The 65,530-nt window shown below is 46.5% G+C and overlaps 2 long non-coding RNA genes and 1 other non-coding gene across 6 annotated transcripts; all 3 read right to left on the bottom strand.

Annotated features, from left to right (window-relative positions):
- Positions 1-4,825: 4,825 nt before the first annotated feature.
- LOC135378992 (uncharacterized) lies at positions 4,826-21,811 on the bottom strand. 4 transcript variants are annotated; one of them, XR_010418659.1, is made up of 5 exons: positions 21,644-21,811; positions 21,487-21,592; positions 12,425-12,488; positions 12,294-12,362; positions 4,826-5,000 (listed from the first exon to the last, which is right to left on the bottom strand). It is a non-coding gene; the product is annotated as an uncharacterized LOC135378992 (long non-coding RNA). The 4 variants fall into 4 exon arrangements; XR_010418661.1 differs by having other exon boundaries at positions 12,425-12,485; XR_010418660.1 differs by lacking the exon at positions 21,487-21,592.
- A 6,476-nt stretch (positions 21,812-28,287) lies between these two features.
- Positions 28,288-28,360, bottom strand: Trnat-ggu (transfer RNA threonine (anticodon GGU)). Its single transcript has one exon. It is a non-coding gene; the product is annotated as a tRNA-Thr (tRNA).
- A 19,769-nt stretch (positions 28,361-48,129) lies between these two features.
- LOC135375687 (uncharacterized) lies at positions 48,130-51,605 on the bottom strand. The gene is made up of 3 exons (XR_010417340.1): positions 51,110-51,605; positions 48,366-48,461; positions 48,130-48,242 (listed from the first exon to the last, which is right to left on the bottom strand). It is a non-coding gene; the product is annotated as an uncharacterized LOC135375687 (long non-coding RNA).
- Between the last annotated feature and the right edge of the window lie 13,925 nt (positions 51,606-65,530).

Raw genomic sequence — 65,530 nt, 5'->3', positions numbered from 1 at the left:
ACTATTCTATGTTGCGTACCACACGAGATACCATGTGGAATTTCCCAGATGGATGTCGGCACAGTTCCCACTGAACTTGGCACAGGCTTCACACTAACCCCCTATATTCTACGGAAGGCTGTACTATTCTATGTTGCGTACCACATGAGATACCATGTGGAATTTCCCAGATGGATGTCGGCACAGTTCCCACTGAACTTGGCACAGGCTTCACACTAACCCCCTATATTCTACGGAAGGCAGTACTATTCTATGTTGCGTACCACATGAGATACCCTGTGGAATTTCCCAGATGGATATCGGCACAGTTCCCACTGAACTTGGCACAGGCTTCACACTAACCCCCTATATTCTACTGAAGGCTGTATTATTCTATGTTGCGTATCACATGAGATACCCTGTGGAATTTCCCAGATGGATGTCGGCACAGTTCCCACTGAACTTGGCACAGGCTTCACACTAACCCCCTATATTCTACTGAAGGCAGTACTATTCTATGTTGCGTACCACATCAGATACCCTGTGGAATTTCCCAGATGGATGTCGGCACAGTTCCCACTGAACTTGGCACAGGCTTCACACTAACACCCTATATTCTACGGAAGGCTGTACTATTCTATGTTGCGTACCACATGAGATACCCTGTGAATTTCCCAGATGGATGTCGGCACAGTTCCAACTGAACTTGGCACAGGCTTCACACTAACACCCTATATTCTACGGAAGGCTGTACTATTCTATGTTGCGTACCACATGAGATACCATGTGGAATTTCCCAGATGGATGTCGGCACAGTTCCCACTGAACTTGGCACAGGCTTCACACTAACCCCCTATATTCTACGGAAGGCTGTACTATTCTATGTTGCGTACCACATGAGATACCATGTGGAATTTCCCAGATGGATGTCGGCACAGTTCCCACTGAACTTGGCACAGGCTTCACACTAACCCCCTATATTCTACGGAAGGCTGTACTATTCTATGTTGCGTACCACATGAGATACCATGTGGAATTTCCCAGATGGATGTCGGCACAGTTCCCACTGAACTTGGCACAGGCTTCACACTAACCCCCTATATTCTACGGAAGGCTGTACTATTCTATGTTGCGTACCACATGAGATACCATGTGGAATTTCCCAGATGGATGTCGGCACAGTTCCCACTGAACTTGGCACAGGCTTCACACTAACCCCCTATATTCTACGGAAGGCTGTACTATTCTATGTTGCGTACCACACGAGATACCCTGTCGAATTTCCCAGATGGATGTCGGCACAGTTCCCATTGAACTTGGCACAGGCTTCACACTAACCCCCTATATTCTACGGAAGGCTGTACTATTCTATGTTGCGTACCACACGAGATACCCTGTCGAATTTCCCAGATGGATGTCGGCACAGTTCCCACTGAACTTGGCACAGGCTTCACACTAACCCCCTATATTCTACGGAAGGCTGTACTATTCTATGTTGCGTACCACATGAGATACCCTGTGAAATTTCCCAGATGGATGTCGGCACAGTTCCCACTGAACTTGGCACAGGCTTCACACTAACACCCTATATTCTACGGAAGACTGTACTATTCTATGTTGCGTACCACATGAGATACCATGTGGAATTTCCCAGATGGATGTCGGCACAGTTCCCACTGAACTTGGCACAGGCTTCACGCTAACCCCCTATATTCTACGGAAGGCTGTACTATTCTATGTTGCGTACCACATGAGATACCATGTGGAATTTCCCAGATGGATGTCGTCACAGTTCCCAATGAAGTTGGCCCAGGATTCACGCTAACCCCCTAAATTCTACGGAAGGCTGTACTATTCTATGTTGCGTACCACATGAGATACCCTGTGGAATTTCCCAGATGGATGTCGGCACAGTTCCCACTGAACTTGTCACAGGCTTCACACTAACCCCCTATATTCTACGGAAGGCTGTACTATTCTATGTTGCGTACCACATGAGGTACCCTGTGAATTTCCCAGATGGATGTCGGCACAGTTCCCACTGAACTTGGCACAGGCTTCACACTAACCCCCTATATTCTACGGAAGGCTGTACTATTCTATGTTGCGTACCACATGAGATACCATGTGGAATTTCCCAGATGGATGTCGGCACAGTTCCCACTGAACTTGGCACAGGCTTCACACAAACCCCCTATATTCTACGGAAGGCTGTATTATTCTATGTTGCGTACCACATGAGACACCATGTGGAATTTCCCAGATGGATGTCGGCACAGTTCCCACTGAACTTGGCACAGGCTTCACACTAACCCCCTATATTCTACGGAAGGCTGTACTATTCTATGTCGCGTACCACATCAGATACCCTGTGGAATTTCCCACATGGATGTCGGCACAGTTCCCACTGAACTTGGCACAGGCTTCACACTAACCCCCTATATTCTACGGAAGGCTGTACTATTCTATATTGCGTACCACCTGAGATACCATGTGGAATTTCCCAGATGGATGTCGTCACAGTTCCCAATGAAGTTGGCCCAGGATTCACGCTACCTCGCTTTCTGCTGTCCTTCTCGATCTGTCAATGTCTGTATATTGCTTATAATAAGTCACAGTTATTTCGGTGCCCTGAATTTTTTTCCCTTTTTTTTTGAGGAGGGTCTAAGCCATCAATACCACAAAGTGTTTCAATTTCACTTTATGGGAAACTCCAGGTGCTGCGTGGGTCAAGACATATAGGACCTATAGGTTCTACGGGGTAGTATGGCTACCCATGGAATCCTGCATGAACACATTGGAGACCTATAGGTCGGACTGTAGGAGTATGTGGGAAAGCCTATGGTTACCCGTGGGGCCCATAGGGATCCACACCTAACTACAGCACCCCATCGAAACCTATAGGAAATCTCTATGGCTATTTTGACCAGGGACGCGCGAGCCCGAAACGAACCCGTCTTTTTTTTACGGTTAGACACCGTGCATTCTGGTCATGAAGACTTTCAGGTCCCCCACTCACTGTGAACTCCGATATATGAATCCCTCGTTTTATGAACGATTATCCGAGGAACGCACGCGATTCATAAATAGAGAGTTGATTGTATGTACTTGTATGTATGTTAAAAGCTCACCTGTTTCAACCCGAAGAGGTGCAGTGGGTGGGCGGGGATGGTTACTTAGCCAAGCAAGACTTGTACGGCAAGAGCAATGACAAAAAAAAGATCATGCGTTTAATGTGTACTGCGTAACGTGCGACTTAAACAGAGACTTCGCAGGGATTCGAAAAAAACATAGGTGAGCATCCTACCGAAGACGAACCACCCCGTCAATACCGAATACAACATTGGCATTCATTTTGAGTAACTAATTACAGTCGACCCCCGTTTATCCGGACGGTGCCGTTCCCGGCGAAATCGTCCGGATACCGGGGCCTCCGGATAAATGAAACGACCGAATAGAAACATCCTAGAGAGCAAGGTTTAATTAAAACACAGAAATCTCGACAATGACAGCTGTTACATAGTAGTGTAGGCACTCGATTCCTGCAAACTTTTGCTAATTGCATAGAGTTGAGACACGCTGTTGCGCTGCTCGAAGAATGTCAGTGCGGACGCAACGTGTCAATGTCGGAGCCTTGTTTATCACTGGCGTCATCGGCACCGTCTTGCTGCAGATCATCGGAGGCAACAGCAGCAATCACACCGTCATCAGTCATAGCTGCACACGCGTCATCATCCTTATCAACGTCAACGTAGTCAGAAACCGCAGCATCATCTACGGCAGTCGCAGTGAGCCTCTCCATCAGGGATCACAGCAGGCCCTCGGGTTAGAGTTTTCCCCTCTAGAACCGGACAGTTGCTCGAGATATTTCCAAATGACTCGACTGGTCAACGTGACCCAACGCACAGAAATAGAAAAGGGGGTCATCGTGCACGGTTGTCTCCCCTACGGAGGAATGTAGGTCCCTGACGTGTGACGGGAATAACCTCAACACAGCGAAAAGGGTGACGAAGCGGGGTCAGCGTCTCCTCTTACTCACTGTCGTCCGGATAACTGCAGCTGGATTACAAGAATTTTCGACTTTCGTTCCCTGGAATTCTTGTCCGAGTCCGGGAGCTGAAGTCCGGATAAACGAGAACAAAATACATGGAGGAAAATCCATTCCCGTGGCTTTTGCCCGAATACCGCGGGATCCGGATAAATGAAATCCGGATAAACGGGGCTCGACTGTAATTCGTAAATGACGACAATGACAAACCTAAACGCGAATATCAGAAAACAGAGCTCCATACTACGGCGGTTCGTCCGGTGGAGGATAGCGTGACGTCACCCAGCGTTGTCGTCTGCTTCGAAACCTTCATTCTCCTTTGCGCTTTGAGGGAAAGAAAAAAAGAGGTCCCATGTAGTTGCCGTTTCCGTCGTGTGGCGAATCTCTTACCGCAACCACTTATGCAACATATTGCGCCGACCATTATGACGTCGATTGCAACTGGATAGAAGCGAGTATCCTTTGGAAAAGGTTGTATCCTTCCAAAACACGAGCAGGTCAAATGAAGCAGCGTCGGGAAAACATGCCGGATGACGGCATGAGTGTGTTGCTTTCAGCGCCCTCTCGCTTCACAGAGGCTTCGTAACAAATTTGTTTGAATAAAATCTGCGCAGTTTTGGAGCGACATATTTCGTAGATACGTAACTGACATTCCAACGGTTACGGATGTACCACGACCTTTGTGGTGATTTTGCTGAGGAGTCCCACCTTAATGGTGGTGCGCGGTAATTGCGAAACCATAGGATATAGCAACACCAGAGAATGCATTCTGCATGCGAGAAGTTTTGTCCCAACAGATCTCGTGCAATGTTTTTATTTCACCGTCAAGTGTCCATCAAGCCAGTCGTATCGGTGACCGCTTGACGAGCGACATCCAGGTGTGGTCAGCATTCGAAGAGGACGACCCCCGTACTGCAGATCCCCCTACGGGACCGACCAGTGATAGGAGCCCCCAGCGACGAAGGATTGTAGCCTGTGAGAGAAACAAAGTGGACGCAAAATATAATGTTGCGCATGCGTGTACTCATCTACTTTTGTAATTTTTATAGTCTCGTAGGAAAAGAAACCTACAGTTCGTCAGCTATCAAAACACGTGGGCCGCGGTGACTAGACACAGAGAGGTCTTGCGCTAGATAACGTAATCCATCGTACTCACTCTGCTTGAATATTGGCTGTTCACACTCGCCGCATGATACTACACTGCGGCATAAGTGCGTTGTGGCTGTTGATGGCGCGCGGTGGCGCTGCAGTATTCCTCTGGCTCGCTATTGCGTTTCCTTATCTCCAACGGCGTACGTAGTTGACGGACTAGATTTATTTTCCTAAGTAAATTGTACACGATAATAGTGTTTGTTATACTGAATCATAATGCGACCACTGGAGCAGTGAAGTCTCAGAGGGTGTGTGAACGGTTGACGTCACAACGAGAGCCAGGTGGGTGGATCTTCCACCGTGACCTCTTCACGTAAGAGCGGAGAACCCTGTTTCACAAAACCCTAAGCATTCTAAAAAAATATCCTCAAAGCACAGCAGCGACATTCAGTCAAACCCATGGGGGCCGGCCGAAAAAGCATTTCGTTGCCTTGCGTTGGTTGCTTCATTCCGCTAAACTTTACAAAGTTTTTCCCAAGTTCGTCGCATGTTATCTTAAATTGAGCATACTATGTGCGCGTCTCGCATACATTTATTAAATAAATAAGCAATGATTACTTTCCGCTACTTCACTGCTTGTGTGCTGCCGTTTGTACGTCACTTTGTTAAAGCAGAAACTCAACAGACCGAAACAAAATGGCGGACGCTTTCGGTTTTGCATACATCCAGTTCCCGTTGGATCGCAGAGCAGAATGGAGACGACGGTGAACAGTTCTTCGTTATCTTCTGATTGATATTGCCCTCAGAAATGCATGCTATATTCCTTACGATTAATTTATTTCGCCAGCAGATCAAATAAACGCTGCTTCACGTGGCTTCTTCAACACGTCATAGGCGGTAAACAGCTTCATCCGTGCCGCTGGCAAGCAAAGGGTTGGCAGTGCCGAGGACGATCCCACAGATAAGATATACTTGACAGTATGTACTGTCTGATACCGATAGCACTACTAACTCTACACGCGCTCAGAAGGACCGCACGTACGGAACAAGATTTACAGGGCTTGCCTCGCTTCCTTCGGTCACCATCATTCCCGTCATCCCTGCTTCCATCGGCCCGTTCCGCTATTTTGTTGTGGCACGTGACCTCGCAGTGTTGCTAGCAAACGGAGGAGCTTCGCCGTAGCTTAGCCAAATGAAACTCGTCGACTAACGAGAGAGGCGAACCGAACACGAACCGAAACCGTTATTAACTGAACCGGAACGGAACCGAACCGAAACAGACGATGCCATCTTGGAGCTGAACCGGAACTGAACCATTCAAAAATACCGGTAACCGGTTCAAATAACGGTTTACACGGAACTAAGCGTGTATCTTGCATGTCCTGCATGAGCACAAAAATAACCTTTTTTCGTCTTTTCCCCCTCGATTTTTTAGCTTGGTAATCTTCCTGTTGCTTGCCGAAAAACTCGTGCCCTTCAGGAATGTTCTGGATTTTCTGGAGTCGCGAAATAACAACAACGAAGATGGTAACTTAAAGCTGTTATGACTACTAATGTCTATGAGATACATATGAATGTATACGGGGTGTTTTAGTTAAACCCCGGGCGAAATAATTCGCGACCGGGAGCACCAATCGAATAACTTTATTTTTTACAATTATCTGTGAGATACGAGGCTACAAGGTGCGCACCGTGTGAATGAGTGGGAGGTTCTCGTTATTTAAATAAAAACTCAAATGAGTTTCGTAAGAAAACATAACTTCTAAAGCAGGGCTCCACCGGCATTAAAATGGGTACTACCCCTTTTTGAGACCTTCCGTGGACATCTTTTAGAGAAAAATCTGCCACCGAAGCGGGTCATTTGTTGCAGTAATTAAATGGCTTCAGTTCACATATTTTTGTCGCGCTCGGTCGCGGTGAAGCGCAAAAGGACACGCTTCTACTCCCTTGTCCACCAATGAATTGCGTGCTTACACCAATGAATTACGTCGTTTCGCGCTTCGCCGCGACCACAAAAATGTGTACACCGAAACCACTTAATTACTGCAACTAATGACTCGCTCCGGGGGCAGATTTTTCTCGAAAAGGTGTCCATTGAAGGTCCCCAAATGGGTAGTACCCAATTGAATGCCGGCGGCGCCCCGCTTGAGAAGTTGCTTTTCCGCGAAATCTATTTGAATTTTTATTTAAATAATGAGCGCCTCCCACTCATTCACACGGTGCGCCAGTCGTATGTGGTATCGAGCAGATACTTGTAAAACAGAAAGTTCTTCGATTGCTGCACCCGTTCGCTAATTATTTAGCCTGGGGATTTAACTGAAACACACTGTATAAGGATTACGGATGAACAACAGTTTTGGGTAGCATTCATGAAGTGACATTTATTATATTAATATACAAATTAGCCTCAGCTATACAGTGTGTACACCCTAACTTCAGATCTGATTGCTGACACCTAGAGCGCGTGAGCTTGCACAAGCCCCTTAAAAAGTAAAGGGCCAGCCACCTTCATGTTGACCAGAATGAAAACAACATATCGAGGTGGTTTGCTTTGTGCATTTGAAATAAAAGAGGTAAAAACAGCCATACCGATATAGTATTTAAGAATCGCGAACGAGTCGAAAATGGGTCGAACTTGGTGTTTCCACTTGCTCTTGCCGTGCTCTGTCTTTGTTCCACAGACACTTCACTCTAGGGCGACATGGTAGCACGGCGGCTGTGAGTTATAGCACGATAACACACCTTTTACATTAAGACCCCGTACTCAGAGTCGCACCGTGCCAATCCAACTTAATTAAAAACGCTAAACCCATCAGTGGTTGGGAGCTAAAATGAGCCAATCCAAGTATCATGAAGCGTCGTTTGCTGCGTCTACTGACTTGTGATCAATAATTTCAGTTAATTAAATGACTTAGGCTAAGGTGGCAGGCTTGTTTGACTCTTATATTCCTGCTGAGATTCTGCGAACAACCAGGTGGGTTAGTTAACCACCGCGACATGAGCGACGTACTGGGGAAGTCAACCAAAACCTGTAATTCATGGTTATGCTCTTGTCGTAACCACTTCTAATCTTGTCTTTTATATCGCGCAAAATTTTTGAACATCTTGAATGACGTTCACGCAATCCCTGTCCACTTCAAGCACTGTGCCTCAGAAACTGAAGTTTGCTTTAACCTGTCTGTTGTGCTTCATTCCCACCCGTGGCCACTAAACCGGTTCGTGAACCGGACCGTTTGGGAGAAACCGGTTCGAACCATTATAGTTGCCTTCCAGAGCACGCAACTGAACCCTTATCGTCGAAATTGAACGTGAACCGAACCGATAAGTGTTTCGGTTCGACTCTCTGCGACTAACACTGTCCATGACCAACGGATAACTGCGTCCGGAGGGTCACACGCGGGAATAGGAGGGTCGCATTGGCGGCGCGCCAAGTACGTTCTCTAGAGTCTTCCTTATTGCAAGGGTCGTTCAAGGTTTACTGAGACTTTTCTTTCTTTAAATCTCGGAAGGACCAAACTACGTCTCTTCTTCAACCAAGCTATTTACCGTGCGCATCAAGGCACCGCTGCCATCGCGGTGCCAACTCTTTAATGCTTTTGGCGAAGAAAGACGTGGCCGCGCTATCGCAGTAGGATATCGTTCTGGGGGGTCTCAGCTGCGGTGGAACGCCTTCCCCCTAAGGTGCAATTGAAAGTGCTCAAACAAACGATAATCGCTTGGGGCTAAATCTGGAATGGAAGGAGCACGGGTCAAAATGTCTCAGCGCATTTCGACCGGGGTTGCTACTGTCGAATTCGCCACCGTGTGAAGGCGGGCATCGTCATGAAGAAGAACGGCCCTTCTGAACAACATCACAGGCTTTTTCTTGCGAGCTGCGTTTCGCACGGCACCCTTGGAGACGTACTGGGCGTTAATCGTAACCCTTGCCCCAAAGGGTCTACATCGATGGCACCCCACATGCCCCAGAAGCGGTTTACATAGGCTTCCCTGGAGGCGGTTGCATCTTGCCTATTCCTTGGCGGCGCGGAAGCCTGATGAATTGCCACTCCAGGTTGCTTCTTATTCTTATCTGGGGTGAAATGATATTATTTCCCTTGACATCGCTTGTTCCCCATACTGTGACTGCAATCTTTCCAAAATCTCAGCTTTTTTCTCGCTCTGCTTCACAAGGAACTTGATTACGCATCGCTGTCCCACAGCTATATAGACACACTGGTCGCCGCCATGATAGCTGCCGCTGGTGCACGTGCACTGCTGCACGCGCCAGAGACCCGAGAAAGATTGCCGTTCGCCCTCATAAAGCTTGATTCAATCACAGGTACTCACTGATTTTCCTCGAACAAAAGTATCGGTGAACCCTGAATGACCCTTGGTAACGCTATAGTCAAACCACCCCATTGATACAGATATACAGCATGCCGTCTGGGTTCCATTATAAAAACGCGGAAGACCGGTGCCCTCTTTTCAACGGGGATCCTTATTTTCGAGAAAAGCATATTCACACAGGATTAATGGTGCACTATGGGTACTTTAGTGGTGTTCTTGGTAATTATACAGTTTATTAGAAATTGGTCTCCCAGCTCATCCAACCAGCGGGGTAGAGGATTTCTCTTCCATGGGGACTTTTAAACATATTATTTAGGCCGAGGAACGCCTTGCAATCTACGTCGTACACGTTCAAACCAAATGTCCAGTTGGACACGTATTACAATATAACTCACGTATTTTATTGCACTAGTTACATCACTAGTGAACATACTTCAAATATTGTACGCGTTTTCAACTAACAGACTCGCAGCGACAATTCTCAGTGAAAAGTGTAAATATATAATTGTCTGTAATATAGTTCAGTGTACTTTGTATAATCCACTGTTCTTTCTCGTTGTGGACCTGGAAAATGTGGCTAAATGTCTTTAAATTGACATTCGCAAGGTCCGCAGCGAGGAAGAATACGCACAGCATTGATGAAGTTTTAAATCTCTTTCTCCTGGGTGCCGTCACCTGAGTGATTTGGAAGATCTCAAACTCATGCTTCTCCATTACACGCTCTACCAACCCTTCCAGATTCACACTTTCAGTGTCTCTAAATAAGCTGGACTCTCGCCCTCTCACCATATCAAAATTTCTTGGTCCATGGCCAAATACAGCCCACCACTGCCCTGCCTTTAAACCACTTGGAAAGTTTTGGGATACCACAAGACTTGGGTCATCACTGTGAGACGACCCATTATTCTGTTTCACCACATTACCGCCAGCAATGGGGTAGAGTCTGGCGATGTAAAACTCCCACTCATAATCATTCAAATAAAGTTGTTGCTGTAAATACCTCGTTAACCAACGGAAGAAACTGTGGACAGAGAAGAAACGTCTGGATTGCGGACAGAAACAGGCACCAAGGTGATTGGTACGAGCTCTAAGCTAATTTAGGGTGCTCCTCCTCATCCTCATACATCCCTCCTCTTCGCCTTCGTTCAACATCCTTCTTCATTTAAGTCATTGCAGTCTACGTGTCTCACACTGTATTCCCCCGAAATATTTTTCCCTCCGAGAGGTGGAAGTATCGGAAGATTACTTTCTACCCCAGTCACACCGGGCAGTCTCCGCTCATCATTTGAGCTATGACCATTGGAACATACCCACAGCGCCATCTAGCGTGTAACGTGTAGAAGAACATTGTATAGAATGCTTCCCTGACAGGTTGACAAGTTGCACGCTAGGTTGCGCTACGCGCATGTTCGATGGTCATTGCTTTCAATGATCATTGGAGACTGTCCATGTGACTGCTAGGGTACAGTCAAACCTCGCTTTACGAACACCCTTCGTTTCTCAAAAAATCGTTCGTAAATCGAGGTATTCGTAAATCGAGGTCCGGTGAGTGCAGTGCACAAATACCTCACAAAAACACGGGAAATTAATTTGAATAAGTTTTATTTTTGAAAATACTGTGTAATTGTGCTTTGCACCATACTTTCTGCGGGGTCTATCCTGTTTAGAAGAGACGACAGAAGTCTGATACTTGACTCACCACCCGGTCCTCAAAGTACCGTATCGCGCGCGGATGAGACTGTTTCCAACGGCAAATATTACGCTTGTCACCGGCTGTCAGGACTGAACGCCTTCTCTTGGAACGGCAAGATGTTTCCATCTCGGAGACCTGGTCCAAACTCACAACCGTTCGGCTGTAAACTCCCGAATTATTCTTTCAGGAAATGGTGAATCATGTTTGTGGAACGTAGCGACGTTGGGACATTGTATGTTTGACCTTGGCAGCATGTACTGAGGAACTTTCATTATCCTCCGGTCCATTGGCCTGGTCCTCTGTACGTTCATAACGCCCGTTCGTATATCGAGGTCAGAATGGCTTGGCTACTTTGGGTCCGTTCCCTAATAATCCGTTCATAGTTCGGATATCGAGGGTTCGTAAAACGAGGTCAAAATACACGGAAAAAGTTTGGTTCCCTGTGGAGCCGTTCGTAAGTTGAGGGAATTCGTATATCGAGGGTTCATAAAACGAGGTCCGACTGTATATCATACGGTTGAGAAGCTTTATGTCGCAGTGTGCACAATCTGCGATGCGTCTGGCAACATTACTTCTCCAACGTCGGCTGCAGTGCACTGCTGGCGGTCTTCTGACGTGGTGCCGAGAGGACAGAGCCCGGTGTCGCTAAGAGACAGACGCCCAGAGTTCGCATTGATGACACGTACTCTTTGGAGGTCCCAAAAATATGAACTTTTGTGGGTTATTTTAAAATTTTGCGTAAGCGTCTTTGCTGGCGACTTCCATATTTTCAGTCCCGACTCTCTGACCTCTGGTGATTGATAAGAGCAAGTAAATAAATTGACTTTTTCTGTTCTCATTTTCCTAAAATGTATCACCAACTGTGCCGATATCTACCTGGGAAGCCTGTGTCCTTAAGACCAGGGAAAATCCTCCGGATTCGATATCAGCTCATCCCGTTTTTAAACACAGTGATTCCCCTCTCCCGCTTGGACAAAGAAATGGCTATCCCTCCCCTCCCGCTAAAGTGAAGACCTGTCCCCTCCGGCGCTCGTGGAGGTTCTAATTCAATCACACTTTTAATATCTAGCCTTTTGTGACGGACCATCTCAGCAGCCATATCACTTTTGTGAGCCCAATCACTTTCATACCCTTTATGTATCTCTTGGCCCTTACCTTGGGCAGCAGCCCTGACTGGACCCGGTGAGGCACGATGATGCAACGCTTCCACCTCGGAAAGAGCGCCTGCGTAGAGGGTCGTTAGACAGTTCAGCTCATCGGGCACGACGGGTCACACGAATACTCACACCAAGCGACCAGAACGAACAGAATAATGATGGCCGTCTTCATGATGATTGTCTTCAGAGCCTGCTGTGAGAGGTGGAAAGTGATAATATTACAGCCTTTGCCATTCTCTCTATTTCCGATTATGTAAGTTTCTGGGGCAGCGAACAATGCTTTCTTGTGGGCGGCATCGTTTCTTTGAGTTTTTTTTTCTTGGTTGCGTGTTAGCGCCGCGAAGCAACTGTGGATATGAGCGGTGTAGAGATGTGGACAGAGGGAGAGACGAGAGCAGGAAGAAGTGGGGGGCAGCGTAGTTTGTATGTGTCCTGGGCCGACTTCCGACTCCGAGGTACAGAAAACAAGGTTAGTTCAGCAGAGTACGAGGTAAGTCGTTCAAAGTAACTCGTTACTGTAACGAGGTTCCTTTTTCTGGTAACTGTAACTTAACTCATTACTTTCGCGCCGTGGTAGCTTTCAGAGGAACTCGTTTCTTTTTCAGGTAACCTAAAGGGTAACTTAAAGGGTAACTTTCAGGCCAAAGTAAGTTAAGATAAGTTCTGAGTTACTTTTAATACGCTTTTCACTCACGTCCACATATATTCTTGATTTTCTTGCTGGCTGCCTTTTGCTACAAAACGTGATATTCAATCAATGACAGTATTCCATTCAGGAAGTAAGAACCGCTGCCATTGAAATGAAGCTGAACCACTGTGCGCGCACAGGGAGTAAGATGTAAAGCATTCGAACTGTTAGACATAAACCAAAACGATCTAAGCGTGTTGCACTCCTCCGCAGGCAACTCAAGGTCGAACTGTACTGCTGACGCGAAGCTGCACATGTGTAGTGCTATTTTGTGTCCGAAGTAACTTGGAAGTAACTCGTTCTTTTCTTTCAAGTAACTCCGTAAGTGCGAGTTACATTTCAGGTTGAAGAACTTCGTTATTAACTTAGTTACATTTTGCACACGGTAACTTAACTCGTAGCGAGTTCTTTATGACGGGTAACCTCTCGATCTATGCAGTTCAGTGACCATAGGAACATCAATTCCTGCTGCCATGCGAATATATCTAGCCTGGCTTGTTCACTCTGACGATGTCCAGCGTGAAATCAAATTTCAGCACCAATTTCGCGTATTAATGTTCATGCATTCAAGTTGAAAAGCATCGGGGAGCAAGACACGATATCTTATATGTTTGATGGGTCGTGGGATGGCAGAGTTTAGGATGCCCTGCCTGTAGACAGTCAGCTCCTGCAAACACCCATCTGTGACGTTGACTTGAAAAACATTGGTCTCCTGTTCAAATAATGCCGATGGGGTTCGCAATGCACGTTGTACACATCTTCGAGAGTCAACACGCGGGGTTCATCACTTCTGAATATCCGGATACTTCGTGGATGATATCTCTTTCTTTTTGTGTATTCTCCAGCTCCGTTGACGATAATCATCATAATCATAAAACATGTTTCATAACGGTCTCAAACGACTCAACTGGTCAATGTGGTGTACATGGGTAAGATAGGAAAGTGAAAAAATTCTGAAATGGGGGCTGAACTTTCGTTACAAAAAGCCCTTCCCTTTGACAAGTACTCTAGTTTAGTCATCGGGGTAAGTGACGACCGACAGTTGACGATGTCTGTCATTAATTCCTACTTTTTTTATGGATTGAGCAATGCCTCCGAACTCATGCACCAGTCCCCCTTTTACTTGATAAGTGTCGCCTGCACGACTTCCCTGCATACCTTGTCCATTGTTCTAAATTTTATCATGGGTCTCATCTGGACAGAAGGGTTGAGCAGCCGCATTTTCTCAGGTGATCCTGCGTTACTGTAGGCAGGTCACCCCGATGACCTTCTGAAGTTCCTTAAGGCCGACGTCAAGCACCGGGCCTTGTCGTCTGCGGAACACCCATATCTACGTATATACTCCCCCCGCCGCACGCACCGCCTATCTGCCCTTGGGCACAGAGACCTCTCTTTGGCCACCCTACTGGGCCCCGTAGGGCAGAAGCAATGGGCTGTTACCAGAGCTCTAATATGCTTCCTGGGTGACTCTGGGCTCCTGGATTGCCTCTGAGCAATCGTGTACTCATGCCCCCCTGCTGCCCATGGGCCGCTTGCGTCTTTCTCCTTTTCTGTTTCTGTTTTTCTTTTTCTTTTTTTTTTACAAGGAATAGCAAGCCGACTTCTGCCTGGATGACCTTTCCTTTTCACCTGCCTCTTTTTGTTTTGCAATAAACATATCCCCCCCCCCCCCCGAGTATGGACAAAACATGGCCTTGTGCATGACACAGCACTCTTCTGCCAGTGGGTCCCCCTTGTTTACCCTGTCGATCTCTGCTTCAGTTCAGTATGCTCTTTGCGGAGAAATCAACGGGTACCCGTACCCAAACCCTATCTTCTTTAAACTATGGGATAGCTGGTGCTCGTAGGAAATAACCCAGTGATGGCCATTTACTACTTCTACAGTAGTTTAACTATAACCACGAATTACTTCGCAATAGAGTAGTTTAACTAGTAGTTCAACTACATTTCAGGGGAGGTAGATAAAACTACTTTAACTACTGCAATGTATTTTAAAGGGACTATGAAACGATTTTTTTCTTCGTTTCGTTCGAAAGAAGACATTTTTCTTAGTCTAGAACCGAAATTTTACTTTCGTCGCGCGAGCGGATTTCTCGGGAGCGAATTTAAACGGAGCGGCGAAGGGAGGACAGCTGGCGCCGCGCCGTGACGAGCTGCCGAGCGGGGAGACAACGGGTAACTTGACGCGACCACGGCCGGCTCAGCAACACGTCATCGTGACGTGTTGCCGAGCCGAGGAATCCCGCCAGGAGCATGCGCCGTAGGATCCGACGTATGCGTTCATCGGGAGTGGAAATCTCCATGACAGCAGCTTTCGCGCGATCGGCAGATTTCGGCAGTGGCGGCAGCCACAGCGCGAGCTCGCGGCATTACTTGCCATTGCGCAACACCGGTGACGTAACGGGGAACCGAAGAGCGGTCCGTACAGTTACACCATCGGCAGGGAAATATGCGCGGGAGAGGAGGAACGCGGAAGAGACATTTCCAGCGCGCGCTCCTCGCAGAGTGGAGCGATTTCGTCCGGAAAAATTTGTGGCATATTAGTTTCTCTGCGGGAAGAACAGTTTCTACCGAAAAAAAGTATGGGGGTTCGGGAAATTTCATAGTCCCTTTAACTACATCTATAACTACTTAACGTTGTCCATCAACACCAATCCCATTCTATTGTGTTCTTGGACACCGAAATATGAATCACAAGCAGTGATAAAAGTAAATATTTAGTACACATGCACAGCACAATTGCTCTGCACCTCCGTTCTCATCAAATAAGTAGCTCAAGGTAAAAGTCGAAAGCACAATCGTGCCGTAAAACTTGCGGCAAAATCGGAAGTAGTTGGCGCCTGCAGTAACCTAACTATTGTAGTTCACTACTCAAAATAGTAGTTTATCTAGTGGTTGCCACCACATTTCTGCAAGTAGTTGATAACTACTTTTTAACTACAATCAGGTAGTTTAACTAGTAGTTTAGCTACATGTAGTTAACTACTGGTCATCGCTGGAATAATCGCACCCATGTGACTGTTTCATTCAAGTTCTCTTGTCCGACGGGCGGCTCTCAAGCTCTCACTTAGCAAACTACTCGCAATGGCGACTATGAGGTCCGCCGGGTAGCCGGCCTTGCTGAGTCTGCCAATCTATTGTCTTAAGCTGGTCCCGATCTGGTGCTGGTAGGGTCTTTTTACATCTGCGGTCATGCAGGTTTTAGCAATTACACTTTTTATCATCTTGGGATGGTTGGAGTCTTTGCTTGTATACCTCGACCAAAGGTGATCTTCTTTGTTCATTAGGATGCACGTTATGTACTGTAGTGTACGTATAGTTTTTTTAATTCCGTGTTAGCGCCGCGAAGCAACTGTGGCTATGAGCAGCATAGAGACATGGACAGATGGAGAGAGGACAGCAGGAAGCAGTGGGAGGCAGGAGGGTTAGTATGCGTCATGGGCCGACTTCTGGGGGAACTGTGCCCACATTCGTCTGGAAAGTCTCCCGAAAACCCAGGGAAAACCTCAGACAGCACAGCCGGTGACAGGATGTACGTATAGTACTGTATGACACTGTATTGCACTGTATTGCGTTACTATACAACTCTACTGTACTGTACCCGTGCAGTACTGTACAACTGCACACACAGTACAGTAGAGTACTGCGCAATACAGCACTGTACTGAGTTGAGTACTATTGAGTATTGTTGAGTACGTAGAGTAATGTACAGCACAGTACAGTTCTGTATAACAGTACAGTACTCTTACAGTACTCTACTGTATTACGGTACTATACAGCACGTACAGTAGTGTACAGGGTGTCTTTTTTTTCGATACAGAATTTTCATAAAAAGCTATAAGGGCTATTGACATCATGTTTTCACTTCTATCATCTCTGGGCCGGCGGACGTTATTGGCCATCTGTTGCTCAACCGTCGAATGACTAATTACCTAAAAAGCATTCATTAACGTTTTCATTATAAAAGCTACAAGGTCGTCCCAATGGCAACACCTTGTCGCTTTGGTCACCTGATGCCGTTACCGTTTTCAGAACAAAAATCCGTTCGATAGATCGCCCGCAAAAAATTGTGAAAGAACATCATTCTTTATTTATTTTGCTTATTGCGCATCTTCGGAGGCGCGTCCTTCCTTCACCCCAATGTAAGAGGGTGAAGGAGCATAGTGCCGCCTTATGCGTCGAGGTTGAGTTCGAACTTGCGGAAACAAAACAAAAAGAAATGTATTGGGTGACGCTATCCGAACTGTCCTTATCTTGGGTTGCATTTTCTGTTTTCTTTTAATCTTTTTCCAGGACGCAAGAGGCGATAGTGTGCTCTTTCATCCTCTCACGACAGGGTGAAGGAAACACGCGTATCCGAAGATGCGTAATGAACAAAATAAAGAAAAAATGGTGTTCCTACACAATTTTTTTTGTGACGATCTATCGAACGGGTTTTTGTTCTGCAAACGCCAACCGTATCAGGTGACCGAAGGGACTTTATGTTCTCATTGGGATGGCCTTGCTACTTTTATAAGTAAAAGTTAATTAACAAGTTTTAGGTAATTAGTCATTCGCCGGTTGAGCAACAGATGGCCAAGGACGTCCGCCACGCCAGAGATGACAGAATTGAATATAGGATGTCTATAGCCCTTGCAGTTTTAGTGAAAAGTCTGTATCGAAAAAAAGACACCCTGTAAAGTACGGTAGTGTACGTACAGTACTGTACGTACTTACTGCTCTGTACTGTAGAACGTACGTAGAACGCACTGCTCACTGAAAAAAAATTCTGCAAAATAACAGAGAAAAAACAGAGAAATTCCCCCTAAATGGGTACAGACTCTTCTGTATAACCATTTCACAGATCATACTGTGTTTAAGAACTGCAGCGAGCACGATCGACGTTTGTCAGCCATATTGCAATCAGTCCAGCGAAAATGCGATCGAATCAAATGATCTTTTTTCTCCCGCTTCGATACGAGCGAGAGATTCGAGGGATCGTCGTCTGTTGACCGTGCTCTCACAAACGTGGGCTCAAGAACCGCAGTTTCGAAAGTTAGCGGTTGGCGCTCTGCTGCGTAGCTGCACCTTTGTATCTTTGTCTCGGCTTCAAGTGAGCAGCTTCCTTGTTGAAATTAGGTTGGACCCCATTGTGGTGGTTAGTAGCAAGTGCATAGTGCTACCTTTTTGATACCGGAACAGACGTTCCACTAAGAGTGTGCGGAGACAAGTACTGTGTTTGTCGTGTCGTACAAACCGAAACTGTTTAGGCCTAACTTCACCAATGCCTGTCATTTATACTCGCCGCTTGGTGAAGTCATGTGGTTGAGCAGAAAACGACACTGTGATATGCTCAAAGTGACTGCATCGGGGTGCAAATCAATTCCTGGCGCGAGTATGCTTGAATGCGTATGTTATTGAGCATGAAAGCAAGTTGCTGTAACGGCAGTGGGATGATTGTGCGTGCACCTGACCGCGCAGTCGGAGTTGTTGAGCCAAGAATATGTGTTGCGGTGCAATCGGTGTCTCGTTCCCTATTAGATAACAGTACCCACAAGAGCGAACCGCTCCTCTTCAACGTGATATTCGTTGTCGGCGTCAGCTTACACATCTGATGGCTCAAAAGAGCCTGGCGTGAATGAGAACCCGAAAGTTATGATGTTCACATTTCTGTGCAGCGTTAGCAAACTGTTGGATGCGTGAGTGTTGCATTACAAGGGTCTTGAGTAGAATATCTGTGTTCTCCCCAGGCAGAATGAAGAAAAACGTACAAATGCAAGGAATGGGCCGCTCCACGCCTGTAGCGTATGTGGAACACCTACTTATTTCCTTGCTGCAATCCTAAGTGAAGGCTGACATTCGAGACGTTTCATGCACCTTTAGACCACTGCCAGAGAAAACACCGTCAAAAAAGAAAGTGTCCGTCAGTGAATGTGAGTAGTGCATCGTTGTGCTTTGAAGAAACGAAGTGCAAATGCTGTGTGTAATAATTGTAATTCATTAATTGATACTCGAGAGGCTGGCAAGTTTTCTTTGAATTATCAGGCAGCCTTATTATCAGGCACACTTTTATGTGCACATTCAAGGCAGTAACATTATGAGTGTGACTTGACCAAAGGTGATGTTTTTGTTAAGCAGCTTTCAGCTTTTTCAAGTATGGACAACGTAGCCGATAAAAAAAATAGTTTCAATTCATTGGAGCTGTGGCACGTCAAACTTCACACTAATTGTTGTAGATGCTGCTTGAACCTGATCATATAGCACTGCAAATGAGGAACCTTATGCAGGGAGCTAATAAGCAGCCGTGGCGTTCTTCCTGGCAGCTGACCAGCGGGTTGTGGTCACCTACCTTCTTGATGCGTTTTGTATGTTTTCATACGACCTCATGTAGTGGGCTTCATTTCTTATGAGCTTTATCGTGACGATCTTTGAGCACGTAGCTCAGAAAGTTACCCAGTCAAGGCCACTTAAGGCCCTGTGCCATGGCTCGAAAGAGAAATCCTGATGAAATTACTCGACGTTGACTCAGGCATGTCGATCATCACAAGCTAGGCAGACAAAAAAAAAAAAGACTGAAAAACTACATGTTCCCCGTCTGACGTATTGAGCATGCTTTTGCTCCCCAAGCGACAAGAGGAGGTTCGCAAGCTGAGCCAAAGCAACTGCAGGAGCAGAGAACAACAAACAATGTAAAGGTGAGGGATGGTAAGATTGGAGGTGTAATTGGCGACAGATACAGGGGTGTCCCAGCTAACTGTGAACATATTTTTTTAAATATATATAACACTTTTTCCGAGATGAAATCAATTGCAATATAGCATATGCTGAAGGGCACTCCCTAGGAGGGCATTAGCAAAGTCCAAAGGCGATGACTCAATTAACTTTCATTAATTAACTTTTGAATTATAAAAGCTACAAAGTTGTCCCAATGAGAACATCTGTTTCTTTAGGTCACCTGATATTGTAGCCGTTTTCAGAACAAAAATCCGTTCGATAGATCCGCACTTAATAGCATGTCTCAAAGAAAATAGTCTTGGACCATGTGTAATCTCACAGCTCGGTTTTATGCACAACATAACACATGTTTTGCATCAAAGCATGCTGCAAAGTCACATATGTTTGGATCGGTGGTTTGGATGTTTTGGTGTACGGCATCCCAGGCATGCAGCAATGGCGAAGGGCAAAAACGGTCTCTGTGATCCTTACAACCTCCACTCCTCAGGTTCTCCATTGGCTATACGAACCTTCACAGAGAACTTCCGTGTGGCCAGAATACTTACAGAGCTTTCCGGTTCTGGCTGTTGAAACATCTGTATTAAATACCCATGGTGATTACTTTTTTTCACATACATGTATACAGTTATATTGCGATATGTGTGCATGTATATGAAGAAAGAAAACAATCAATACCCCATGGGCATTTAACACGGGGGTTTCACCAGAACTAGGCAACCCTCTAAGTCTGTCCACGCGGAAACGCTGTTATCAAAAGGACACAGATATTCTGTACTTTTACTAAGTTTTCTGTAATTTTCACAAGGTTTCTGTAAATACTCTGAACAGACATTCTGTAAAATAAACAGATCGCTCTGGGCGTTTTTTTTTCAGAGCTTTTTCTGTAAAAAGAGCCCGATATTTTTTTTAAAGTGTATATACAACGTCATGTGTCTCATGGAACGTAGTTCTGTTCCGTACTGTGGATCGTACCTAGAACCAGGGTTGGGAAGTTAGTTGGGAAGGTAGTTAACGTATTGTATAGTAGCTGAAAAATACGAAGGCAGAAAAAATAGGCGATGTCAAGTTGCCGGCGGTGAGTAAATTAAAAAGAGTGATATTAAACGGTAGGAACAACCGTTTAATATCACTCTTTGATTTAGCTGAAAAGTAGCTAGAAAGTAACTCTGGGAATGTAATTATAACTGATAGTTTAACCACATTTTTCTGTAGTTAACTGCAGTAGTTAGGTCACTGCGGGCTACAACTACTTCGTGTTTTCCCCTTTCCTTTCAGTAGTGTCACGCGGCATTGTGTCCAGGCAACAGGCATGTTGCAGACCTCGGCAGCTTTGACTTTCGCTCACTCAAGTTATCTTCCCCCTTTTACAGAAGTTCTCCTGCAATGTCAACAGCCCCAACATTTTTGGGATCATCCACGCAGGCCACGATCATCCACGTCTAGGAAGCGCGAAAGATACCTCGTAACAAGGACGGCTATCAAATAACATTGTACTACTGAAATTATGCTGTTTGAAAGTGAAATTGAAATGAACTGTACTGAAATGACCCTGGTTGAACAACCACGCAAAAGGGGAAACACTAATACATCTTCGGATTGTCATCGCGCAGGAATACAATAGAAAAATGTTATCAGCCGTGACAAAATGTACGGAAAGATCCCCGTGCTTCCAAGCAGGCGTGCTTCAATAAAACCACATTTATAGCCACAGGGGAGGGTGATGAAATGATGATGATCTTTCGACGGTACACTAGTACAATCGACCAACGTTAAGATCCGTGAATCTTACGAAAAGTGGCCGTCTTTCGGGTATGAAGGGTGTTGAACACAGTGGATTTCCAACAACGTCACGTTGAGGGAATCCTTACTGTGGTGTCATACAGTTTGCTTCTGTTCTGTAAAAGCAGCTTGAGTCAGGACTAGCGAAAACATGAACATAAACTTACCGGACGCCAATGCAGAAGAATTAATATAGAACAGATTTTGTGGCTTTCATAAGGGCGTCTGTCGCGACTTCCGTCCGTCACGCGCACGGCACCCGCGTCCTCCTAATTGGCTGCTCAACTGCAAATCCGAAATGACGCCATCGCGAGACTGTAGATAGGGCCACGATGAAGGGAGAGAATGGGATGTGAAGGAGATTATTTCTCAGGTTTCGGAATCCACTCTGAGGCGACATGGAGAGGAGGAGCCCCTGCGATGACTGAACAGATTGTTGAATAGAGAGAGAGGTATGGCAACAGGGCGACACATTCTTTTGTACATCTGAGTGTAAGGGTATCCACTAAAGGTAGAAGACGGTCGCTCAAAGGAAAACGGGAGAACGCATAACAAGTCGTCGTGGCCAGTGCGAAGAATATGTTTACCATAACGCTAACCGTCGTATTAAAAAAAAAAAAAAACAGAAAACGCTCGAAAAGAAGTATCACCACGGTGGGTTTGCTGAACGAATGTGCGAGGATTAGCAAATTCCGGAAGCAAACAACACGAATGGAATTCTGTTTCAGTGAAACACGCTACATCCGCACTACGTCACGAAATGAAGAGACGTACCTTCCAACCCATAACATGCACGCCAACATAAACATTTATAGAAAGGTGTCATTCGAATGGTCTCGTATGACCTCTCTCTCTCTTTTTGAAGTTGTTCAAATAATTTGCACAGTGGTTACACTAAAACACCAGCATAAAGCCAAACAACGGCCATTAAGATTCTGAAAGCGACTATGTCATCCGGAAACGCGTGTATGAGAACGAGACACTAATTAGAGTAATAGAGTAATTAAGTAGAGTGTTATAGTTGTGGTCACAACTGGGCCAAGAAGAAGCTCGGAGGAAAAGCCTGCAGAGTGTGTGATGTAAGGGGCACGGACAGAAGTGCACGGGATTGGGTTCTGCGAGGAAAAAGACTTCGGCCTGACAGTCTGCACCGGCTTCGATTTCTACCGCCCGGCTCTTGGTTCGGATTCATATCTGGTTCCGGGTTCTTGGTTCCGGCTGCTGTTCTGGCCACCAGATTCCTGCCTCTAGCTCGGAGTATTGATTGGATGCTGGCGTTGCGTTGTCTGCGCCAAGAGTTACTTCTGCTGGGTCTGCGTGCGACGTGCTCCAAGTACAAGCTACAGGCCCAGGGTCTCGACCTATGCTCACAGTAAAGTTTCTGCTTACAACGTTGTTTGATTCTGTCTCATGCTAGCTTGTATCCAAACTACCCTGAGGGCTCTGGCGTCCGCGTCCACTGTAGGCATAGTGAACCGACCCATTGTCACGTTGGTTGACTCACAGACTGCCGCATCACAGAGAGGTAGCAAGCGAGCTGGTGGTATAGATCCATAACATGTGTTGTCGTTGTGTGTGTGTGTGTGTTTTGTCCCCCGGTCTAGGGTTTGTTATAGAGACAGCAATGTTCGGCACCGCTTCACAGTCTCGGCGAAGTTTCTCTTCAGAAAAGAGCCTACATATTAAATAGACGAGCTCCAAAGTGTCGCACTCCCTCCGCAGCCAAGGAAGCCCCAGCGACAGTAACATCAGGATGACGTACTTCAAGCACACCAGTGGGAACGCAGCGCAAGCGATTGGCTTCGGGATCGTCTTCTTCACGTTCACATCCCAAAAAAGTTCCCCGTAAATTCGCCGACTTTCGAATACCAAGGTGAGTCCACACGGTGGAACACAGTGCTATATTCCACTGGCCCTATGATATGTCCGAGGCTAACTCAGAAGTGACATTCTACACGCCGATCGCAGACTCTCCGCGATCTGCAAACGCCGTCTGATCCGCCCGATAGTTACCAAAGGCCCTCCAGCCGCTTCCTGATTCGACTTGTCCTCACCAAAGGGGCTACCTGATTGAGCGTGTCTGGGTGACGTTTTCCCCACTTTCAGGAGAGGTAAATTCGGCATACTTTCAAAGCACCGATTGTGACGTCACCCAAGAAACCTATTTAAGCAATATGCAACCCTTGTACCTCTTTTGTGCTGACGAAGACAGTGCCACTGTCGAAACGTCGACCATTCTTTTTTTAATATATGTGTTAAATTGCCCATTAAATAAATTAGTTTTTGTTAACGTTCCTGTAATCTGTAGTCCAAGTCTTATTATTTCACTTTTATTCAACTTCGTAGCCGTCTGATATATTAACCTATTTGTTCTGTTTTCTACGATGGCTGCTGGAAGACCTGGACCGATTGTCAGGAAGTATCCATTTTATGCTCCTACAGTTGCTGTTCTTGGAGATTCTCAAGCAAAATACCTTTATCACCATTTTGATTTCAGGTCCCGATCGATGCCAACGATGTTCGTGTCCCGAAGCGGAGCAAGAATCCTGGACTTCACTGAGGAGGTCGACCAGCTGCCGCCGAGCGTTCGCGTCGTCGTCCTGCATTGTGGGACGAACGACATGCCGTGCGCTGGACCGCAGCAGGCTATCTCTCACTACCAACGACTACTAGAGAAGATACGAGCTCGAGGAGGAATCGACATGGTGGTTTGTACCCTCGTCCTTCCTCGATCATATAACCGACGACGACCCTTCATTGACAGGCGCAGGGAGTTCCAGTGTAACCCGCGGGCCTTCGAGTTCAACCGTCGATTGATCCAGCTGTGCCGGAACACCGCGGACCTCTGCTACCTGGACCGCGGATTCTACCGACTACGTCCCACCCAGGTCCTGGCTGCAGACGGACTTCATCCAAACTTCGAAGGAGTTCGGATGATCAGCCGTCACCTGCAGAACCTGCTACCACGACTCGCACGACGACTGCCACCTCGTCGACCTGACTCCTCCGCCGTCCCGGACCCGGTGTGGCCAACTCCACAGGAAGCCACCATCTTGGAACAGCGACAGCGAGGACGGACACCACGACCATCAAGACAGGATTGACTAACCGCCGGTGAGCGTACTCTTTCCAACTTTGACCCTCAACCATCCCCTAGCGCCCATGCTTTCTTTAAACTTAGAAAACTAACTGATAAGTCCATACGGTATAGCTCTCATCGTGAAAGTTTGCAACTCTATAAGCAACACAACAAAATTCCAAAGGGGCTTGCAATCGAGCTTAAACCTACTTTCCCCCTTAAAAATGAACACCAAAATAAGTGGAACGAGATTATCAACAATGCCTCCACCGCGTTAATCGATGTGTTGTTATCCCATTGTGATGACGCTATCAGCCAATTTTCTCAGGAAGCTAAAATTATTCGCGATAAAACCGCTCTTGGTGACAACCATAACTCAGATTTAGCACGCTTCGCTGAGAACAGGGAAGAAGCCGTGCACTGCAGTAAACGCAAAAAGCTCGCCAGGGACGGAGTTAGCCAGGTTGCCCCTACTGGGCTTAAAACAACGTTTCAGGATAGTCGCCCGATAAGTATTGTCCAAATTACTAGTACGTCATCACAGGATCAGCCCACCATTATTAATCAAAATCAAGACGCCGCCTCCACTGATCCCGGTAATGCCGAAAGCCCCAAGTCTCATAATGTCGTTAACTTGTCATCCCATATTCTCACAGATTCCGAAATATCTTTACTCAGCCATGGCCTCTCATATTGTCCCAGCAACAATAAATTAAATGAATATCAACTTCACATAGACTTAGATAACTTCGCTCGCCGCTTACGCCTCAAAGAATACTTTCATGACAAGCCTAAGTCAGACTCCAACCCTTTCAAACAGCCGTCCAGTTTTACACCGGACGGTAACCGTGATAAAGCCCTGGATATGTATATTCGTGCAGTCCAAAAGGATATTATTAACGCGTACGGCCATTCATCCAATCGTAAATCACAGTCCAATTTATCGCCAGCTGAACACCGTAGCCTTTCCGACCTTCAAAGACGTGATGATCTGGTCATAAAAGAAGCTGATAAAGGTGGTGCAATTGTGGTAATGAACAAAACTGATTATATTAACGAGGGCATTCGGCAGTTATCTTGCACATCATTTTACAAAGTCCTCGAAGCTGACCCTACGGAACAGATCACTGCTAATGTTATCCGTAGCTTGAAAGACCTGAAAACCAGCAAAAAGATAGACACCACCCTGTACGAGTACTTATTCCCTAGAGATCCCGTGCCATGCAGATTTTACATGCTCCCCAAAATCCATAAACCTGGGAACCCAGGGCGCCCGATAGTTTCGTGTAACGGTACAGCTACCGAAAATATTTCCAGCTTTGTAGATTATCTTCTTAAAGATATACCCCCAAAACTTCCATCCTACATTAAAGTTACAAATCACTTCCTGGAAATATTAAGTCAGTGCCAACCTCCTCCCTCAAGTTTGCTGGTCACGCTAGACGTTTCTTCCCTCTATACCAACATCCCCCACGAAGATGGCATTGCTGCAGCTCAAAGGGCGTTTTTAAAATATTCGGACAACTCATACGATCCTTGTGTTCTATTCACATTCCTTAACCTTATTCTGAAAAATAACAACTTTGAATTTGATGGTAAACATTACTTGCAAGTCAGTGGCACGGCTATGGGCACTAAGATGGCACCAAATTATGCAAACATCTTTATGGGTAATCTGGAGGAGGCATTTCTGTTCCAATGCGAGAAAAAGCCGACGTTGTACAAGCGTTTTCTGGACGACATCTTTATGGTTTGGCCATATTCGGAGGACAATCTCAATATATTCATTAACAATTTTAACCAAGCACATCAGTCTATCAAATTCACCCATTCTTACTCAGCTCTAACTGTTAACTTCTTAGATGTCCAGGTAAAGTTAACGGACGGGGTCCTAACTACGGACCTGTTCCGTAAACCTACGGACTCCCAGCAGTACCTAGCTTTCAAGAGTTGCCACCCGCGGCACACTAAACTTGCTATCCCCTACAGCCAGGCACTTCGTTATAGACGCATCTGTTCCAGCGACAGTGATCTGGATAGAAATTTGAACCAACTCAAGCAAACATTCATCAGTCGCCAATTCCCACCCAGTTTAGTTGAGGACGCAATAAGGAAGGCCCGCAGGGCAGATCGCAAAGCTCTGTTCCAAAACCGCAACCGCAAATCAGACAATGGTTCCGTCAACCTCGTTGTAACATTCAACAATAATGTTTCCAACATCAACAGTATACTTAATCGCCACCACAGTATTCTTTGTCAGTCAGAGCGCATGCAACAAATCTTCCCGGAACCGCCACGTGTGACCTACTGGCGCTCGCAAAACCTCCACGATAATCTAGTCAGCTCCAAAGTCAACCGACCAACAAGTCCGACGGCAGGCTGCCACCCGTGCAATGGCCGCAGATGTCAAATATGCAAACTAATGCGAAGTGCCCACGTGCTTAACAGCACAAATTCTAATTTCTTCGTCAAAATTCATGGTGACTTTGACTGCAATTCATCCAACGTCATTTATGCCATTCAGTGCAACGCGTGTCAAGCACAATACGTAGGTCAAACCAAAACATCTTTTCGGATCAGGTTCAACAACCACCGGTCGGACGTTAATAAAAAGCCAAATCTTCCTGTTTCTCGTCATTTCAACCAGCCTGGTCATTCAATAAATGACGTTGCCCTTTTTATTCTTCAATCAAACTTTAGCTCCGATAGAGGCAGGGAACAACGCGAGTCTTACCTCATTTACAAATTCCAATCAATCATTAACGAAGATCCCGGTGTACTTTCAACAGTAAGGAATCTGGTCGTCTAGATGGGATATACTTTCCCATTTTTTTCCTTTTATTTTCCTTTGTTTTCTTTTCAGCTATGGCCTCAGTACAGCTCACCCTGAGCTGGCTCCCCAAGAAAGATGACATCACCACCCGGACTTGACCTTGCGGAATGTTCCAGAATATGACTCAAACAACTGCCACGTGGCATACTTGCACCGATTGTGACGTCACCCAAGAAACCTATTTAAGCAATATGCAACCCTTGTACCTCTTTTGTCCTGACGAAGACAGTGCCACTGTCGAAACGTCGACCATTCTTTTTTTAATATATGTGTTAAATTGCCCATTAAATAAATTAGTTTTTGTTAACGTTCCTGTAATCTGTAGTCCAAGTCTTATTATTTCACTTTTATTCAACTTCGTAGCCGTCTGATATATTAACCTATTTGTTCTATATATATATATATATATATATATACATCAAAACTGAATATGTTACTTGAGAGCAGCAGCTGTGTCTCGTTGTACCTGTGTGTTGTGCGTTGTACCGTTGTACCTCCGTGTTTGTTGCCTTAGGATGCATTTGATACCACGTGAGATACGGCAGGCTGGTCTGGACGTGGTCTCAGATTTTCCTTGAAAAAAATTAATATCTTCTTGGCTGATATCTCTAGCTGACGAAAGCCGTTTGTTTCATGTCTCTATACCGATCCGTTGTCGAGAACAAAAAAAAAAGTCAGGTAGAATTCGCTTTTAACGCACTTTTCATTTTCTCGAAGTTTCCTCGCCCCTGGCGTAAAGGCGACGCCCGAAAAAAAAAGCATTCGCATTTTTATTCTTGTTGTCTACATAGAGTGAAGTGAACTGAAGTGTATAGAAACGATCTACGAAATCCAAACTATATGTAAAAAAAATGGCAAACTTGGCCAGTCGATGAAAGATGAAAGTCACTGAGAAGGTTAGCCAGCTGTAGGACTCGAACCCACATCTTCTGGATTACCGGTCCAGAGCTCTACCAATTGAGCTAAGCTAACACGCCTTCTCAGCGACTTCCAAGGGTGCGTCATCTGAAGGGACAAACCAGCCACACTCTCTCACTTATCCTCCTTTCACTGTGACATTTTTGCTCAATTATACACAAATTCATACGACGGGATCGACGCAAGCGGCAACTGTTGAACAAGAGAGAACTGATGTTCTGAGGCTGGAACAACATAGAAAGGACAAACATATACAAAGCCTCAAATTGCCTAAGAAATTTCTTAGGCAATTTGAGGCTTTGTATGTGTTTGTCCTTTCTATGCTGTTCCAGCCCCGGAACATCAGTTCTCTCTTGTTTGCCAGTCGTTGGCTTTACTGTCCGTTCTGCGTAGCATCCGTGGAAAAAATTCTGATGAGTAGTACGCCATTTTGTTCCTCGTGAAATGTGCTCTCCCGTGATATAAGCTTGGTACTTTTATAGGTACAACGAGTCACACACTGCAACCGCCCAAATGTGGCGAAAATAGGAAAGTAGCCAATACATTCGAGAAAATTTCTGAAACGTCACATCATTTATCGCCTCGGCGTTGTTTTCATGGTTGTCTAAACGCCTGCGGTTGCAGAATGTGTGTTAATAACGAAAACTGCTTTATTTTACCGGGTCATCCCCGATAAAATGCTCAGGTTTGGGCTTTGTATTCAATGGCTTTCATAACAAAAACAAAGGAAAACATTCCCCATAACGTTGCGGTGAATGAGGCAGTCAAGCATAGACGGACAAAGACAACAGATGCCTTACAACGTCCAATTGCCATCCACAATCAGAGGGTGCGAGTTCGAATCCCACTATACAGGCGTCTTTTCTTAAACACTCACCATTCAATATTGCATATATGCGTATGTATACTCAGGTTCCCACTGCATATTTCGAACATGCTTAGTGCGTACTTGCATGTATATTTCAGGAGTTTTTACTGCATATTTATCTGCATCTACCCTATGGTCAGGGTTGTCTCGATAACGCAAAGCCACGAATCTATCAAGTATGCCGACGAACGCTATGTGAAACTAAGGCAGCTCGCCGTGGAAAACAGGATGTACAGAACGCGCTCAGACATCCGCAGTTTTGATATCGAATGCGCTTGAACGCCGCTCATTATTTCAAGGAAGTGGCCGCATATTTTAGGACCGCTCATTCTCATGGATTGTATTGAGTGTTTATCGAAACAGCCGGAAAGTTGTGGTAATCTGCGTTGTGGGCTGCTACTGTACATCCTGCTTCTGAGATCGTAGCATGGAAATGGTGCCCGATTAGTGGTTGCTATCGAGGCCCCTGTAACAAGCGCGGTATGTTAGGATCAGTACGAGTGCAATGCCCGAAGCCGCTTGGAGTACAGGAGGGGGGGATATGTTGATTAAAAAAGAAAGAGAGGTTAGCCAGGCAAAGAGCCGTCTTGCTATTCCAAAGAAAGAAAAAATAAGAAATACAAAAAGGAAGAAGATGCACTATACCAACATGCAGTTCATGAGTCCTGAGGCTCAGAGAAAACGGAGGAGAACGACAGTAGCAGAGAGTTGGGAGAAGGCGGATTAAAAACATAAAAGCAGAATATTTACCATACACTGCTTAGGCACTTTCGTTGACTTTCAGCTATGGCTGTCGCTCAAAGTTTCATTCTGTCGTTCCAGTGCGCTTACCTGCAACCGTGTCTGCGCGGACATTGAAACGACGTTCCACCGAAGCCCAAAAGGCCCATCAAATCCGACGTTGAGTATGGTTGTGGAACGTGGAATGCAAAGCTGTGACTTCAAATTTACGTAGGTTACACATGAAATTTCAACGCGTGGCCTCGCACTACGTAAATATAAGGCACTTTTCTCGCTGACCGGCCAACGGCAAAGAGGGGAACGTTATAGCGATACACCGATTCTCGGTACAAAAATTACGGGATAAGGAATGTGCACTGCACAACGTTTTCGCAGGATGTTTTACATCCAGATTCCGCGTGGGAAATGCACTCATCAAAAAACGTTGAGCGGGTGTGTGAAAGTGGGAGTGAAAGTGGGTGAGTGAGTATGGGTGAGTCAAGAACATTTTTCTGTGCGTTTCTATAGCGCACATTCATTGGTGACCGAACAACAACAAAAGGGGGCAACGTTAGCGCGACGCTCATTCTCTGTACAAAACCCTGCTGGAAATAGTAGGCACGATCTCAATCATTTCTTCCCGAAATTTTAATGAGATTCAATGAGAAATCAGACTGTCAATTCGTTCAACCTGTGAAAGTAAACTCTTTCTCATCGACTGAATTGGAAGTTAAAGCAGGGAAGCTGCCTTCGGGCGAAACCGGGATCCGCCGTGTTCTGTGGCGAAGACCACATCCACGAAGTAAGGAACCAATTCAAGGAATTGGTTCAGTAGGTGTCAATGAGAAATGTTGATTTCCAATTGATTTAATGAGATCCGACATGTTGTGTATTACAGACTGCACCAATAGAAGGAATGAGGAACTGGTCTAATGTGTATCAATGAGGAACTGCTTTCCAATTGGATTAATGGGATCCAACATGTTGCATTGCCGCCACTACAATAATGAAGAAGTCAGTTGCTGAAGGAACGCGTGTAATGGTGACCAACGGTGCATTATCACTGTCAAATTAAGGAATAATATATGATTACTAAGAACGCAGTTCGTTGGTGTTGAGTATGAACCAGTTCGAATCAATTCAAACAAATGAAATTCCAGAACAGGAATCGTATTGCAAGTGAAATTTGAATGAAAATTTGAAATTAAAATGTATTCCGAACAAATGAACTGAGGAGGCGAGCAGACCGCCGGCCGCGATTGCACTAAGAGGACGCGTTGTGATACACCTCTGTACCGCACCACATAGTCGTTCGTGCGAGTTGAAAATGGTTCGCGTTATTTCAAACGTTTGTGAACATATTATGCTCAAAAGTATACATATACCGTGGTACCTTGGTATTACACCTCTTACTGTAAGCTATTGTTAATGCATTCCGCACAAGATTCAGTGGATATAGTATGTGGACGGTCAACGGATTAACCAGTCTCTCGCGAAATGTTGGAGCGTTAGGATGTGCACGGTCGCTCAGAAGCAGTCTGCGTCATTCGTGCTTGATTTCGAGGATTTTATCCGTGTCCAAGCTAACTAGTCGATTTGTCAAGCATTCGCGTTTTTCAACGCCGCTATGCATGTTTTTACCCCTGCTCGCAGACACTACGGCCGCTGATGGGAGGACCGTGCAGTCAGTGTGTTGCCATCCGCGCCGTGTGCAAGCTTATGTAATATATTTCGACGCTCACTTACGTTGACATGCTGCTGTTCCAGCACCTTTTGGATTATCTTTCGAAATGGTATTACTTGAAGGTTACCCTCGTGCCACGTGGCTGGCATAGGGGCATTCGGCATTTGCCAGCGGGAGGTCAAAACGGAATCTCAACGAAGCTGGATGGCCTTAATTGCCACGCAAGAAAGGCAAGTTGGACGGGGCGTTAAAAGTCTCCTATGAAACACAGAAGAACATTATGCCATCGAGCTTTTTTTTTTCGTCGGCACTGTTCGGACATGGAGATACATCCCCATGAACTAACTCATTTGGGTTTATGTTACGTGTGTTTATGATGGACAGAATGGTTTCGCAACATGTAAGTGCTCATTTAGGTTTCTGTTCTTGGTGTTTACTATGCCTTGCTAACGATTTTCAACCGCTTGGTGGATATAGAAAGCTCTTATAGAAAACATCACAAATAATTTTCACCTTTGTATCTGCCACATGCAGTATTTTCACATCTGCTGTATTGTTAGAATAAACGTTGACGCAAGAACAGTATTGTGTGTAATTCATTTTTACAGCGAAAACATGCTTTCTGATGCAACAGAATAGTCACTGCACATTCAAAAAGTGCATCGACAATGACATTGTCGTTGATAATTACAATGTGACTTTAATTGGGGGCTGTCGAGGTAGCTTGCCGTTGTTGGCCGCACTCAAGTGGGCATCGTCACGCCTATAACAAAAAAAAAAAAAAAGGAAAGTGGGAGAGGGGTGTTGAGGACTTCAAAGTGATGCATAGGCAGGACTTTCATGGGAAAATCCTTGCTGCTGTACATTTGTCCAATGGGACACTAGGCTGGCCTCGTATGGGTGCGACCGGGCTGGGGTTCCACTTCCTTCCTATTGACATTTACAATGATTTCTTATTGAAGACCACTAAATTCTTGTTGTTTTCTATATGGTATTCGTCCAAAATTCTCGATTCGAAATGAGAAATTTTGGTCACCTTCAATGAGAATTGTGAATGACATTTCTGGTCCATTTTGAATTGGAATATTTCCAGCAGGGGTGCTCCAAGGTTTTTTTTTTTTTTTCATCGGCGCTGTTCGGACACTGGGGATACATCCCTACGAATTTACTCATTATGGATTTACGTTCTGTGTATTGATGACGGACATTATGCTTTCAAAACATGGAATTGCTGAATCAAGTTTCTACTCCTGTTGTTTACTAATTCTTGCAGCGATTTTCAACGGCTCGGTGAATATTCACACTTATGCAAAGCACCTCAAGTAGCCTTCACTTTTGTATCTGGCACTTGTAATATTTTCGTATCTAGTGCATTGTTATATGGGTAAGAATATGGGTCATTAAGAATAGGGGTTAATTAGATGGGTAAGAATAAATGTTCACGCAGTAACAGCGTATAGTAACTCCTGTCACAGCAAAACCATGCTTTCCGCTTATTTGATGCAGCAGAATCGAATATTACTGCACATTCAAAAGGTGCATCGAGAATGACAATTTCAAGGTGACTTTAATGGGAAAATCTTTGCCGCGGCACATTGGGTCAATCGTAAACTAGACTGACCGTCAATAGATGTGATTGAATGTGGTTCTACTTCATCCCCATTGACATTTACAGTGATTCCGCATTGATACCCTGTCAATTTCCATTGTTTTCAATATGGTATTTGTCCAAAATTGTCGATTCGGAAAGGGAAACTATGGTCACTTTAAATGAGAATTTTAAATGCTATACCCACTTAAACCGAATGAGATTTCTGCGCTATTTTGAGTTGGACTATTTCCAGGAGGGTGCGATTCACCGTTCGAATTCAAGAACCCGCAAATGATTGCAGCTCACCTGGAACCAGCGGACCTAAATGTTTAGACAAAAAGCGCAAGACGTTCTCTTTTCTTTAGGGATGTGCCAACCGAATCCGCGAATACTCGAATCCTAGTTAAGGATTCGAGATTCGCGAATACGAATCCCACAGCCAATCGAATTTTTCGAATCCACCTACAACATTTCCTTTTAAGATCGGCGGATGCAAGCCTGCATGGCTGGCGGCCCGCAGGGCGAGCCAACAACAATAACAAATGAAGGAGAAGGGATGATGACATGGGATGTTTCCCCGTGGTAGCCACAGGAGGGCCCTACCCCACTTCAAAGAGGTTAATATGAGAGGATGAATTATGGTGAGAGTGAAGCGAAGACATGCCAGAGTTCAGTTTAGAACTCTTTGAGGGGTCCAGTGGGTTGCATGAAAGCAACTAACCACAACATAAAGCTTCGATAGTAGAGGTTTAAACGTAACACGATCTTGCTTTGATGGGCTCTTAGTTTTATGGAGGGAATTCAGACTCCTGACTTTATGTATTTCCTGTAGTTCGTGACCAACGCGTTCAATACATTAAACTTAGGAAGAAGTAATTACCCAGACAGCACAAGATGTTGCAAATGTGTTGCGTCTTTGTTACCTCAACGTTGAAGTGTTGCAGCGATGTTTTATGCCCTCATTCGTCGTTGTAGCACTTGTTTCAAACCTTCATGCTATTTCTCAAAGATTGCGTAAAGCTAATATGTTACACTCAGGTAATGTGACGTTGATGCAATGTTTTGCAAGCAATGTCAATGCTACGTTGTAATTGCATTTCTTCCAAAACGCTTAATCAGCAACATAAATTCAACGTTTGTGCAATATCTTTGTTTGAATGTTTTCGCCGTATTTCAAAGGATGCGTAGATTTAATAGTGTGATTGTGTTTCCGAAGCAATGTGGGTGCGCTGCACTGATGAAATGTCGCAGTTACATTGTTGATGTGATGTTTAGCAATCAAGTTTAATGCAATGCTGAAATAGCATTGGCCACAAATCAATCCATCGGCGACATAGTCTTAGCGTTGCAACACTATGATTATATGAATGTGTCTGCTGTATTTCAAAGGATGCGCAGAGCTAACAGTGTGATTCTCTTGCGAAAGCAATGTCGCGCATTGTACATTGAGAAAACGTCGCAGTTACAATGTGCTACCTCTGGGCAATAGAAATGTTACCTCTAGGCATCATCTAAAATATTGCGGCAACACTGAAACAAACATATTGCTGCAATGTTGCACGTTTTGCATGCCGCACTGCCGAGGCACTCGCTCCGAGCGCAACAGTAACACAACGTTGGCACGATCTTGTTCTATCTGTAATTCCCACCAATAAAACTGAATGAAATCTTCGGAACTTCCCAAAGCGAGAATCATAACCCTAGTCTAATGAGCCACAAATATCATTCATATCATCACCCGTCACTAGCACGTATAAAAAATAAGTCACAGCAGCACCGGAATGTACCTCACATCCCAAGTCATATATACATCCCAAGTCATGTTGTTTGTTTGTTTGTTTGTGTGTGTGTGTGTGTGTGTGTGCGTGCGTGTGTGTGTGTGTGTGTGTGTGTGTGCGTGTGTGTGTGTGTGCTGTCGCATGTGTTTTCTGTTGTGTACGTCTATTATTTTATTCATGCGTAATTGAAACACTTTCAAGAAATGGAGCAGCAGACCCCTGACGGGTGTCACCCAGCTGCAAAGTTTGCAAATAAAAAGAGTCTCTCTCTCTCTCTCGGAAATTCCCGAGCCATTCACCCCGCCGTTTATAACTTTATTTTGACGTGAAATGTTATTTTGTGTTGAAATGTTGCGGCAACGTCTCATGCACAAATGAAATGTTACCAGAAGGCCTCTGGGTCAACGTTGGTGCACCATTTTGAGACAATGCATTTTAGAAACATTACGATTATGTTGCTCAGAAAATGTTTCACGTGCTGCAGTGAGGGAACATTACAGCTAGTGTGATCATTATGGGGAGAATTAATTCAGACTGTGAGAGACATATTCTTCGACGACACTGCGGACGCACTATGGGAGATGTCTATGGACAAAAGGATCGGGACGTGAACAACATAATCTAAAAGAAGATTAATCTGACCGCAACTTGAAATTAATTGCAATTCATTTTCACGCACATATGAATGCGCGCTGACACTCGACATGGCGATATGGCGTCGATATGGCGTTCTCCCATAGAGTGAGCGCGACCCCAGCCCTTGAGCCCTCGCGTGTCATAGCGGTTAGAATGATCGCCTAGAAAGACTGGGAGGTATGTTGCTAATGACGGCTTTCAATAACATTGCTGCAACATTACGAAAGCCGTCATTAGCAACATGACATGAATATTGCATGGCAGTATTGGTGCAATGTCACAGCAACAATTTGTGCTGACTGGACTGTATGTCTCCTCCTAAAATTTGTATCTTTCATTAAACAAAGATATCAAATTCTGCTTCATTACGCTTTTCAGTACAGGAGTTTTTCCTTTCCCTGGGTTTTTAAACTCCTTTGGAAGAAAGGATTCGACAGATTCGAGATTCGTAAGATTCGTGGATTCGCAGAACTTTCCTTGGATTCGGATTCAGATTCAGATTCGAGAAATTCTGGATTCGTCCCATCTCTAGTTTTCTTTTTAATGTTTTTCCAGGACGCAAGAGGCGATACTGTGCTAGTTCACCGTCGTAGCTCTAAAAGATTACTTTGCATTTAGCTGGGACACCCGGTACAAGCATATACAGGCTTTAGTGCATATTTCGAATATGGATAGTGCGTAGTTGCATGCACATTGCTTAGCGGATCGTTCGGCATAAGGACCGACCTTACTCAAAACGGCAGGCACACGCCTTTTTTCTTTTTTTTTTTTTGCGCCTCTTATAAGATACATAATGGGTATTAAAAAAAGGCGTACGCCGCCCGTTTGAAAACAAATTAGAGGCTCGAACAATGTCACTCGTGATGATCATTGACTAGGGGCGTTTTTTGGACGACGACGACGAAGCCAAGTAAAACGGTCGTACATTCTTCTGCTCTGTAATTTCAACTGTTTATTATTATTATTCTCAAGTAACACGGCGCGCAATCGCCCAACGAATGCCTCCGGTACGAGGGGCGTGTAGTCCCTCCCCGACGGGCCAGAGGTCTTTGGGACGCAGTCGGTCTCCTGTGGACCGCCGCGATGATTCCAAAACCCCAACAACGACAAACGTTGACGGTACGCCCATTTTGTCTCCTCATTCACCTGCATGGTCATCTAGCACGGAGTCTTACGACGGCTCCCAACAGGACAGCCGTGCCGACATCGAAATGGAACGCTCTGGTGACCCCTTCAAGCTGGTCACCTACAAGAAGAACCGACCCGATGGCATTCCTGTTGTGTTTCGACTCTCAGAACCGAGCAAGTCGTTCTGGAACATGAACCCAAATGCCGTAGCACGTGAAATTCAAGCCGCTGCGCAGGAGGCCATCGGGAAGCATCGCCTCAATCAAGATGGCAGCATGTGCGTTTTCGTCTCATCCGAGGGAGCCGTGCCAAATCTCCTGGCTTTGAAGTCTGTGGCTGGCTCAGGCTTCGAAGTGCACGTGGCAAAATCCTACACAATGAACCTCGGGAAGTTCTCTAATGTCCCTCTCCCCTACAGTGACGAGGACCTCTCCACATATTTGAAACCGTTTGGAGTGATATCGGCAAGACGACAAGTGCGGCACATTTACGAGCCGGATGGGAGTGACATGTTCTTCCCCCTTCGTACGGTTATCCTGACATTTCAGTCACACATGAAGCTTCCACAGACAGTCCCTCTTGGTTTTAATCAGTATAACGTACAAGAATATACTGGGGCGCCAGTACAGTGCTTCAACTGTCAAAGATTCGGACACTTGGCGCGCAACTGCCCTAGCGCACCTCGCTGTAAGATGTGTGCTGGGCCACATAGTATCAAGGACTGCGCTGCCAGGCGGCAACCTAAGTGCGCAAACTGCGGTGGACCTCATGCAGCTTCAGACACACGCTGTGTCATGAAAGCAAGGGCTTCAAGACGGTTTCAGGCCCCGTATGAGTCGTGCGACCTCAAGCGCCCCTCGGTCTCCAAGCCAAAGAAGCCACTCATTTCAGAAGTGAAGCGTGCACGCGGAAGCTCGCGACCTCCCGTCCGTCCCTCTGCGCCAGCTGACCAGAATTCTTCAACAGTCCCCTCAAGTGGCATACGTAACCGCCGTAGTTATGCGGAGACTGCCCGGCCCCGAGAAACGGATTTGCCTGCACAGGTGCAGCCCAAAGCGATCCCAACAGCCACTGGGAGTGACGGCCTCACTAGGTCTATCTTGCCGTTGTTCCTATCTGCGCTGACTGCGATTGTAGCTGCCTTCCCAGGGGCTTCCCAGCTGGCTGAAGTGAGGGCCTTCCTAGCACTGAAGGACCTCTTTCCCTAGTAAGGATGGAGTTGGTCTTTAAGTCGGCTACTTTCGTCCAGTGGAACGCACGCGGGCTTCGCAACAAGCTGCCCAATTTGAAACCATTCCTCTTGAAGTACCAGACACCTGTGCTAGCTATCTGCGAAGCCTACATTCCTTACAGTTTTCATCTAAGTGGATACACTGTTTTTACGCTGGGCAAACCCTCTGGAAGTCATACTATCTTGTGCGTCCGAGACGACTTTACTGCCGCCTTGGTGATATCATATCATGACCCCTTCGATTACATTCAGTGCAAGATACGTTTAGGAAGCACGGACTTCACAGTGGTGAGTGTATACATCCCCCCTTCCATTGCGGTGACGCCATCGCAGATCCGAGCGATCTTCACAGGCCTCCCGGCCCCATTTCTTGTTCTGGGCGATATAAATGCGCATCACCCATTGTGGGGCAGCAGGAAAACAGACCGTCGGGGGAAGATCTGGGCGGACGTTTTGGAGGACCTACATTTGCATCTGCTTAATGATGGATCGCCCACTTTCCTCACCCGAACTTTTCAAACCGATACTCTGGACGTTGCCGTCTCCTCCAGCGATGTTTTTCCACGTCTCACATGGTCTCCTGGTCCTGATGGCCGAGGCAGCGATCACCTTCCCATCTTCATTTCGTTCGACGGTTGTGCAGGCCGTGCTCGCAGGCGGTGGGTCACTCTCATCAATTGGAAATCCTTCCGCAATGAATGTGCCTCCCGCATGGGCGAGGACATGTCCTCGGAGGGCGTAACTTCTCTCCTTCAGGACGCCATGCAGCAGTGCAGCTCACGTGTGAAAGTGATCCCTGGCCACCATGGAACGAGTCCCCGAGTTGAGAAGCTCCGGGCGTATAGGCGACGCGCAGAGCGCAAAGCTCGTAGATCTGGCATCCTCGAGGATATTCAAGAGGCCCGTCGTGCCGCAAAGCTTGTCTCCAAGGCCTTAGCGGCGCTGGATCGGCAGCGATGGAGGAAATTTTGTGCAACGCTTACGCCGTTTGTCAGTCCTGTAAAAGTGTGGCGTGTGCTGCGGTCCCTCAAGGATGCACCTCCCTCGCGTAACCCATTGGGCGCCCTTGCTTTGGCGCAGCACAAAAGCGAAAAAGACGTTGCTCTCTTCTTTTGCCACCTTATAACAGCTGGGTCACAAGCAATGTAGACTACGGCGTTCCGGTGCTACGCATCTTCTATAACTGCGCAAGTTGCAGATGCCGCTCCAGTCAGTGATCCCGCCATGGATATGGACTTCTCGCTGGCTGAACTTATGAACGCCCTTCATCTCTCTCGAGCCCGGTCTTCTCCTGGTCCGGATGACATATCATATCTGGCGCTCCGTAACTTGGATGAGCAGTCACGGGGGTGTCTTCTGTCAGCTTTGAATGCATCCTGGAGGGAAGGTAAATTGCCCGAAGCCTGGAAACGCGCACGCGTCGTCCCCTTGCTGAAACCAGGCAAGATCCCTTCACAATTGCCCTCATTTAGGCCGGTAAGCCTAACCAGTTGTGTCGGGAAGCTGTTGGAGCGCATGATACTTCACAGACTTCAATGGTGGCTCGAAAAGAGATCCTTTTTTCCCAAAGAAATGTCGGGTTTCCGTCAGTACCGCTCAGCGCTGGATTCCATCATCGACTTAGTGTCCACAGCACAGGAAGCAATGGTCCGCAAAAGGATAATGGTGGCTGTATTCCTCGATGTGGAACGGGCGTATGATACCGTCAGTCGCATTTTCATCCTATACATGCTTACTTGTGCTTCTTTGCCATTAAGGGCCATGCGTTGGATCACGGATTTCCTTCGCGATAGGTCCCTGTTTATCCGCACAGCTGAGGGAGATACTGCGCCTGTTCCATCAGACTACGGGGTGCCACAGGGAAGTGTGCTTAGCCCGCTTCTCTTCAACGTAGTTATGGCCGGTCTTAAGTGCTGCATAGGGAGGAAAGTATATTTCTCTCTTTATGCTGACGACATCTGCATCTGGACTACCGGAAAATCTCGCCCCGCCATTCAGCGGCGACTGCAGTCAACCCTTAACTCCATACACCAATACCTGTTGACGGCAGGCTTAGATATCTCGTGGGAGAAGACAGACGTCATCGCCTTCACGCGAAGGAACATGCTTCCATATCGTCGTTCTGTGGCTGGACAGCAGCTCCAGTACTCCACCTCATGTAAGTTCTTGGGTGTAACGCTGGACTCCCGACTCTCGTGGAGAAGACATATAGCGGGCCTAGATGCGAAACTCTCCAAAGGGATCGCCCTAATGCGACACATTGCTGGCCTTAGGTGGGGCTGCGATGCGCGATCTCTTTTGGCCATTCATCGAGCCTTGGTGCGTGGTCCGCTCCTATACAGCCTTACAGTATTACACGGGATTTCGCCATCCTCCGAGTCCAAGCTTCAGTGTCTTTTGGCACGTAGCCTTCGTGTGTGCCTGGGCGTGCCAAGAACAACGGATACTTGTTTAGTCATGGCAGAAGCGAGAGAGACTCCGCTTGCTATCCAGCGCTTTAATGAGACGAGCCGTCACTATCTCCGTTTGTTGGCTCATCACCGGCACCACCCTTTACTGCTGAAGCTTTCCCGTCGCAGGAATAACAAGTTCAGGTCCTGCATTCAACAGCTAAAGCCTCACCTGCCACGTTTTCAAGTTGAACCCCAGGCGCGTTCAACTCCACCTTGGACCCTCCCTCTGCCATCTGCTTCACTATCCGTTCCCGGGCTGCAGAGAAAGGATGATGTCGCCGCAGGTGTGTCCAAGGCGCTCACACTGGATATGATGAGCGAGCTGTATGCAGGCTTTACTCCTGTTTTTACGGATGGCTCGTCCACAAAATCCAGCTCTGCATGCGCCTATATTATTCCGTCCGAAGACATAACTGGTATCTTCCGTCTCTCGCATCTGACGTCGTCAACATGTGCTGAGCTACATGCTTTGCTCTTTGCCATGCGCAAGATCCTGCAGTGTTCATCTCGGCCATGGGTCTTCTACACAGACTCGAAAGCTGCTATCCAATGCCTCGCAACAATGGGCATTCGAGGTCCTCTCGCGTCCATTGTTGCTGACGTGCTTGAAACTTACAAGGAGCTGCTAGACCTGGGCCACTGCGTAGTATTACAGTGGGTACCTGGTCATGTCGGCGTACCCGGCAATGAAGAGGCCGACCGGGCGGCCCTGCGGGGTTATCATATAGCTTCAGCCCACTCTATCATCTTGCCCATAGGTGATCGTCAGGCCCTCGTCCGTGCTCTCTCTGCAGACAAGACAAGATCACAGTGGCTGCATGACATTACACCCTACTCTCTGCTCCACGCAGTGGATCCTTCTCTTTCACTGTCGCTTCCTCATCGCCTTCCACGACACTACGCATCCCTGCTTCACCGCATGCGGCTGAATGTTGCATTTACACCAGTTATGAGGCAGCGTCTTGGCCGTGCGCCCTCGGACCTTTGTGCAGCATGCAGTGTGCGTGCAGACCTGCACCACCTACTTATGGACTGCCCGGACTACCAGCGGGAGCGTGCGATATTGCAGCACGAACTGCATGCGATCGATCATCGCCCCTTTACCATAGGCAAGGTGCTGGGCCCATGGTCCAGTCCAGCTCATACACGCCAAGGTCTGCGTCACCTCTGGGACTTCTTGTCATCAACAGGCCTCTCCACCCTGCTTTGATTACCGGACCCCTTATCATATCCATCATCATCTCTCATCACGTACAAGTGGCACTGGGGCAGCGCCCAGCCTGCTGGCCGGCATCAGCCCCATCTCATCATCGTATCTCTATTTGTGTGTGTGTGTGTGTGTGTGTGTGTGTGCATCCACATTTCAATTTCAATTTGATTTCCTTTCGGATGGAAGTGATACGAAGCCGGAAGGCTCGGCGAAGACTCTCGTCCGAAGAATACATCATACAACAGCATTAGAGAGAAATTACACAGAAGAAGCACAAGAACAATAGAAATTCATTTAATCCCTGGATATAAAGAAATAGGAAAATTCCCTTATAGAAAACAAGGAAGTTTCTACTGACGTACCTATAAACTGATTAAACAAAGACGCCGACATGTGCTGTATTGACTGTTTCTGGTAATTAGTTCTATATATTGGTACATGAAATTGCACAGCTCTAAGTTGATAGGAACAGGAACGTTTCCGAAGATTACACAAATCCAAGAATTCGGCACTATTATTACGAATACTTAGAGAATACGTTAGCGTCAATTTATAATTTAAAAAAAAACTGTGAAGTTGGCAGTGTGTTATAGCACTTAAAAAAACTCTCTGGAATGCACAAGAGAACGCGAGCCAGCGATAATTTTCGAGGCTCTTCTTTGCAGGACAGATAGTACATTTATGTTCCTGGCAGTGGTAGTACCCCATACCATAAAACAATAACTATATCTAGAAACAAACAGTGAATTATATATTCGCAACTTTACATTTTCTGGCTGCAGATAACGATGTCTGCATAACATTCCAGTCACCAGTGATAATTTTGGCAATAAAATTACACTGCAAATTCCATGTTAAATGTTCCAGAAATATGACGCCAATGTCCTAAAAGAAGATACGCCGTCAAATTCTTGACCGTCATAATAAAGTTTAGCAGAATTTTCAACAGACACACTTCTAAGACAAAACAACATTGTTTTCGTTTTCTTAATATTAACTCTTACGCAGTTACAATATGACCACATTTTCACTTTTTTTAAAGTGTGGTTTGCCAGTCTTTCAAATTCTATAACTGATGACCCAGATAAAAGTAGCGTAGTGTCGTCCGCATATATCAGAAAGTTTAATTTTACTGTGCTAGAAGCTATTGCATAAGTATTTACCATGCCATTTTTGTAGAACTTGAAAAATAATGGTCCTAAAATACTGCCCTGGAGCACACTTCACTTGGCACAGGCAAAATCAGGTGTAACATTATCTACAACGACAGCTTGCTCAATGAATGATAAATAACATCGCATTAGGTCTATAGCAGCTCCCCGAATTCCATAGCATTCTAATTCGTTGGTCACTGTTTCATGGTTTGAGCAGTTAAATGCTTTACGTTAATCTACTAAGATCGCTGACGTTAGGCACTTTTTCTTTTGAAACCATGTATTATAATATCCTTTAGTCTCAATAGAGCACTCTCTGTAGAATTATTTTCTTGAATATCGAACTGCTAGTCAATTATTATCCGATGCTTGTCTAAAAACTTCTGCAGTCGGGTGTGAATGAGCCTCTCGAAACCTTTTGAAAATACAGGAATAATTGATATTGGTCTATAATTTGATAGATTATTTTTATCCCCATTTTTATAAATCACTGAGACCTTAGCTTGTTTCAGTTCTGCGGGGTTATTGTTGGAACTTGTTTCAAGTTCCTGTTTGGAGGGAGAAATTATCAGTGATGGCCAGTAGTTAACTACATGTAGTTAAACTACTAGTTAAACTATCTGATTGTAGTTAAAAAGTAGTTATCAACTACTTGCAGAAATGTAGTGGCAACTACTAGTTAAACTACTATTTTAAGTAGTTAACTACAGTAGTTAGGTTACTGAAGGCGCCAACTACTTCCAATTTTGCCGCAAGCTTTAGGGCACGATTGTGCTTCCGAATTTTGCCTTGAGCTACTTGTTTGATGAGAACGGGGGTGCAGAGCAATTGTGTCGTGCATGTGTACTGAACCTTCACTTTTAATTAGAGGTATGCTAATATTGAAATTTTCGAATACGAATCGAATATCGAATATCACACATAGGATAACGGCTTCTAAAAGTTAATTAAGTTAATTAAGCCCCGAAAACAAGCATCGTCACAGTTGTGTTCTGCTGATCCTTAGAAAAATATCCCAAGTGCTCATGAGGAATATGTATTAATGTTTTGGCTTAGCATAGGGCATACATGCTTATATGCACATGTACAGTAAGATTATTTTTACAATGAAACAGTGTGCTGTTCTCATGAGGCAAGCTGAAAACCGCAAGAAAAAACTTTCATTTCAAAAATCTTTCATGAACAGTGAACACCTGTGTTGGCATTGTAAAGTGCTGGTGAAACAGACAGAATGGAAGTGAAGAGCAATGACATGTTCAGAGTGTGGGATGATTTAGTGATGAGCACCTCAGAAGGAAAATGATGGTGGCAAGTGATCTCTTCTTGCATTGACAATGCCTTCCGCATTTGTCGTGAAGGCGAGAAACTGCACGGTTTCACTGCTCTCACGCGAGACATCACGCGTGAGACCATCGTTACTTACGGTAATGCATAGTTTGGAACGGCCTCATGCATTATAGCGCAGTAAAACTGCGATCCTCGACGATGTTGTATGGCTGCACGCGTGATTGTTTCCGCGACGTTCGTATTCAGCGCTCCTTTCATTTCACGGCGGAAATCTGCGCGCGGGCCTCAAACTTCGTCGCGCCGACGGCGACGCGCGTGAGTCGCGAGCAAAATCGCTCCGTGAAGGTCCGGCTTAAGGCTATATATGCGTCTTGCTATCATCTGTAACAACAGCTAGCGCAGTTTCAAATGACTGCAGCGTTACTGTCGCCCTAGTTAGCGCTTTCTTACGGTCGCAGAGCGCCGGAGTTGGAGAAACTATGTCGAAATATCAACACGTCCCACTCCTCGATTATCGCCGTCATCGCAGGCGACCATGATTCTATCATATATCGCTGACAACCACAAAACGAAACCGAAAAAGACGCATTCGAAACGCAGGTTTTGGCTGTGCATGCAATTGGACGCTGAACAGCGGTGTTCAGCTCAACGTCAACAAAATTTCGATATTTAACCGTAATTTCACCAAACTGTAGGCCTCATACGAATGTTCAGCGTTCGCTAGCAATCCACTAAAGCCGCGACAGTGCTGACGATGTATGAAACGTACCGCGGTCTCGGGTTTCGCTGGGGCGGACTCTAAAATGGCGACCGCACACAACTCCGTACTAGTTTCGGTTTCGGCTACCGAACGTATAGCGACGCATTCGCAAACGAACGTACCTGGGAAGCTCCGCGCGTCGCTTTGCAGCTGTTCTACTATTCATGTTCGTCACCACAACGTACAAATTCCAGTGCGCAGCCCGAAACAGCTTCGGAATAAGTTGCTGTGATATGCGAAAAAAAAATCGAATACATATTCGAACTTTTACGAATACTCGAAAACTTCGAATATCAAATTTTCGAATACGAATATGAACCGAATATCGCAAATATTCGAAATTTCGAATATTTGCATACCTCTACATTTAATGCTTGTCTAGTGAAGCCTCATATGCTGTGAAATAATTCTGCAACTTAGTTTATCGCGTAGGCATAGAAAGAATCCCGCCGCAAGCTTTGTATTTGACGATCGTAGCAATGGCTTGAGCCAAAGTTTATTATTGCTTGTGGTTGATATTTAGGTGTCCAAGAACACTACAAGGGATTGGTGTTGGTGGACAACCTTAAGTAGTTATAGATGTAGTTAAACTACATTGCAGTAGTTAAAAAAGTAGTTTTAACTACTCCCCTGAAGAGTAGTTGAACTACTAGTTAAACTACTCAATCACAAAGTAGTTAGTAGTTATAGTTAAACTACTGTAGAAGTAGTTAGTGGCCATCACTGGAAATTATAAATGTGTACTAGAGCAGGAGCAACCAAGTCTATACTATATTTAATTTCAGGAATCTTTAGTGCAAATTTATATGCCTCTTCTCGCGTTCATGGTAGTATCGTCACCTAAAGCCACGAATCTGTCAAGTATGCCGACGAAGGCTATGCGAAACTAAGGCAGCTTGCCGTGGAAAACAGGATGCACAGAACGTGCCCAGACATCCCCACTTTTGATATCGAATACGCTTGAACGTTGCTCGTTATTTCACGGAAGTGGACGCCTATTTTAGGACTGCTCATTCTCATAAGCTGGGTTGAGAGCTTATCGATACAGCCGGAACGTTGTAATCTGTGTTCTGGACGGCCACTGCACATCCTGCTTCTGAGGTCGTAGCAGGGAAATGGTGCCCAATTAGTGGCTGCTATGCAGAGTCACAATAACCAGTGCGGAATGGTACAAGCAGCAAGAGAAAAATCAACACTGTGTCTGAGCTCAGTGTCAGCGGCCGCCTTCATTACAGGAATATCAGGCCTGGCATGCGAGAGGCAGTGTTGTACCCGGTAGAAAAGAATGGTATCGAGTTACTGACGCTCGTTACTTGAGTAACAAAAAAGCGAAATACCGATGTCGCTACTGTCGAGTAACCTAACGATGTACCGCTACCGTTATATAAGAAGAAGTAACCCGGTACCATGCCCGACACTTTCGCTGAAATTCAAAGAAGTTCCGAAAACACAAAAAACCGAAAACACGACACTGAAACGACGCTCCACTGAAAGAGATTGTTGTGTTTTGTTTTCAGGACTAGGTGATATATGGGTAGGCTGTCTTCGTCACTCTCCGCAAACGAATATGTAACAGGCGGGAGATCAGAGAATAGCCGTTTACCTATTACCGCTTAAAGGAAGGCTTCGGAAGGATTCGAAAAAAATTAGGTGAGCATCATACCGAACACGAACCGCTGCCTTGGTACCGAATACAACATTCGCATTAATTTTGTGCGAGTAATTAATTCGTGAATGATGAAAATTCCGGCCGCTTCACACAAGGAGCGGCCCCTTCGGCAGTTTTCCATAGAGATGTGCGCCGATGCTATTTTTGTCGGCGGCGGCGTTGTGCCCATTTTTGGTCGGCGGCGGCGGTCTGAATCGGCGCAATTCGGCGTTACGCTAGTATCGGCAGCGGCGGCGGCGTGATCACAACTCCCGCGCTTTTCGAAAATTACATTTTCTGCGAAACGCCCGAAATATCGGTGGGCCTCATGCCGGTGTCTATTTCAGTTTCTTGATAGAGTGCTTAGAAAGGACCTATTAGTATTATACCTACAGAAAGAAAAATCCGAGTCTGGGAGAGAGAAAGCACAAACAACAAGACATTGTTTGTGCGCATCGTTCTTATGTTGACGTGCGTTCTCACGATGGGAGGTACGCAACTTCAACGTGAATACCGTTGTGACGGTTTGAGGATTTGCTTCTGGGAGAAGTGAAATGCCGAGGGAGGCAACTGTAACACGATACGACCCGCCTTGCGCGAAGTTGCAGTGCCAAGTGCCATGAGGACTCGTCCGGCAAACGTTCGGCCACATGTTTTCGGGTGTTCCCGGTGTCCGGTTTCAACACAGCGTCCACGAAGAGTGTCTAAAAATAAAGAGGAAAAAGAAAAGCCTGCGAAAACGAAGCGAAGAGGGAGTGGGCGGTTGGTTCGGACACGAAAAGGAAGCATAGAAAACGCTGCGACTGATCGCCAGAACCGAGGTTCAGTGGCCAGTAAGTTGCTGTAGTTTTCTCCTGCATTGGCCACCGCCCTATAATTCGAAAGACGTCACAACCCAGGACTGAGAATTCTTGGAGAAGCATCCCATCTTTTGTCGACGCCGGGATCCTCGTTTCAGCCAGTCATCGGCCCAGGAATCTCGCACCCAATCAAGGATTCATCGCTGTGTGACGAGAGACGGCGCAATCGGTGAGAGCACTGACTTTGTCGCCGTGCCGGGTTCCTCTTTAGATTAGGGAACGCAATAGTAGATCTGTCTCAGCATTTCCATCGTCTACATCGATTATCGCATTTGCCACATTAAATGTTTGTTGTTTCCTTTGTGCTGAGTCTCTCTGCCTCTGCGGGTGCCCACGTTAGCGTTTCCCATCCCTTTGTGCTCCGTCTGCTCCAAAGCCGGGAGGCGTCACAGCACCAAGTTCAACACAATTATTGTAGAATCCAGGTATTTTAGCTTACATGTCAATCCAGTACTTGGTCTCGCAGACCTTTCCTTTCAATAAATATATATCCCCCCCCAATCCAGTACCAAATCCAGTGTGAAGTTGTGACAAATAAATAGTTTCCATTTTTCTTAGCTCTCAGAACACAGACAGTGAATTAATAAAAGTAGACAATGTTAACATGAATTCTGGGCTATTCTTCAATTAAAGATTCACAGATAGTAAAGGCACCTTCCTCAATGGACGTTGATGACACTGAAAATTCTAAAACGTTATCAGAGGCGGCATCAGCTTCTGTGTGTCAGAGGATTGTATGTCCAACAGTAATCCAGCTAGCAGTAACAAAAATGTGCACAAGACAATTTAACTGAACTAATGTAACGTACCTTCTATATCAGACAGTGAAGCTTGTAACATCCCATCCACAGGAACCAGTGTCCAGACAGCAAAAGTGCTTGAACTGGGAGATAGCAGCTAATCGGAATGGCGGCCTTTGTTTTCCACCCTGCAAGCACAGGTTGTAACTTTGAGGGCAGATTTAAAAGTGGTGTCAAGATCTCTGCATGCGAGCGCACATGAAAAGTTGAACATAGGTGAATACTCAAATTATAACATCACATTGTCATACCTGTTGGTGGAGGTAGACTGCAACTAACGTGTCAGCAATTTCGTCATGCACCAGATACAAGCCAGATCCTGCTTCATTTCCGCCTTCAGCGTGCACCTGTGATAATTCAGAAGTTAGATTATCAATACTATTGTGTTGTTAATCGTGGTTATATCAGAGTAAGCGCAGTAGGACAGCTGCACAATCGATTCAGCTTGCAATTTTTATATCTGCAGATATAAAAATTTTAAGCTGAAAAGGTAAGTCGAGGTTCATATGAACCTCGTATATATCCCCACATATATCCCCACATAGGGGGGGAAACATACCCCCCCTCCTATGATAACATTCGTGGACGAAATCCTTGCAGTGGAAATTAGCAGGCACCACTGTCAGCCAAGAGCTTCGCAGTGCTTGGTCTTTTGGCAGCTTATAATAGGTAACACATGAATGCTCCGATGAATTGTTCTAACAGCGTAGCACCGTCGCATTTTCGACAACTTCGCCGTGGCATATCACGTACCAAATCGCTCCAGCCCATAAAAGGCAGGGTCAGAACAAGAAAGTGCACTTTCCAAACGACGCCGTGCCAAAAAAATATTCACATGCTTTGTTTCCGGCTTAGCAATAACATAACAGCTGTTCGCCTATGTACGATGCACAAAGGACAAAACGAAAGAAGCCAAGCGGCCAAGCCAAGAGTTCATGCCAAGCCAAAGACAGATAAACCGGGAGCAGTGACGTCGGTGCGCCAGTGCGCAGGGTTTTCCGACGGTCTGACGGGCGGGCTAGAGAACTACAAAAAATGTTTTCTAAAAACTACGAACGGTTGGACTAAGAATTTTCGCACACATACTCAGTATTCGCTAACGAACACACAGCGCGAGTATCGCTCAGTTCTGCGGCACTTCAAAATCGGCATATCTGACCTTTAAAGAACGAGGACAGATTAATATAAATAATGTGTTCAAAGACTTTGGAGCAGGCGCATAAAATACTTATAGGTCTATAAATCCGTTATGGCTGCCCGATTTATGGGCTGGAATGACCAGGGAAGACTTCCACGGTTGTGGAAAAGTATTTCGTTTAAGAGAAAAATTAAATATGAATACGAGCACAGGCGAAAGGATGTCACGATAAACTTGAAGGAAAATAGCGGGGATACCGTCTGCTCCCGGTGTCGTTGTGGACCTTAGTTTACGAATTGAATTGTGGACATCATTCTCAGTAATAACAAACGAGGACAGATGATCACCGTGCATTTGCGTAAAAGAAAAGGCAGAATCTGTGCTGGCCGAGTCATCAAACCCAGATGAAAAGTGTGACGCAAATATATTTCCACGACAGGCGGTTTGCATTGCATCACATTACTGTCAAACAGAGACCTAGTGCTAGCATTCTCACGCTTACATTGTTTATGCCAGATCCAAAAATTACGAGGATTGCTTTCTACGTCATCTTGAATCCCTTCCAAATACGCATTACGGTCTGAGTCAGCAGACTTGAAGAGCCGCCGAAAAACAGCAAATTGTTCATAGTCAAACGCCCTTCCAAATTTCTTCAATCTTCTATGAAAATATCTCTTTTTGCTAAGATAGCTGCGTGTGAGAGCAGAAAACCAAATTGGGTATTTGCCCAGACGTGGTATGGTACATGGGACAAACTCAGAAATAGCATTTCTAATAATGTTGGTGAAATTCAACACTGCATCATCAGGATCAATACAGTTATACACAGAGGAGAGATCGCATTCCGCAAAATGGTGATATAGGCCAACATAATCTCCCTTACGCAGATCCAGTCGAGGGGTAGATGACAATGAATGTACGCGCGCGCACAAGAACATAAGAGAGAGGGGAGGATGGTAAGTGTCAACCGTAACAATGGGCGAAGCTGAACGCTCCAAAGAAACATCAAAGTTTGAAAAACACAAGTCTAGAAAATTACTATCCTTGTTAGGTATGTTGTTCAACTGAGCTAGTTGATGAAAGCGCGCGAAATCAACAAGAACATTACCCAGATGAAACGCAGAACAATTACGTGACACTCTGTGATTAATGAAGTCAACACCAGGAGCATTAAAATCACCAAGAATTAGAACTTTGGCATTAACATTCATAAGCGTCTGCCCTATTGCGAGTAAATAGTTTTCAATAACAGTTACATTAGAACCTGGAGAAATACAATGCACACCTATTAACATTATGTCGTTATCACGAAAGCAACATTCAAGCCAGACACATTCCGGTACAAGTTCCAGACCAGAGCGACGAGATACACTGAAATGAGACCGAACAGCAATAAGTGAACCACCACCCCTCTCATTTTGAGTTTGACAGCGATCGGACCTATGAACAGTATAAGACGAAGGAAAAGAAGAGGAACTGGGTATACCTGGCCACAACCATGTTTCAGTGAAGCATATGACATCAAAACAGCATTCAATCACTTCATTAAAACACACTACATCTTTTGTCTTAAGACCCGGTACATTCTGATAATAAACGCTACACTGAGTAACGTCAAACTGATTATGCGGAAGTGAGCCCATTTTTACCTGAAAGACACAAACTATTGTGCGGAGGCTACACGTTGCCTTACGTCATCACTTGCAAAGATCATACGGGGACGCAAGGGACCAGTGAATTCGCGGAATAGACTTCAGGCCACAGATTCGCGTCCAGCAATTTTTCAAAATCACTATCTTGGCAAGAAATGTGACAGGAAGCATAGGCAGGGCTCCGAGTTACCAGTTTAGTACATACCGGCAATTCAATGGCATTGTCCCGCAAGAAAGAGATTATGTCTTCGGGGCAGGTAGAGGGACAAAGGCGTGTCACAAAGGGCGCCTTGCTCTTCTTGGCAACAGTGGATGACACAGCCTTGAGATGGGACGCAGTTGAAGTTCCACAGGTGACCTCTTACCGTTCTGGACGGCGTAAAGAGTTCATTGCAAAATGGAGGGCTGGGGGACCATTTGAGGTCGGCCGGGAAAGATGCTGCAATGGCGGCAGGCTAGCCAACGGAGCTGAGGTGGGGCGCATGGCTGGTACACGTCCGTTCCAGGCTTGGCCAGGGGCATCAGGCACAGTGTGCATGTTTTCAGGGTAAGATGGCTGTTGTTTTGGCAGCACACATTCATTCGTGGGAACACTAGACGAAACCGGACGCACGTTGGGTTTATGATGTCCGATTTCACGGCGCATTCCATTCATTTGGATGGTGTTACCCGCAACGCCTTCTGTCACGATTTTCTGTAGGCTGCGGTTTTCTTCGCGCAATGTGATAACTTCATCCGTGAAGAACGATGCTTGTTTTTGCAACTCTAGCACAGCGGAAAGAAGGTCGCAGTCGGTGGAAGATCAACGAGGATGCATGGCAGCGTTAGACCTACCGTCCCTACCATCATCAGCACGCGCAGAGCATTCATCACACGTGAGCGAAGCCGTTCCAGAACACAATTCACCAAGTTTGGAAGCTAATACATCAACACACTTCACATGAAATTGCCGAGAACACTTACAACAACGAATGAACTGCTTTTTGCCACTTATCTTCTCAGAGCAGAAAGCACACACTCCCATAGCAGGCGCCATCTTGAGGGGGCGGGAGTCTAGCTGGTTGAGGCATGCGGAGAGTACCGCTCGGGAAGATTGGTAGTGTGGTCAGTGGAGAAGAATGTGCTCCAGATCTTTAACAGCGCCGTGGTGGGGCTGCAGTGGGGAGAGGCAACTTGTCTCAAGCGGTAGCGCCACTGTGCTGTGAAGGCCACGTCGAGGCGCATTCGAAGAACTAATGCGGCATCTTGACGAGAAATGTGTGCTGGCATGCGGAAAGCGAGCGCTGGGTCACCTCTGCTCAGCGTGACGGGGGGTCGTATGTCAGCGGTACGTTGGCGGGTAGCCAGAGGAGTCACGAGGCGTCGAAGTATGGACCGCCGATCTCCCCTCAGCAGTGCAATACGCGTCCGTCTCCGAGACGAGAGAGCTACTTCGGCGGTACTGTCAGCCAGTCTATTGCCTTCGACACCGCAATGTGCTGGAACCCATTGGAGAACGAGCCTGTGCCCTGCTTCTTGACAAGTTTGTATGACGTTAACACAACCATAACCAACGGTGCGGAGGAGCCTCGTATGCCAGAATTTAATTTTCAATTGCTTGCAGTGCAGAGGTTGAGTCAGTATAGACCACCCAATTCCCTGGGGTGAAGGGAACGGTGTGCTACAGAAAGAAAAGTATGGTGTTGAGTTCCGCAGCTGTGGATGAGGTATGATGCCAAAGGCGACGTCCTTCAACTACGCCTTCGGAGGGGATGACGAATGCCGACAATGACTTGCCATTTCGAGATGCGCCACCGGTGTAAGCGGCGGTAGAGGTAGAAAACTTCGCGTCTACGAGAGCATAAAAATGGGCTCGAAGGACTTGAGGGGGAAGCTTATCTCTGCGGTCCTGGAGGACAGGAAGACGTGCGAAGGTGGGTGGCACAGGCAGAGACCAGGGGGAGTTCGGCGGTGTGATGGTCTCAGGTGTGAAGCCAGTGAGAGCCTGGCGTGTCCTCTGCGCTACGCGATGGAAATCACTTTCAGGACGGTATCGAATTTTCCTGAGGCATGGGTGACGGGGAACGTGCGCACGCAAACGTAGGAAGTGTCGAGCCGTTTCCCGCTCATGGAGGACCTCCACCAGGCGTTCACCAGCTTCAGCTAGGACTTGGCGTGTTTCAGCCTTGCTTGGAACGTCAAGGCAGCGACGAAGGCTTCGGGCGAACAGGGTCCGAAGGGTATCTAACGATGTTGTAGAAACCGTGTCCAAGACTAGAACGCTGTAAAGCACAGTCGCCCTCAGCAAAGCCGCGTGAACGGCTAGGAGGGACCGTTGATCACAGCCCCAGCCTAAACCAGAACAATGTTGAAATGCAGGAAGCCTGAAGAGCACTGAAGAGCTTGTTGTCGGAGCTCAAGGTGCTTAATGTGGCGAGCCCAGCGCAAGTTCGAGTCCAGGGCCACACCGAGGATGGGAACGCACAGGCTCGAGCATCTTTGCACCCACTCAAAGTGGGAAATTACTCGTAGCATTGTGAGTGAAAGGGAGCTCGCCGCACTTTTCGGGCGAAAGGTCCATTCTAAGTCGCGTAAGGTAGAGATGAACATTGTTTAAGCCTTGTTGCAAAGGGCGCTGAATGACTGGTCGTGACTTGCCTACTGTCCAAAGGACAACGTCATCGGCATACACGAAGAATGCTACCTTGCGAGAAGCTATCGATTTTAGTCCTGCCACTACCACATTAACAAGTGTAGGAGTGATAATGCTTCCTTGGGGGATCAACATGCGGATGAACAGGGTGGTTGGGGCTTTGGCCGTGGGATGTGCGGACAGCGACAGTTCGGTCCGTAAGGAAATTGTGGGGCCAGCTGAAGAGTCGACCAGATACTCCAAAAGACCGCAACCTGTGGACCACACTGATGTGCGAGACGGTATCATAGGCGCGCTTAATGTCCAAGAAGACCGATAGAGACTAGATCGAGAACTGGATCCGTAGAGCTTCGGTGGCGACGAAATCCAGCCATTTCTTGAGGAAACGCACCTTATTTTTCGAGCCACCAATCGAGGCAACGCAAAACCATTCTCTCCATCAGTTTTCCCATAGAGCTTGTCAGGCTCACAGGGCGAAAGGAGAATAGGGCGTTTGGGTGTTTGCGTGGTTTCAGGATGGGAACAACTAATGCCTTCTTGTAGGTAGATGGTACGGGTTCCTGTCGCCGAGACTTATTAAAAACATGTAGGATAGCTAGGAGTGACGGCTCGTCAAGGTTTCGCAGTGCGGCATAGGTGATATTATCTGGTCCTGGGGACGATCGCACATTCACAAGTTTCAGCGCAGTCTTCGGCTCGATTAGAGTAAAGTTGCGGTCCATAACCTCCGGTGGACGGGGCCAGCCTTGGTGGATTTCTGTCTTCAAGCTCTGGACATAACTGTTGTGTACTGCAGACGTTGAGGCAGCCGCTGGTGTTGTTAGGGCGACGGAGAAATCTGTCGCTGGCGTGATTTCATCAACGCCTTAACGATAGCCAATCTCGCGAGGGGATTCTTTTGTCAGGCAGCATCCTTCAGAGCTCGAATTGTCCTCCAGATCTTTGTGGCGGGGTCAAACGGTGAAAGGTGTTGACAAAAGTTACGCCAACGCTTGCGGTCTTCTTTCTTAAGTTCTCGTGTTACCTTAGCTTTCATCCGGCGGTATGCCACAATGTCAAGAAGTTGCCCAGTTCTGCGAGCCATTCTCTGTTCTCGGCGTCGTAATGCTCTGAGGTGGTTAATTACTGGAGAATGACCGACGTGACCTGTGACCCGTTTAGACAGGACCACGGCGTCGTGCATGGCGGAACGAATGCCTTGCGAGAGGCCCTCTGGGGACGTGCAGGTGTGCACAGATGTTCGGAGGCCAGCACGAAAGAGTCCCCAGTTCGTGAAAGGGATCAGTCCAGTAGTGGATGAGAGAGGCAGTCTTTCGTGCGAAATACAGATGGGAAAGTGATCACTACCTCGGGTGACGACATCAGTAGCGCACGACATGTGGCGAATTATGTCTGCTGAGCACCAGGAAAGATCCAGGACATCGACTGACGTTGGTGATCGCATATAAGTTGGAGGTACCGAGGTTGAAAATATATAAAAAAACACACACACGCTGACTGGGTGCTGCAAATGTGCCCTCACTTCGCAAAATAAATAATTCACTAAGGTATCTGCTTGTGCTCCTGAAGCCATACTACAACTGTCCTTAGGGGATTTGCCGTGGAAGTTCTGTGGATTATACGCGGAGTCTTGTTCTAACACATTTCTGACAAATTGAGGACCATTCGGGGACGTCCTATGAATTCTATTCCGATCCTAGAGTGATATCTCTGGGACAGCCTGGGGAGGTCAGTGTGTTCTTGGGGACGGGAGTAGGCTGGAAAAATAATTCTACGTGTCCGAGCCCAGCCAGCCAAAGTCCGTACGGGGGACAAACCCTGAATCACGAATTGCGACTGTACGTTCATTAGGAGGACATACGGAAGTCTCCAGAAAATGCTTGAAAAAGAATTCTAGGGGTCCGCGCCCAGCCAACCAAAGTTCGTACAGGGGACGAACGCTGACTAAGGAATTACAACTCTGAGTTCATTCCGTGGACATACGGGAGACTCCAGAAAACGCTCGAAAAAGAATTCTACGTGTCCGCGCCCAGCCAACCAAAGTTCGTACGGGGGATGAACGCTGAATCAGGAATTGCGAATGTGCGTTCATTCCGTGGACATACGGAAGTCTCCAGAAAAGGCTTGAAAAAGAATTCTACGGGTCCCCGCCCAGCCAACCAAAGTTCGTACAGGGGACGAACGCTGAATCAGGAGTTGTGACAATGTCTTTCTTCGGGGGACATACGGGAGTCTCCAGAAAAGTCTGGGAAAATAATTCTACGTGTGCGCACCCAGCCAACCAATGTTCGTACGGGGGACAAACCCTGGATCAGGAATTGCGACTTTGCGTTCATTCCGTGGACATACGGGAGTCTCCAGAAAACGCTCGAAGAAGAATTCTACGTGTCCGCTCCCAGCCAACCAAAGTTCGTGCAGGGGATGAACGCTGAATAAGGAATTGCGAATGTGCGTTCATTCGGGGGACATACGGGAGTCTCCAGAAAACGCTCGAAATATAATTCTACGTGTGCGCGACCAGCCAACTAAAGTCCGTACGAATGACAAACCCTGAATCAGGAATTGCAATTGTGCGTTCATTAGGCGACACACGGAAGTCTCCAGAAAACGTTTGAACAAGAATTCTACGTGTCCGCGCCTAACCAACCAAAGTTCGTACGGGGGACGAGCGCTGAATCAGGAATTGCGACTGTGAGTTCATTCCGTGCACATACGGGAGTCTCCAGGAAACCCTCGGAAAAGAATTCTACGTCTCCGCGCCCAGCCAACCTAAGTTCGTACGGGGGACGAACGCTGAATCAGGAATTGCGACTGTGCGTTCATCTTGTGGACATACGGGAGTCTCCAGAAAACGCTCGAAAACAAATCTACGTGTCCGCACCCAGCCAACCAAAGTTCGTACGGGGGACGAACGCTGAATCAGGAATTGCGACTGTGCATTCATTCCGTGGACATGCGGGAGTCTCCAGAAAAGGCTCGAAAAAGAATTCTACATGTCTGCGCCCAGCCAACCAAAGTTCGTACGGGGGACGAACGCTGAATCAGGAATTGCGACTGTGCGTTCATTCCGTGGACATGCGGGAGTCTCCAGAAAACGCTCGAAAAAGAATTCCACGTGACCGCGCCTAGCCAACCAAAGTTCGTACGGGGGACGAACGCTGAGTCAGGAATTGCGACTGTGCGCTCATTCCGTGGACATACGGGAGCCCCCAGAAAACGCTCGAAACACAATTCTACATGTCCGCGCCCAGCCAACCAAAGTTCGTACGGGGGACGAACACTGAATCAGGAATTGCGACTGTGCGTTCATCCCGTGGACATACGGGAGTATCCAGCAAACGCTCGAAAAAGAATTCTACATGTCCGCGCCCAGCCAACCAAAGTTCGTACGGGGGACGAACACTGAATCAGGAATTTTGACTGTGCGTTCACCTTGTGGACATACGGGAGTCTCCAGAAAACGCTCGAAAAAGAATTCTACGTGCCCGCGCCCAGCCAACGAAAGTTCGTACGGGGGACGAACGCTGAGTCAGGAATTGCGACTGTGCGCTCATTCCGTGGACATGCGGGAGTCTCCAAAAAACGCTCGAAAAAGAATTCTACATGTGCGCGCCCAGCCAACCAAAGTTCGGACGGGGGACGAACGCTGAGTCAGGAATTGTGACTGTGCGTTCACCTTGTGGACATACGGGAGTCTCCAGAAAACGCTCGAAAAAGAATTCTACGTGCCCGCGCCCAGCCAACGAAAGTTCGTACGGGGGACGAACGCTGAGTCAGGAATTGCGACTGTGCGCTTATTCCGTGGACGTGCGGGAGTCTCCAAAAACGCTCGAAAAAGAATTCTACATGTGCGCGCCCAGCCAACCAAAGTTCGTACGGGGGACGAACGCTGAATCAGGAATTGCGACTGTGCATTCATTCCGTGGACATGCGGGAGTCTCCAGAAAAGGCTCGAAAAAGAATTCTACATGTCTGCGCCCAGCCAACCAAAGTTCGTACAGGGGACGAACGCTGAGTCAGGAATTGCGACTGCGCGCTCATTCCGTGGACATACGGGAGTCCCCAGAAAACGCTCGAAAAAGAATTCTAAGGTGCCTGCGCCCAGCCAACGAAAGTTCGTACGGGGGACGAACGCTGAGTCAGGAATTGCGACTGTGCGCTCATTCCGTGGACATGCGGGAGTCTCCAAAAAGCGCTCGAAAAAGAATTCTACATGTGCGCGCCCAGCCAACCAAAGTTCGGACGGGGGACGAACGCTGAGTCAGGAATCGCAACTGTGCGTTCATTCCGTGAACATGCGGGGGTCTCCAGAAAACGCTGTAAAAACATTCTATGACAATGCTCGAAATACATTCTACGGCGAAAACCCAGGACCGCTCGCACATAATGAAAATGGCCATACTGATAGGTCTGACTTGTTATCGTCCCTAGCTTTGGACACAATTTCATGTTTACCTTTGACATTACACGAAACGCGCTGTACAGACACTGATGAGTTTGAAGCAACGGAATCTGTCAGAGCTAACATCAGCAGCGTGTTTTCACCACTTAAAAGGAATCAGGTGTTTCGGTAAGCCCGCCTGAAGAGACCTCTCCGGTCTGATCTCTTCTGGGACTAAAAGGTCCCTTCGGACTCATAGGACGTCTCAGGTTCAGGGACGCGCAAGGTTTGCGTTCCGACTGAAAACCCACCAGGTTGATATCATACACCGGTATTATATGGCAGAGATGGAACCAGCAAGTGCATGTCACAAAACGCTATGTATGTTGTCCGTATATATCAACTTCCTTCTGTCGTACAGATATATTCAACGCATGCACACTCCAACGAAATTACAGAACTTTTATTCCAAATGTCTTGCAGAATTGTATGTATTGAATAGTAGTTGTAGAATTGGTCGCAAGAGATTACACAAAACAATAAACAGCAACAACAGAAACTGGATTCAGTACTTACGTGTCCCTGACAACGTACCTTCATCTTCAACACATGCTGCCATATTTCACAAAACGTCGACGAAACAAAGCGACGACGGAAATAGTTCTTGAAGAACTAAACTTATCCGTGCCCATGTTCATCTGGGTTTCGTACACTTGGGTGCGCTCGCAATGTACCGTCATATCTGACACATTGTCGAGAAACCTAAAAAGCAACAAAAATTCCAAAGGCAAAATGCGAATTACTTGATAACCGCAGCCGGCGTCCTCACGCTACATTCATGGTTGACACAGAGGTGAAGAGTGCGCATAGCGAGGGTCAGGGGTTCTTGTTCGTCTACAGCAAGCGTGGCGCTGCACAACTACACTGCAGCCTCAAAAGTGCGTGAAAGAAGTGCTATCTCATTTGAAAAGTGCCGACGGTTCAGCGACTTTTCGCAACCAATTCTTCCCATGTCTGTGATGAGTCGATCCCTGTGTCGAAACGAGGACGAATAAGCAGACAAGCAAAATAGCGTGCACACGAGTGGGCGTCATTCTGGCCACTCTTATCCTTGTTATCCCAGCTGACAAAACACCTAAACAGTAGGAATGGTTGTCCCATACCAGTTTCAAAAACACTATGGCTCCGCACGAAGAGGCTAGTGTCCTGTGCTTCTTGGAGATGTATCAATTGTAACCAATCCATTCTGCAATCACCGGCCACTGTGGATGAGTCCGTAGTCAGTCAGCATGGCGATGACAGGGTCGCAGTAATCGCGGTGGCAACTTGGTGAAAGGGTAGAAGTTGCTCAGACACGTCCTTCTGCCCAACGGACATTAAATATGGTGTTCCTTGTGTCGAAATTTCGGCGTACCTTAAAGAACCCTCAGGTTGCAAAATTAATGCGCAGACCGGACCTTTGAGGCGTCGCAAATGGCCACTGTTACCACACGACGCAAAGCCTGAATTATTGAATTCCGCAATCTGCTCTCGCGAACCTTACCTCTTAATGTGAAAATAAGATAGTTTGTTCTGAGCGTCGCTGGTCCCAAATCGATACAGCGCATCAACGAGGCAAAGGAGAATCAGACGGATACAGGCGCTGATTAACAACTGAAGTTTGATATGTAACCGCAGGAAAATGAAAGGGAGAAAGTCCCTTGTCACACGGGCAGCCTTAACCGAGATTATGCCTAACCGCGGTTACAAGAATTAACTGCGGTTAGGAAAGAACACAGTTCGCTGCTGCCACACGCACAGTTCACGATCCGGTTGCCAATGAAAAGGAAAACGACGAGGAAGCGTGTTCCGCGTGGTCTTTTTGCTTTTCGCCACTCAGCAATGGTAAACTCCGCTCATCGTCGAAGTATGAAAACAGTAGTTACCGATACTTTTTGTTTGGATTATCAATCTTCAACCGCACCTGCTTTGCAGTGTATGGGCCTTCGCTGGTCGGTAATGTTGCATTCAGCTGATCTGCCATCGCGGCGCAAATGTGCACGTTGCGCCTATTCGAACGCAAGGTTGTCAGATTGTCCTCCCAAATGCGTAACAGGGCTTTGGCTGCTGCGTCAGACCAAATGATACGCTTTTGAGAAGACGTTTCTTCACAAAGTACACTTGACACAACGGGAATGGGCGCCGCCATTCTCGGTTAGCTGCCCTTAACCGAGGTTGCCGAGATCGGTTACCACAAACCGCGGTTTGCGCGCTAACGACGGTTACGCCAGACGTGTGACAATCGCGAACCGCGGTTACGCGTAACCGCGGTTTCCTTAACCACGGTTAAGACTGCCCGGGTGACAAGGGTAACGAAGGGAAACGAGGCTGCAAGGCTTATTGGTCCGCTTGTCGGGCTTGCTATCAAAAAACACCGCAAGGGCACCGATGAACATGCGTCGGGACGGCTCGTCATTGAGAAACCGCTGTTTGAAGGTGGGTGAGGCCATTTTTCCTCAGGTTGACGTCACAACCACGGCGGTCACCGCCGCGAAAACGCAGTATGCGGTTGCCGAGAGACACGATGGGAGTGGGGACGGCTAAAGGAACTGGCGGAATACAATTCTCCTGTGTGTACAGCACTTCTTTATTATACTTTCGTGTAGTCTGATCGCTTTTAATTAAGAACATATGTCTAGAAATGATTGGGATGTGGTTGGCTTCACACATAACTAATGCGTGGGACTTAACAATACAGTCGAGGGAATCTCGTTAGACAGATTTGAAATCCGAGTGGATGAAAACGGCTGTTTACATTGTATGTATATAATGCGTACCCGCTGCGCATATTTCGCACAGCGCCTGAAAAGTAGCGAGAATTGGTAACCGCTTTCATTTGGATGCGTGGTCTTCTGCCAACAGCAAATTGTGAAAGGCTCACGGAAATCTTAAGTTGACAAAGCCTTGGCTCTTCTTGACACAGTTCGTGAATGAAGTGTGTAATGAAATAATTTTCTGACTGAAAAAGAAATACAAGTTTATCAGCTGGCAGACCAGGGTTCTACGCCTGTTCCCCTCAGCCTGCTCTGAAACCAGCGTCTTCAGTGTCCTTCCAATTTCAGGGAACGCTTGCAAGAGGATATAGACCTAAAGCGACGTGGGCCATTGCAGGATAGCGACGAGAGAGGCTGTCTGGGGAGACCTTATGACTTCAGTGTCGACATACTCGAAAACGATTTGCCTGGTACGAGAGTTGACCAGAATGAGTTGTGCAAGGTCGTCAAGGTCGTGCCCTATCCTGACAAAAGCAAGATTTATATCTGCGAGGTATGGTGACCTGTGTTCGGAAATAGGGCTTGGGCAAGTAATGCATGGTCGACGTGTTTTTATTAGGCACAGTCGAGTCTTTGAACAGCTGTAACGAAGTTTTTACAGCAGGTAATGTACTGTTGGGCACTGTTGTCTAAAATCTCCAGCCCTTCGCGGAGCGATCCCCTATTGGCTTTGTCGCACACGAAAGAACTGTGCTAATACCATCCCCAAGGGGAGGCCACGCTGAACTGCTCTATGGCAAACGACGCTGAGGATACGATGGTCCGCTCTTGCGAAGGTCGCGGGAGGCGGCTTCTGCGCGGCCTTACCTGGGAGACTGTAATGACATAGTTCCTTCGTGCGCGACATCGCCCGTAGGGGATACCTCCGCCGCGGGCTGGAGATTTTAGACAGCCGTGCCTCCAAAGTACATTGGATGTATTCGGAACGATCTTCGACGATCTAGGTTTACACGTGCGGTCATTATGATACTAAAATAAATTACATCGAAAAATTACAATATACGCCAGTTCACGAAGGTATGGCGCTCCCGCGAGTCGAAGTGTAGGTACCTGCTGAGACAAACTTCACCTCGTAGCTTCATACATTCTATGAGCAAGTAAGTCGCCCAGTTGTTCACATCTGCAGGATGAGGAGGAATTTTGTCGACTGTTTCCACTAATCTATCGAACACGACGACGAGCCATTCTGCGGCTGGAGGAAGCTCAACACAACATAAGTGTAGATTCGCTCTCTCATACTTCAACACACCAGCCCATGTAAGCATGCAATAATTACTGGTGTGTTCACAAAAAATTGCGTTCATATATTTGCATTCAAAAGAGAGAAGTGATGTACAAGAGAAACTGGCTGACATCCAAAAGCACAAAATGAAAATTCTCCTCTCCCACACTGTACTGTAAAAATTGTTACATCGTTCATAATCAGATTGCATATCCCTTTGGTAGCGACAGTGGCATTTCCTGCTGACAGTTCTTGAACAGGCCGAGACCCCGAAGTTGGGTCGTCGGACTAAACGTAAAGTATATCGTCACCAGAGACGTATGAATTTTGGCAGATGTTCTACAGTTATGTTTTAGGATCCCTATTGAGATAACTCGTTAATCGACGCACTACCTATCAACGTATTTCTTCGTCCAGCTATAATATTTGTCTTTTTCGGAGAATCGCTTTGCCGAAGACGCTGCTGGATATGAAAAATAATTTCCTTTTCTGCATATCTGTCTCGTTCACAGGAATGGTTCCAAAATACGATGGAGTGGGAGAGGGAACAGTGCGTGACTCGATGCTGCTATGGACAGTACTGGCGTCTGTACGAGCAAATTCCTTACAAAACACTGGACGGTTTCAAGTGTTACAGAAGCAAGAAGGTGATTTCAACACTTGCATCGTCACTAATTTGATATTTCCTTACTCAGCTACGCAAAATTTACAGGAAACCCAATAAGGACTCAGAATACGGAAAAACAATCTGCAGATCTAGTGAACCCGTGAAGTTAAACGGATTGAGATCACAAAATGTATGGCTCCGTTTCATACACTGCGGTGCCACATTCATCATTTCAATGCTTTTATCAACTGCTGTTTTGTTAAAACTGCCGTCTTTTCAAGCAACCGAGACGGTAGCGCCGAAGAACGACAAGGGACGTCGGCAGAGTAACAAGAAATGACGTTTCATCCGTGTACGCTTGCCTGAAGCCGCAGACACATAGTTATAACATGTATCACATGTATAAATGTCTACAATGTTATTTTTTCAAAAGTTTGGGAATCGTGTCGAGAACACATAGCATGCTGAAAATAATTGACGTATGAAGCTCGCGCGATTGGAAAAGGTGTCCTTTTCACGCTACAAATCGAAAGTGCAACATAATAGCAGACGACCAAATAGACGTGCACTGTTGACTCTAGGAAAAGCGCTCCCGCAAGCACGTCTTGATGGCTAGGTTGTCAATTGGATTCACTCGTCGATGGCGTATCCAAGATGACTCGGGTTGTAGGTTCGTCTTCCCACCAGCGACTGTCCTGTCCGAGGTGATTAAATGAGCTTTTCTCAGACTTTCCAGAAAAATATTGCACGACAACTCTCTTTCAAGCCAGCACAGGGAGGCCGAATAGCTGATTCAAGCCTGATGATTTAGCGTTTACTGGCAGAAAACTAGCTAGGTCGCGATGCACTAAACTGTTGTAATGCGATGCAAGAATGGGTGAGTCCAATTCCTTCAATGGAGATTGAAGTGTTACTATGTGCAAATGAAATATCAACCATCAGTGTCGTCGTGTCATGATAACGCACTGCCGAAGCGGCAGAGTGGCAGACGTAACGACGTGCTCGAGTGCCAAGTCAGGATGCTTCTTCATTTTTCTTGTGCCTTCTTTTAAGGGCTCCCACCAACGCACGGTCAGCAGCCAAGCACACACATGTGATCGGCCTACTGATACAGCGCTCGTATCAGTCATTAACAACGCCACAAGTGTAACACATCACCCCCGACATTTTTCTGTTGTTATTATTCCAACTGCACAGCGCTTATAGCAACAGATGCGTCGCGATGCTAAGTTGGTATTTATTAAAGGATCATAGAAGGGCACGAATAAATATGTGTCTAGAGGACTAGGAATTAGGAGAGTAACGACGGGAGTGCACATTCACTCAAAAAGTGCGAACAGAGGGCACAATCGTGGTGCGCCCAGAGACTTTCACTCTCGCGGACCAGAAAAACACCTTACCTCAGCCTTCGACGTCACGGTCGTCCGCCCAATGATCATGCGCTTTGTTTCGCGCATTATTTTTTCGCCGTCCATCCTGCGTTTGGCACAAGCAGTCGACCGGTCACGTCGCTAGAAGACTGTTCACGGAAGCCAATGAAAAGCCTCGAATGATTTGCCGTCAGAGCACGCCAGAACAAGTTGAAGGAGGTCGCCGCAGCTACGCAAACAATTTTTCAGTAACTTTCTGTGGGAATGCGTGCGGCCCAAAGGGAATCCTTTGCACGAAACTTTGTGAATGTAGAATGTTCCAATCGCGCGGTACAGAAATAATATATGCTCGACGTGCGAGCTTATGGGAGCTTATAGGAGCACATGGTAATTCATGAAAATTAGAAAGATGATTTGGCCTCTGTAACGGCCTTTTAACCCAGTGGCTTTAACAAGGTGCTGTGTTCTCCATTTCAGATCTGCTATGCCGGAAATTGCGAGCCTCCCGGTACTAATATCAACACATACGGGTGAAATAAACATCCTCAATTAACACGATAGTTATTGTTGCGTTCCTCCTCAGAAATCCTTGTGGTCTGCGCCGAAAACTCAGTCTGCTCAATAGATGGCTCCACTGAACCCTACGGCGCAGCAAGGTTTATTATGGATTGCCAGGGCGAATGAGCGACGTCTTGCTTCGTCGTTGTGTGGGCCTGCTGGTATCAAAAACACTGATGGTGTCGCACTTCCCTTTAGGGGCATAACCGCGGGCTGCGTGGAAGCTCTGGCACCTGAGCCTCACTTTACATGGTAACTTTGCCAGTGAGCTCAGGACGCCTCCGAGAAGTCTACCCAGCTGAGGCTCAATATGAACGTTCCGAGGTCTATCGAACGAATTGCATATTTCATGCGAATGATGATTTTGCACAAATTTACCTCACAACGTCCCAACATGGAATTACCGACACAGTTCCCGGCTGCTTTCTGTGGAAGTTGGAAGGGGTGGCTGTGCCCCGGCCGGCCCCCTTGTTAAAGGTTGAAAACTCTACGCCTATGTGTCGGTAGTCTTTGTCTACGCGTTGCAGTGAATCAAGTTAAGCCTCTCGTCATCCCCAAAGGTTTCATGTGAATTCTTCATACAAATAAAAGCAATGGCTCACATACAAGTTAAACGCCCTTCACCCGTTCGGTATCAACCAATCACGAGGCACCCTAGAAACACTTCACAAATCAAATAGGGCCAGACGTTTTTCCCTTCTATCCCCTTTATCATCTGTTATGTCTTGCATTTCCACTACCTTTTGCTTTCTTTACTGCATGCCACAGCTTCGTATTACGAATATATATCTTACAAAAAAAAAAAACAAAAAAAAACGCTCTGCTCGCTTTTGAATTTTCCAGACGTAACCACTAACCTCCTTATCTCTCGGAATGCTCCCCAATTCCTGCCTATTGTCCCGCTTCGTGCCCTCGTTCGTGAACCTCCCATTTCTGTAACCAGTCTGGAGCCAAAGTCAATTCATTCACACAATCCCCTCGACACTCTAACAAAGCAGCCGTTGACTCCGACTGTAAAAGCCTGTGCGAACCCTTTCTGCCCT

This window comes from Ornithodoros turicata, chromosome 1, assembly GCF_037126465.1.
Source record: "Ornithodoros turicata isolate Travis chromosome 1, ASM3712646v1, whole genome shotgun sequence".
Classification (NCBI taxonomy): domain Eukaryota; kingdom Metazoa; phylum Arthropoda; class Arachnida; order Ixodida; family Argasidae; genus Ornithodoros; species Ornithodoros turicata.
This window is presented reverse-complemented; position numbering and strand designations above follow the sequence as displayed.